Source organism: Sciurus carolinensis, chromosome 1 (assembly GCF_902686445.1).
Source record: "Sciurus carolinensis chromosome 1, mSciCar1.2, whole genome shotgun sequence".
Classification (NCBI taxonomy): Eukaryota; Metazoa; Chordata; class Mammalia; order Rodentia; family Sciuridae; genus Sciurus; species Sciurus carolinensis.
Window position 1 is genome coordinate 17697523 of NC_062213.1, and position 72089 is coordinate 17769611.

At 43.2% G+C, this 72089-nt stretch overlaps 1 protein-coding gene across 2 annotated transcripts; it reads left to right on the plus strand.

The window, feature by feature from the left end:
* Positions 1-22070: 22070 nt before the first annotated feature.
* Fbxo32 (F-box protein 32) lies at positions 22071-57995 on the plus strand. 2 transcript variants are annotated; one of them, XR_007108876.1, is made up of 10 exons: positions 22071-22615; positions 28498-28610; positions 29394-29443; positions 30554-30646; positions 43281-43374; positions 44183-44367; positions 50959-51141; positions 52123-52266; positions 52665-53384; positions 57269-57995. XR_007108876.1 is itself a non-coding variant. In XM_047554423.1 (9 exons), the coding sequence occupies exons 1-9, from the start codon at positions 22500-22502 to the stop codon at positions 52752-52754; spliced, it is 1068 nt and encodes a 355-aa protein (XP_047410379.1). In that variant the 5' UTR covers positions 22071-22499; the 3' UTR covers positions 52755-55534. The 2 variants fall into 2 exon arrangements, 1 of the variants encoding a protein (XP_047410379.1); XM_047554423.1 differs by lacking the exon at positions 57269-57995 and having other exon boundaries at positions 52665-55534.
* Positions 57996-72089: the final 14094 nt, after the last annotated feature.

Consider the following 72089-nt stretch of genomic DNA (forward strand, 5'->3'; position numbering starts at 1 on the left):
AAAAAAGGAACAGCTTGCTATCTCTGAGCCCAGCTGGGAGAGAGTGAAGGTATTTCCTCCCACCCACCCTCTTCTGGCTCCTTCCCTTACAGCTCTTCCTGGTCCAGGTCCCTCTGTGGTGTGTGGCTCTTGGCTCTGTTCCAAGCAGATATACAGCCTGAGGCAGGAATACCACCTTCAGAGAATTCAGCAACTTAGAAAGAAATTTAAGGCCAAGGGGGCGAGAATGGGACAGGAGGACCACAAGTTCAAAGCCATCCTCAGCAACTTAGCAAGACCTTCTCCCAAAATAAAAAATAAAAAGGGCTGGAGATGTGGCTCAGTGGTTAAGCACTTCTGAATTCAATTCCAGTATCAAAAAAGAAAAAAAAGAAAGAAATTTAAGAAATAACAATTTTTCTAGCAAACTGTCCAGGGTAATATCAGAATAATTTTACCAAGCACCAGGAAGTCACTTGGCTAATGGAGGTGTCCATTTCAGAACTCCTGCTGCCAGAGTGCCTGGCTCTGCAGAGCAGATACACACATCTTTCCCTAGTTTGACACGTATCTAGCACCCTTTATGGTTTCCTGGATGAATGGTGTTCTCTGCTGTGCAGGGCTGCAGAGCCCATAAGACCCATCTGGATTCTGACCCACTTAGGTCATGAGAAGCTAATCCTCCTGGTCTTGGCATAGCCACTAAAATCGAGTGTGAAATCACAGTCAGACCTGCCATTTGCACAGTGCCTCCAGGTACTCTCCATGTCCTCCTGTATACCTACCAAGGAGGCTTCATTATCCCCATTTTGCCAAACCAGAGAGGGTAAGTTAGTTGCAACAGGGTTTTCTTACAACAAGAAGAAATGGCTCAAAAACAACTCCATCCCACTGAATTAATGAATAAATAAAAGTCACCTAGCAGTTAACTGAAAATGGATGACTCACTGTAAGCATGTGATCGGAGTGCCCATCCCACAACTCCACCTTTATTTACCTTCTATATGACTATTCTGAGAAAAGTCCACTGGTCACCCAGATTTGAAGACCACTGGAATTTTAGAAAGATTCCCACTCTTAGAGAGGGAGAGGGTCTGGGATTAAATTCTGGCTCTACTGCTAATTAGTCATGCAACTCTGAACAAATCCAGTGCTATGGTGTGGATTTTTGTATCTCCTCCAAAATTCATGTTGAAACTTAATCCCCAATGGGATAGATCAAAAGGTGGGGCCTTCTGAAGGTGATTAGGCCAAGAGAGCTCCACCCTCATGAATGGGATTAGTGTGGCGTGAGGGAATAAGTTGATTCCTTCACCCCTTCCATGATGTGAGTACTGGGCAACAAGGCGCCATGTTGGAAGCCCTCACAAGACACCAAGGCTTTCGGCATCTGGATCTTAGACTTCCCTGACCCCAGAACAGTGAGAAATAAATTTCCATGCTTTATAAATCGGCCAGTCTATGGCATTTTGTTATAGTAGCACAAATGAACTAAAATATCAAATAACAAAACTGAGCTTTAATCTTCCCCTATGAAAAAAAATGAGCTACAAATACCCATCTCTCTGGGCTTTTGTAAGGATTTTAGATAATTTTTATAAGTACCTAGCAATGAGCACATAGAAGTGCTCAGTGCATGGCATTATTAGTAACTGTAATTGGCTGACAGAGGAGTGACAGGCTCAAGAAAGCAAGGATGGTGAGGGCAGAGAACCCACTGAAAGAAGGCCACTGGGGAATTGGATGGTCAGCAAGGGCAGAAGTCACCAAACAGCAGGGTCTGAGGTGAGGAGGGCCTGAGGTTGCGGAAGGACAACTGAGAGTCATGGAAAATAAATGGTTCCATTACCAACATGCCAAGGACTCCATGGTCTGGAACCCAAGAGTTGGCCTGAGGTAAACCCCTCTAAGACCTCTGTTCCAGAAGGAGCACTGGTCCAGATAATCACAACAGGACACCTGGATCACTGAGTGAACTTCCTATGCAAAGGGGCTGAGATTCTCCAGCAAGTTCACCTGCTTACTTCCTCTTCTACCACCAAACAGCCCCTCAGCATCCTCCCAGCCCCTCTCCCCATCAATCTCCAGAAGGCCAAGTAGAAACAATCTCTAGAGCTGCCTTCTCTTTGCAAAGCCATGGGAAGCAGGCTCTTAAAAAGCACATGTTGAGCCTCATAAACATATCATAAATCCATAACCAAGTTCTCCACGTTCTTTGTGTTTTTATGTGATGCATTTCATATCACTGTAGCCGTGACTTTGAACCCACATTTTCTATATCCAGATTATTAAGAAGTGGCTGTTCACAGGAGATTTTATTGCTATTTATTACTTTTGTGCAGATGGGGAGGATGCCTCTTTGTTATGTATCTCCAAGAAAAATATATTCCCTGATGCATTCAGACAAAACATGGTATCAGCTCTATTTTTCTTTTTCTACTCCTGGTCGGGTTTTGTCTGACCTGGATCAGAGCTGCTTGCCTTAATAGTTTGAGAGTGGGGACCACTGCCGGGGAAACCGCATCTGTTTCCTTCCCTCAGAATGAACGTGGCTTGAGACAAGTGCCATCTGACGTCCAGCAGGCTCCTTGCAAACTCTGTCCATAAACAGACACGAACAGCAAAGGGAGAGGGGAGCCGGCTCTTGATTAACCAGCACTCAGCCCACCCGAAATGGCAGTGATCCAAAACTTTGTACTTGACTTCAAAGGAAAAGACAAAGAATGTGGAAGAGAGAGGCTGATATTGGGGGATTTGCTTTAGAAGCAAAATCCTTCCTGTGGCTGTTATCATGACAGCCAGTCACAATGAGGAGATTATGGGGTTCCAGACACAGTACTAAGTAGCCTATGTCCATTATCTAATTGAATCCTCACATCAACCCACCTTACAGATGACAAAACCGAGGCCCAGGATGATTAAATATCTTGCCCAAGATCTCATAAATCTGTCCTTGAACCCAGGATTCTGACTTTGGAGTCCACAGGCTTGACTTGTTCTCTTCAACTCAAGAGGGGTTACATCATGATAAACATGTCATAAGTTGAAATATTCTAAGCTGATAATGCCTTTAAGATACCTAACCGACTGAACATCCTACCTGGAATGAGCTCAGAACACTCACATTAGCCTCTAGTTGGGCAAAATCATCTAACACGAAGCCTGTTTTACAGGAGGGCTGATGCCTTGTGTAACGTATTGAATACTGTGCTGAAGCTGGAAGTCAGGGCGGTCGCACAGGTAGGATTTCACACCATCTTAAAGTGGAACCACTAGAAGTTGAGGGCCAGTGTGCACGCTGTTTTAGGAAATCCATGAAAGGAGGTCTACTGCCTCCGACTTCCCCAGAGACATCTTGAACTGGCTGGAAGGAGCCTATTCACCCCCTTTTCACAGCTGAGTGAGTCCCCAAAGAAAGGAAGGGGTCGGCCTATGGACACCCGGCCCCAGCCCCAGAGCTAGGATTTCCAGCAAGTTCACACCAGAGGGGCAGTGTCCCAGGGCTGCGTGTTCAGAACAGTGACAACATGGCCAAACCGCCCACGTGGCCTTCCCTCCTGTTCCCGGCCCATTAAAAATAGCACAGTGAGCTCTTATTTGGGGACAGATTTCCAATAAGAAAATTTGGAAGGGAGGCGATTAATCACTTAATTAAACTTTTCAATCTACCACTTCAGCAGCAGGGCCTAATTGAAGGCTCCTCTGGGTGTGAGATTCAATAAACCAACAGAGCAGTGAACGTTCCTGGTGCACACAGTGTTCCGAGACCCGTCCTGAGCAATTGGTGTGTTTTAACTTAGCTAATCCTCACTTAACCTGATGACAGGGTCTGCTAGCCGCATCTCCACTGCACAGCTCTTCAAACTCAGACACAGAAGATTTAAGCACTGGCTCAAATTCTGCTAAATTTACCTAGTGTTTACACAATAGGATTTCCACATTTATTTTCTTATTTGATGTCATCACAAGCATGTGACTCACAGGGAATATTTCCTACTTTTAACACCTCCATTTCAGAAATGAAGAAGTGAAGCTTTGCCAAGGTCCTGAGCTACAGTACCCCAAGCACCTTACCTCTCCACGCCCGATTTCTTCCTCTGCAAAGTGGGAGGGTTAGAATTGGATTCTCTCTAAGGTTTCTCCAGCTCCAATACCCACAATAATAAAGAGAGATGGCCTTGTTCTCTGGAATGTCCTTCCCTTATGGTCTGGCAAACCTGAAGTCTCTTGGCTTAAATACAGGTAGATTGGTATCTCCTTAGTGGTTATGGATAATTATGTGGTTTAATTATCTATGTGCCCAACAGCCAAGGAGAGGGTGCATTTTTACACAGATTTAATCAAAGTCTGCTTAGTTCAGGAGGGAAAGCTCACGTGGTGCCACATCTCTGTTTCCATGAGCATCAGATGGATGGCTGGAGGAGGCTTCCCTGGAGGCCACACGGGAGTCCATGCCTGAGAAGGCTCTCCCTGTTCCCTTTGCAGCAGAGGGCCGGAGCCGGAAAGGGCCCTCGGGCCACAGCTCTCCAGGTCTGAAGCAGCCAAGAAACTTCATTCCACACGCCTGTCAACTTCTGAGGCTGGAGTCCCAGGATTTTTGCTTTGATTTCTTTGTTGTGTTTTAAGGCAATCCATCCTGCTTACCTTTGAAAGGGCACTGTATTCTGGCAGGCTTTGCTTTAAAAACAAAAAGTGGGGGCTAGATAAGGAATGAATAGGCCTCTTGTGTAGATGATGACCTGTCATAGCTTTGACACCTGACTTTTAGGGAGTAGGAAGTAGATGGAAAGTAACATAACACTTTCTTTTTTTTTTTTTTTTTTTTTTCCGGTACTGGGGATTCAACCCTGGGGAACTTTACCACTGAGCCACATCCCCAACCCTTTATTATATTTTATTTAGAAACAGGGTTTCACTAAGTTGCTTAGGACCTCACTAAATTGCTAAAGCTGGCTTTGAACTTGCAATCCTCCTGCCTCAGCCTCCGGAGCCACTGGGATTACCACACCCAGCCAAATATAAGGCTTTCACTTCATCAAAAGGTTCAGAGAACTGGGTATTTTATCAGTAGCTATCAAACAACTATAATGTATTCAATTTGAAGGACCTATTTCCCACCTATTACTAGAGTAAGAAAAAATTTTTTTCTAACCAACACTAAGTCTTTGTGCTCTAGAGAATTGCCCACGGTGAGTCCTAGGGTGAGGTGAGCCCAAAATTGCCAGATACTTTACCAGCTTCCCTTGCAGCTAAGTCACAGCCAAATAGATGGACAGGCAGACTGAACCAGATGCTGAGGATGCCAACAGGCAGGGCCAGTGGAAAAAGCAGGCCCAGCAGCAATAACTGGTGCCTAGGGACAGTGACAGCCAGTGCAGAACACTTTGTAACGTCCTCTCATCAGGGAGTGTCAGCACTGTCCTCCCTAGGCTGCTTCTTGGGCACAATTTTGGCTGGATCAAGCTGCCATCTCTCCTCCCTTGTTCAGCTCATTTTCTAAGCCAGGTCTTCCTGGTGATTCTGTGAGCTCCCAAGTAACCATTCAACAAATTCTTTCTTCCTGTTATTCAGAGATGATTCTTGTTTACAATTGGGAATCTGAGGGATGGACTAGTTATATGACTTAAGCAAGTTACTTAATTGCTCCATCTCTCAGCTTCCATGTCTACAGAACCAGATCATACTCCCATGTCTTTTATTTATTTACTCATCAAATAGCTAATCATTAAACAACTCTCAGGTGCTAGACACTACCTAGGCTCTCCTGCACTCATAGACTTACAGATAGGAAAGACGGACACTAGCAAATCTCCACAGAAATTATTACAATTATCTAAGAGTCTATGAAAAATTCATAGCCACATCATGCATCATAGCTTAAAACTAGATAAATATCCACCAACTGGATGGTGAGACAAAATGTGATATATTCTCAAGATGAAATGTTATTTGGCCATAAAAAAGGAAGTAAGTACTGGTACAGGATGCAATATGGCCAAACCTTGAAAACATGGTGCCAAGGGAAAGAAGACGGGTATGTGAGGCCACATAGTGTATAATTTCATTTCTCTGAAATGTTCAGAATAATCAAATTCACAGAAATAGACAGATTAGCGAGGTCCAAGGGCTGTGAGAGTCAAGAATGGGGAGTGTCTGCTAACGGTTATGGTTTCCTTTTTTAAATTTTTTTATTTTATTTGTTTAATGAGTTGTACATGACAATAGAATGCATTCATACATTTTGAGAGATCATACATAAACAGAGTGTAATCTCTCATTTTTCTGATTTGCAGGATCACATCGGTCATGCAGTTATACATGTACATGAGGTAATACCACTATTTGACAGTTATCCCACTTCTCAGTTTATACCCACAGGATTTAAAATCAACATACTACAGTGACACAGCCACATCAATGTTTACAGCAGCTCATCATAATAGCTAAGCTATGGAACCAACCTAGATGCCCTTTAACAGATGAATGGATAAAGAAAATGTGGTATATATATATGAAGGAATATTAACTTTAAAGAAGAATGAAATTCTGGCATTTGCTGGTAAATGAATGGAGTTAGAGAATATCACGCTAAGTGAAATAAACCAAACCCAAAAAACCAAAGGCTGAATGTTTTCTCTGATATGCAGAAGCTAATTCACAATAAGGTGGGGGGATAGGGAAGAATAGTTACTTTATGGTTCCTTTTGGTATGATGAAAATGTTCTGGAATTAAGAGAGTAATGATGGTTGTACAAACCTGGGATTATACTAAAACCCACTGAATTTTACACTTGAAAGGGATGGGTTTTACGGTATATGGATTAAATTTCAAAAGAAGGTTCTCACTCTCATTCCATTCCTCATCACCTTTCTGCCCATCCTGCTTTTCCTCCTAATGCTGAACAGTTTTCCTCCACAGTTCTAAGGAAGACCCACTCAAGTCAACTCAACCACAGGTTCTTGGGTCTAACAGCCCCATGAGAAAGAGACTTCCCTCTCTTGTCTCTTTCAATCCATTCCTAAGAAGACTCTGATTGGCCCTGCTTAGGTCACATGCCCACCTATGGACCAATCACTGCACTCTGGGAATTAGCTGCCCTGGTTACCTGGCAACTCCTACCCTGTGGGCTGGGCAAGAGTACCTGATGAACAACCCAGAACCACATGGAAGAGGACTTTTAGCCCTCATGAAAAGGAGGGTTGTTACCAAAAAGCTGAATGAGATATGTGCTTGACAATTAATATACAATTCTTGATCACCAAGTCTGTTTTAAAAGAACCAGCAAAACCTCTCTAAAAATATTTATGATTAAACAGAATAAGAAATAGTGAAATACCTGAGGAAGATTGCTGCCACTAAAGGGAATACCCCCACAGGAGAAAATGGATGTTACAGAGCATCAACTCAATATCACTAAGTAAACAGTATTATTCTAGGACCCAGGAATCCTGACTCCCAGACCGGGTCCCTTTCTGCTCTGAAGCACTGGGACTTAGAAAACACCCTGCCTCCAGTTTTGCCCTGTGGCAGCTCAATCCTGGAAGCCTTTGCTGTCCTGGAGCAACCATCTACACCTCGAAGACTCTCCAGCTGCTGAATATCACAAGCACAATAAATACCACTTAATGCCCAGTGTTCCAGCCCTCTTCTCACATAAAAATTACAAGCAGATATTTTAATAGTCCTCGCTTTCATCTAGGTAAAAGTGGGCTCAGGGATGATAAGATCAGCTGGAGCTCATGGCTTGCATCTTAGAACACTGTGCACAGCAGGCTTGTTTTTTTATTTTTTCTTTTGGGTCTCCCCCACACTTTCTTTTTTTAATGGCAAAAGGAGAGAAGGGGAGTTTGCAAGACTGGGCCAATACAGATGCATAGACTTTATGGGGCTGGAAGAGAACATTTTAAAATTATTCAGCTGCTCATCTTAAAGATCAGAAAATCAAGAACTGGTTGGAAGATTTGTTGACTTGATCAAAGCCACTGAGATGCTCCTGTTCCCTGAACTGCCCATTTCTGGGTTACTTGGGACCCATTTAGTTGCAAAGAACATAAACCAGTGAAAATTTCACAGGCAGGGCTGGATCTGGGGGTGCAAATGATGTCATCAGGACACACTCTCCCTTTCTAGTTGGGGTTATTAGGTGTCCATCAGCCCAGGACTGAGGAGTTCCTAGGATGTGTGGACTTCACCTTCTAAAAGCAGGATGGCCCCAGACAAACTGGGATGATTCATTCACCCTGAGCTATATCTTCAGTTGTGCTGTCCCCTGGGTTAGCTCCACATTCTATCAGGTCCTCCCCTCCAGGAGGCAAGATGGCTGACAAAAGTTGCAGGGCTATGTCCAGTAACTCGGGCTGAATGGGAATTCCTAGTCTCACCAGCAGGGGCCTGCAGTTGGCTATGATTGACCTGATTTGGGTCACATGTCCTGAAAACCTCCCTATATCTGAGGTCAGGCTTATGCTCAGCCCCCTCCTAAGCTTTCTAGAAAAATGACTAGAAAAACCCACACACTGGTCACCATCACCATTCATTCCGTAACTGAAATTTGATGACGGTACGTGAAGTCTGAAACCATCTCACTATAACTATATATATATATATATATATATGATATATGTAACCACACAGCAAGATGGCACTACCAGCCCAGTAAGAAATTGTTCCCATACCTAGGTCCAGATGATGTAGCTTGACAGAGGCACTTTTTTGCAACCATATAAAGTGACTCCACCGAAGTTTCAACAGGACTGCTTCATCCCGACAGGCAGAATCCCATCCCCCAAAATCCAAATGTGTCTTCTGTGAAGAAATGCAGAGGTCTGAAGAAGCAGTCTAGCAATCAACCTCCAGCCTCAAGAACTTCAGTGCCCTTTGTACTTGCCACAGGAAATTGTGACTTCTTTAAGAGTCTGGGTCAGTTTTGCCAAACCTTCCAGCCAGCTCTCTGGAGAACTGTGAGACTGTGACCCAAACCCACCCTGTCTCCTGCAGGTGGGACATATGTGCAAAGTACCAGGAAGCGGGTGGTACATCAAGGGAAATGGAGGTGCTGTTACCAAAACCAAGGGACAGATGGATGTTAGGGTAACCCAAAACAGCACAGGTCGACTCCACCACACCTGCTGTTTAACCCGGCAGACTTTCATGTTTTCCTCCCGGGACTGGTGAAGGTGACACATGTTAGTGTTGAAGAGCTGCTCCTTCAAAATTCACAGTAGCCAAATCATGGAACCAACCCAGATGCCTAATAGATGAATGGATTAAGGAACAGTGGTACATATACACAGTGGAGTTCTACTCAACCATAAAAAAGCGAAATTATGGCATTTGCTGGTAAATGGATGGAAATGGGGAACATCATGTCAAGTGAAATAAGTCAGACTCAGAAAATCAAGGATCGAATGTCTTCTCTCTCATGTGCAAGCTGGAGTAAAATAAAGAAGGAGGGGAGGATCAGATATCTTGACGACAGAGGGAAGATCTGTAGAGTAGAAGGAGATGGAGAGAGAGAGATGAGGAATGGGAAAGGGGAGAAAATGCTGGATGGATTTTTAAGAATCATGCTCTGTGCATATATAAACATACCACAAGGAATTTCACCTTTATGTATAAGTAGAAAGAACGAATCAAAAATAAATAGATGAGTGAAAGGAAGGCAAGCAGAGCAGAGGAAGGAGAATGGGGGAGGGAAGTGGGAAAGGAAAGGTGAGGAATGTGAACTGAAACGGAATTCCATGCGTGTGTGATTTTTTTGGGATGAACCCAACTACTATGTCTAACTACGATGCTCTAATTTTAAAAAATGGAAAAAATAAAGAGCTGCTGCTTTAAGGCAGCCGAGTAGAGAAGGCAAGGAGCGTGAATCAGGAGAAGCCCAGGTTTTCCACCTTTTTCCTTTCTGGCTGGGCTGGCTGCTCTGCATCTGCCTGTCCAGACCCAACACTTCGCCTTCCCTGCCTCCATCTGTGCCCCAGGACCTGACCCACATGGGCTGCCAATGGGCTCACTCGACTTCTGGCTTCTGGTTGGGTTTTATGACTGGAAGCACCAGCAAGAGATTGAAGGGCACAAGGAGAGGGAGGGCAGGATATCTGCTCCCCTCAGCTCCTTTCTCCTGAGTCACTGGGACTTGGTGCCTCCTACAAAGGCCACATCCTATCTGAGGCCTGCCCTGCTTCATAGACCCTCCCTCTGGGTCCCTGCAACTGCTCCCTCCTCTTGCCCCTTTAGCCCTAAGGGTGGTAATGCCCCTGCCCACTGCTATCCCTGGGTGCTCCACAGCCTATGTGTGTCCCTTACCTGCCCAATACTTTGTGAGCCATCCTGTGAGGAACTGTTCTCAAGTACCCTCTCTGAGTGTGCCATCTGTTTCCTGTAGAGATCCTGATTGATCTCCAGCTATGACAGCTTGGACAAATACCCAACTTTTGGGAACCTTGGTCCTCACAACTAGGAATGAGCATCACTATATTACTTCTCGAGGTCCTTAGCAGACGTCTGTGGAGCCCAACACCTTGCCTGACACACAGCCAACACTCTGCCATGGACACAGCGGTGTCCTTGATGAGGCTGTGAGCTCATTTTGTTCATCCGTGAATCTGTAGAACCTGCAGCTGGCAATGAGAGTCATACATTCTATGTACTCAGTAAATGTGATTCTGTGTTTCCTCAGTCTCTCCTTGGCTTATATCCCTTCCCTTCGGTTCTGGAAGAAAGATAAGAAAAATAAAGTAACTCTTGACATTGGTCCCCTGATGTCCATCAACCCCAGAAGCTAACAGTCAGTGGTTCATGGTGTCCTACATTATATTTTTGACACCATGCAAGGAAGAAGGACAGATTTTTTTTGTTGTTGTTTTTGTTGTTTTGTTTGTTTGGTTGGTTGGTTTTGAGATGGGGTTTCCCTAAGTTGCCCAGGCTGGCCTTCAACTTTGGCCTCCACCTCAACCTCCTGAGCCACTGGGATTACAGGTGTGCAAGGATACCATTTCAACAAGGTAGTGCTCCATTAGTACCTGCAGACTTTGTGCTTTGAACAGCACTCTCGATCCACTGGTTTCCCCTTGCTTAGGAGCTCCTAATGCAACATCAGCCTTCAGACTGTTGAAGCACCTGCAGGGATGGGCACACACAGGCTCCAACATGCCTCTGGTGTTCTAGGGCAGAATGCTATGGCAGAGGCGAGCCTCGGCCCAGGGCTCTCTGCCCCTGCCCTCAGCAAAGTCTTCCCGTGGCCAAGGAGAGTCTTCACAATAGGCCCCAACTTGTCTGCCAGCTCATCCCGTGTCTGCTTCCACACGGGGTTCAACTCCTTCTCCCAGACACAAAGCTCTTCCTCCACACCGCTCCTCTATTTGCACACCAGGCACTACATTTTATTGCAATGGGTCTGTCTCCCAAGGAGGTGATCCTAATCTCTAGCCTTTATGAAGCATCTACTACATGCCTACTGCTTCATTCAACATCTCAGTTAATTCTCACAGCAACTCTGGGAAATAGATTTCTAGACCCACAATTGCATGGCTGCAGAGGTCATCTGATCATGGGGGGCCTTGTGTGTTTGGCACACAGCAAGTCTTCAGAAGGAGTCAATGACAGCTAATATCATTTTTACATATGAGAACACTCAAAAGCAGAGACTTCTTGAACTTGTACATGGTCACACAGCTCAGCACTGACAGCTGGGAGTCACATGTAGGCCCTCACACAGCGCCCAGTTTGTGCCTGGTGGACAAGGGCCACATCACACTCATCTGCCACTCAATGACAGGGACTTTGTCTGGCATCAATAAAAGCTTGGAGTAGGAATAAATGAATGCTTGGTTACTGCATATCCAAAAGGATTATAATTGGATGATAACCATTCGAAAAAAGTGGAGTAAGCTGAATTCTCCAGCATCTGTAGAGTCAGTCTTCTCATTTATGGCAAAGATCTTTCTGCCACAAGTGTGCCAGGAGGAAAGCACATTTGCCTACGTTTCTTAGGTAAAATAGACTTTTAAAATAATCTCCTTATTTTATATTGCTCCTGGCATGACTTCCTCTTGGAAGTCTGTATGTAAATCAGACATTTGTAGAGCAGATTGATTTAAATATCCATCGGGACTTGCACTTAAAAAGAAAAAACACACTACAAACTATCCCCTGGGGGAAGGAAAACTGCTTCAATAAAATGAAATCAGCTTCCATCTACTCAGGAGGCTGAGGCAGGAGGATTGTAAGTTTCAGTCCAGCCAGAGAAACTTAGTGAGACCCTGTCTCAAAATAAAATTGACTTGGGGGTGTAGCTCAGTGGTAGAGGTGAGGCCCTGAGTTCAATTCCTGGTACTGCAAAAAAGAAACACTGGAAGAGGGAGATCTTTATTTCCACAGGATCTGAGGCCTAGTGATCCCCCCCCTTACTGGAATGTTACAATTTTTCATTAACCAATATGATTGAATATGGGAGATTGAGAAGTGACCCAGGGAGTCCCCAGACTCTGGATGGTTTTTGTTTATCACTGGGTAGCAGTAACCTAACTTTCCTATGTGATTATGATCCGTCACCCCTGTCAACACAGTAACACTTCTGCTGGTACAGTAGCAGGAGGAGCTTAATATAACTAAAGACAGTGTGAGCTTCCACTCTAAAGGAACCATCTCTGCATTCCCTGGTAGAAACCAGGACCCCAAAGTGCACTCACCCAAGATTGGGAGGATGGGAACCCCAAGATATAAGTAGGTCTTTGGGTATAAGGGTCTAGAAATGAGATGGAGCTGCTCCTATCTCCCCCTGGTTCTGAGACCAGGTATTCTGGATACATGGGAACCCACACTATATCTAGCACATCTTCTAGTACAGGACCCCCAACTTTTGGAATATTTTCCAGTTCTTTTAGGAGCTTTAGAAGGTCATTGCACGGTTCTAGAAAGCTTCTGAGTGATGAGTTACATAGTAAACCCATTTAACTTTGACAGCAAGAACCAAGGGCTGTACTTCTCTGGGGGAGTTTCTTGGTGATTCAGAGGCAATGTCATGTGGAAAAGCAAGACAACAGAGGACCCTCCAGACCACACAATGGCAGCTATTCAAACATAGTTGCATCTCCAGGCCCAATTCTCATTTACACAGGAGAGCTTCTTCCCAAGGTCCTAAAGTCTCTCTCTCTGTCCTTCATCCTTCTCATCTCTTGCCCTTCTGCAAGCTTCAGGGGACAGAACGATGTCATCAGAAGAACATGAGCTTTGGAGTGAAAAGTTCCGAATTCAAATCCCAACTCTGCCACTTGCAAACTGTTTCTGAGCGGGTCATCTACTTTGCAGTTTCCTAGGGACTAAAAGAAGGCTATTGTGCCTACCGTGTAGGGGTTTGGGGCAAGTTAAAGAAACCCACGTAGAAAAAACTCAGCCACACAAAAGGCGCTCGATAAATGTCGTTCCCTTCCTTCCAACTGAATGGTGTATTTCACACCTGAAGCACCAATTTTAGAAATTGTTTATGACAAAACACATGCCTTAGGTAAATTTATAAAATATCGCCAGATGAATTTTCTCTGGGCTCAGTTTTGCTGCCCGTGGGTTTATTAGCAAATTCTACAGCTCTGGGCTTTTCAACTCCTTGTCTTTGACTTTGACACAGGGACAGTTCAACATTCTTCTCTGTCTTAATATGTCTAAATCTGCCATTTTTGTGCAAGGCAAAATCCCTCCTCTGGGCTTGAGCCCAGTTTTCTCAGCAGATGACTTCTTTTGGTAAGTCCTACTGCTTACAAATCATCTTCTGGTTGACTTCAACCCTTGGCCCCAGTACACACACGAGTGCATGAGACTGGGGGGCTTAGGGAGGGGAGGGACGGGTGAAGGAGAGAGGGCTTACATGAAACCCGCTTTGGAAATTCTGCAGTGTCAGGATTATGGCTTACAAGCAACAGAAGTCAACCCTGACATTCTCAAGCCCCAATATTTTATTATAAGACTCTTATGTTCCATAGCATCAGGAAGAGGCTAAAGAAACAGGCTTAAAAAAAAAGGTAGGAACTGAGAGAGACCCAGAGAACAATGCAACAGGGACAACAGCAAAGCTACCATAGCAGGAATCACCAACCTCCCTCCATCCCCACCCCAGGAAAGTGGGTCATGGGTCAAACCTAGGTCACCTGCCTGCCCTAGCTGGACCACAGTAGGGAGCAGGAACATCTGGTCCCTTTAGGTTCTGTATTGCAAATGAGAACTGCCTCTCACCAAGGCTACAGTGAAGTGAGTCATCTCCCTAAATCAGGGGGTTACATAAAATGAGTCCTAACCAGAGAAAAAAAAATAATGGAAGACACATTTACATTGTATGTTCATTTACTTGTTGATTTTGGGCAATTTTATTCTTTGGTGTTTTTTGTTTGTTTTGTTTTGTTTTGTTGTTTGTACCAGGGATTGAACCCAGGGGCAATTAACCACTGAATCACATCCCCAACACTTTTTATTTTTTATTTTGAGACAGGGTCTCACTAAGTTGCTCAAGGGCTCACTAAGTTGCTGAGGCTGGCTTTGAACTTGAGATCCTCCTGCCTCAGCCTCCCGAGCTGCTGGGATTATAGGTGTGTGCCACCGCACCCAGCTCTGCTTACTTTTTTAAAAGAAAGCTTGTTATAAATTACAGTGAGAAGTTGTGCAAAATTATATATTGATGACACTTTCAAGGCATTTGAAAATGGAACACGTACAGGGCAGAGTCTCAGAGGGCTGTGGATCAGATAACTGAGGGCAAGAAGAAAAGATCTGAGTGTCGTTCCTACGAGTTCCTGCCCTCTCCTTGGGGCAGGCCTGGGCAGTTAGGAAGAAGTCCTTCCAGCAACACAAGCAATGTTCATGAGGCACAGGAAGCACTGAATTTGTTCTGTTCCTGGCCCCGAACTCCATGAGAATGAGGTCTCACTCAGAACAACAAGACTTGAGTCCTCAGCCCTAGATTCAACCATTCACTTCTTTTTCACCTACACCAGAATCTTGCCAAGTCCTCCTTGGCACTTCCTCTCCTCACTCCTTGCATCCAGTCATCCCTGATCCTTGCAAGGTTTGTCTCCCATGCAAGTCTCACGGCCAGTCCAGCTATCCATGGCTGTCCTGCCTCTGGTGCTCATCAGCTGCTGCCTGGAAACAGCAGAATCTCCTAACTTGTCTCCTGCCTTCTATCAAGAACATTCTATGCACCCATCCAGCCTCTGAGAGTTATCTACCTACCGTGCTATCTACCACCACCCACTCACAGCTCTCTTGAGATAAAGCTCAAGCTTTTTCTGGAAGTCCACAGAAACCTCTGCAATCTCCGCCTTGCCTGTCTCCCAGTCACCAGCTGTCCTCGTCCCCTTCACCAAGGCCCATGCTGTTCCTGTTCTACACACCACGTCCCTGTGGTTCCTCCACCTGGAATGCCCACCCACCCACTCCTCTGTACCTCCGGCCGCCTGATGGTTCCTACTGAGCTGAAGGACCTAGTTCAAGAGCAACTGCAGGAAGCCTCCCCTGACTATTCCTAGCTGGGTTAGGTGCTTTGTCCCAATGGGTGTCTCATAATGCCTGTCCCTGTGCCTCACACTGTCACATGGTTTTAGGAGTACGTATTTATACATGGCCAAACCACTCCCTGCAGGTCTGTTCTGTGTTAAAGGCTACTGTAGAAGATCACCAGGAACACAGCAAGGGCGTACCCCATCTCTATTGAGACAATGTGTGAAAAATATTCTAGAATAAATTTTACTACCTGTAAAACTGCCAAAAAGAGAACAAAAGATTAGCACTCCTCTTGCTTAGTTGACAGAGGAGGGGGGAAAACGTAGGCTACGTACCATCTCTTCAATAAATACACGACTTGGAGACATTTAGCAAAGAATTTTAGGAAGACCATTTTTAGCAAAGCAGATGTTTAAAAGACTAAATTATTTCTTCAATTACTATCAATAGTAAAGCCTGGTTGAAAATATTATGTCCCTTAAGGGACTGAATTTGTCAGGCTGTAATCAGGATGGAAAAGAAGTTGAACATTCTGTGCTTCTTTTCAAATGATTTTCTTCTTCCTGAAATGAATGTACTGTTGTTTAAAAGAAATTATGGGCTCATTTTATTTTGATTTTTATTGAATCATCTGAGAGAAGCAATAAAGTGGTATGCAGTTCAGAGCCCACAACTGCGGTAGATTCAGTCCCACACACCAAGCCTCATATGTGCCAGGTGCTGGGTTTAGAGCAAGGAGCCGAACACATCGGCAGGCTTTGGCGTTTGACAGGTAAAATGACAGGTACAACAGGCAGAAAAACACAAAACACCCAGGGAAAAGGACAGGAGAGAACCATGTTCTATTTCCCAGTGAAAAATTGTGATTGTTGTTAATGATCATCCTTCCATCAATGATGTGAAAGATACAATCAGCTCTATAACATATGTGTTTACAAATATGAAGATAAACACCCAACAGGCTAAGTGACCTCTCCAGGATCCAACAAATCGGGAGCTGACTCACGCAGAAAACACGCCTCACCTGACTCACAAAGGGCGTCTAGTGATCACCGGGGCAACCAGTCAAAACATGCAGTGGTAACAACAATTTGTCAAAAAATAACACACAGCAGATCTGCACTTAATCTGATGGTCAGGCAGGGACTTGGGGGCACCTGAGTCTTCAAATCTATGATTTCTCTAAGACTTTGGCGCCTTCGTAAAGTAACTTCTTTTGGGTGGAGGGTGGGGGTACCAGGGATTGAACTCAGGGACACTCAACCACTGAGACTCATCTCCAGCCCTATTTTGTATTTTATCTAGAGACAAGATCTCAATGAGTTGCTTATCACCTTGCTTTTGCTGAGGCTGACTTTGAACTTGAGATCCTCCTGCTTCAGCCTCCTGAGCCACTGGGATCACAGGTGTGCGCCACCACGCCCAGCTATTGAAAAGTAACTTCTTAAGGGACTCAAATACACAGTATCATTTCTCCTGTCCTCTTGGATCAAACTTATTTGATGGAAGTCCAGATAAAATCCTATCACTAGAAATGTGTCAATCAGAGAATTTGAATTTTACTTCAAAATTTGCATTTCCCCGGGGACACTGGTTATACCTTAAGAAGTTATGTGAACATTACTGATATTAAGTAAGCCAACGAACACAATACCTAGATGAATTTCAGCCCAGTCTATATTTGCATTTGTAAAATCTCAGAACTAAAACTCACTACTCAACCATTCAAGATATCACTTGAAGGATTATATATATTCTGGTTTGAACCAATTTCAGGCACTAGTTTTATATTGAAAGCTATGCATCCATAACACATTTAACATCTTATTTTAAAACCTATGTTCTCTTTTTAAAGCTACTAGAGGTTTGGCCTTCCATTGGTGTGAATGTCACAGTATTATTCATTTCCTTATGCTACACAAAAAGTCAGCAGTCTTGTCTCCAAACCCTTTTTGCTATTTACTAAAGAAAAAAGAATTTCCACTCAAACTGAGACAGTGAAAGAAGGAGGATTATAGCAAATGCCCTTGACCCTCTCTCCAAAGCAGAACCAGGCCCACACTTGAGGAATGCCAAATGATTCTCATTAAAGTAATGAGCATATTTGCAGTGACATGTGTCTGACCGACTTCAGTTTAGTTGGCAGGACTTGTGGTAGCCAGAGACCCAAAAATAACTCACAGCTGGCAGTTCCTGCTCCAACACACCTCACAGACGTATTTCACACTGTTTCAAGGATGCCCCGCCCTGAGCAGATGGGGTGTAAGGTCATATGCAAATTGTTGTGACATTAAACATACATTCCTGTGACAACACAGACAGTTTGGATTTAATATCCTGAGTTCCTCTAGCTCCTCTTCTATAAAATTCTAACTTGAGCAGATTTGGTTTATTCTTGCCTCTGCCCCACCCAATAAGCAAAAGTTATTTTTAACTTATAACTACTGCTGATAAGTATTTTTCATACAAAAAAATTTCCTTTCAGAAAAAGAAAATATGGAAAAAAGAATACCCTTGCATTTCAGTGAGAAGTAGTTAGTTCCTCAACCAAAACCATAAGCAAATGTCATTTTGGTTTAAAAGCAACAAAGCACTTTATATTTATCAAGTGTTTAACAGTATTTTCTGGAGACAGTGTCTCTGAACAGTACCAGGAGGAAATGGACAGGCTACATGCAGTCTTCTATTTTTCTTCAGAGTAAGGTCATTTCCAAGTGTGATTAAAAAGTAACTAATAATGGACTAGCTATCTTTTCACTATACTTTTACTCCAATAGATGCTTTCTGCCTCTGGAAGTTAGCCAAGTGAGCCATGCTCCATGCCCTCAAAACCTACTATTTGATGGGAAGATGGTTGTGAACTTAACCAAATAAAAGATGGAGGTAAAGAGCTTGCACAAAGCTAATAGCAATAACTACTATCAATGCTGACCCTGTTACAAACACTTCATACACATTGCCACAATACAACCTGACAACATCCTCTGAGGTTGTTAATTATTCTTATTTTACAAATCGAAGAAAGTATAGCCCAGAGAGCTTAAATAACTTGCCAAAGATTGTACAGGTTTGTAAGTGGGGAACCGTGACTTGAACCCAGGCAATCTGGCTCCAGTCAAAGTTAAAAACAGATCTGAGTGCTTGTTTGAGTTCCACTGCATATTTGCTCAGTGATCTCAGTCAGGCTGTGACTCAACTTTTCTGGGGCTGCTTCCTCATCTATAAAATGGAAACGACAACTACTAACTCACAGATTGGTGATGAGTGTTAAAGATTTGTGTTCACAAAGTACTCAGCACAGGGTCATCAACATGGCCAGCATCTGCCACCAGGGCAAAAGCACATTAAAATTTCTACAATGCCACCTCTTGACCACCTTCTCTATATGCCTCACCAACTGTTAAGTCACCAGCGTTAGAGAATGTATAGGATTGGGAGTTGGGGGTGCAGTTCTTTTTCTTCACCACCCTGCTATGCCCCAGAAATAATAAGACGTCAATAGGTGAAGTCTTGGGAATAACAGCCCTCCAGATCTGGCAAAAATATTTGGTGAATAATTGATTGCCTGCCATGTACCATATGCCCCGTTAGGAATGGAGGTAACTAAACTGCTAGGATTTGACCCCACCATCAGTCCCACAGAGGAGAAGCACAAGTGAAAAATCAAATACCCATCATGCAATCTGGGCAACTTTTTCAGGGAACTGGGCAGGACTAGCTAAGTGTCCATGCAAGGGCATACACAGTCATGGAGTTCACATTGTGTGCTTTGTTCACATCATCAGACCATGCCACTCTGTTCCTTGTGAAATCCTCTGAGTATCCATCCACCTCTCTCTTCAGCCTGAAGCTATACCACTGATACTTTGACTTTAGTGATTCTCAAATGCTCAACTGCAATACAGCTTTTAATCAGAGTCTTGGCAAAGTCGAGCCAACGTCTGATGTGAAAGTAACTGAGTTTGACCCTGACACAGCCCAGCACATTCTTTATGTTGAGTGGCTCAGCATTAGAAGACTTTCTAGTTGACACCCTGTGTTTTAAAAGTACCAAGTTAGATTTCTGATAGTAGAGGAAATCTAAGGCAGTGAATCATATTTCAGAAGAAGCCTGAGTTAAGATATGATAGCCACTATTTTTTAAGTAGGAGAAAGCTGAAGAACTCTCAACAAACACTGAGTCTTCCTGAGATTAGCTCTTAGTCAAAAAGAAAAGGGAAAAATTTGTGACTTCCTACTCATGCTTGAATTTTACATGTTTAACAAAAACTTTCAACTTTCAGCCATTCAACCCTTTGTAGCAGTCAGCTACTGACACAATAATGCTGTATAACAAAAGATCACAAAAATATCTATGGCACCCAACAAGAAACATTTCTTTTTTGTTAATACATCTGTGGGGTAACTGGAGTATCTGCTCCATATGTTAGATCCCAGGACACATGATGTCACTCAAGCAACTCAAAGAATGGTGGCTAGCAAGGGTATGCTCTTTTCACTGAACTGGTACAAACACAAGAGGTCAAGCCCAGTTGGGCAAGTACACACACCATATCCTCTGCTCACATCACATCCACTAGCATCCGACTGGCCAAAGCAAGTCCCATGGCCAAGCTCAATGTCAAGAAGCGGAAATATACACATCACCCACTACGAGGCCACGGCAAGGGTGTGGAGCGTAACAGTACTACAAAGGAGGGAAGAATGGGTACTACTAATCCAATCTACCACACTTCCTAAACAATCCTGAAGGATAGGCATTATTGGCACCATTTGTTCTTGACAGTTGAGTAAACGAAGTCCTAGGAGTTTATTATTCATCCAAGGTAGAACTAGCAGTATGCTGTTGCTTTAGCAAAATTCAAATTTGAATCTTTAACATTCTGGTCCTCTGTGATTGGTTTCTACAAGAATATAACTTAGCCACTAGTAACTAGCATGCATCTTTAATAATCACATCCTTCAATTATTCTTTCTTGCAAATAATCTCTTCTCCCTGATAAAGACCAAACCCAGCACTGTCTCATCTCTTAGCATGTTTACCAGTTGTTTGGGACCTTCTGCAGTGTTTTTACAAGCTATTTTTACTATTACTACCCTAATAAATTATTTATGGTGGGAAACCTAAATCAGAAAACCCTGACTACTTGGAAACAGACTTTATTAAAAACATCTCCTTCCCCCTCCAGCACCAGCCCCACAGGGCTCCGTCAGTTCCTCTGCTTACTCTGTCTTCAAGACTGCACTGGACAGTGGAAGAGAAGCTCCTTATGGCTGCAGAAACAGGACTAAGAATTAAGTCTGAAGCTATTCTGAAGCATGCTACTGCCCTGTGCATTCAATCACCAAATGAATCCAGCTGTACAGCCAACTAGAGGTGATAAAGGGCCAGAAGCCACCACCCATTTATTCACACAGAAGAAATGGTTATTGAAGATCAACTTTGCACCTGGCAGGGTGCTGGGCTGGACTGTTGCCAGAATAGGAGGACCAGCTCTCATGGAGTTTACATTCTGCAAAGAGGGGCAGCTTGTTACCGAAAACAACAAGTAAAAGCAAACAGCCATAGTTTCAGAATGTATTAAGTGTTGAGAGGAAACTAGTTTTGTGGCTTGGGCGGGTTACCTGTTTAACCATCTCCCAGGGCCCTCAGTCCCTTCATCTGAAGATGGGGATAAAAGACCCCTCGCCGGGTTAGGAGGGTTAGATGAATAAACTACACTAAGGGAGAGCTTCCGCACCCGTGCTGGGCACCGCCATGCACCGCAGTCCGCGGGTGGGCATTCCCGGGCCCCTCTCTCTTTGCTCTCTCCAAAATGAAAACAAAACGAGACCTGGTATTCCCCCGAGAGGATTCAATGGCTGAGAGGCGGAGAGAATGACGAACCGCGGAAAGGGGAGGAGAGGGCAGTGGTTCCTCGGAACAGAAGCCCAGTCCTTGCGACCTAGCCCCGGGCTGGGACAGTGAGCCAGGCTAGGAGGCCCCGACCCTGCTCTCCAGCTGCTCGGGGCCGAGCCAGGAGTCCAGGAGGCCGGCGCTGCTCGGTTAGGGTCCTCGGGGTGAGATAGGGTTCCATTCCCGCGCTCCACTCCCATCCCCGGGACACCAGGTGCCTCCTGGGCCTCCTGCTTCCCCCTTCCTTTGCCATCCGGGGAATCAGGCCTGACAGCCGACTTGTTAATGACAGCTTGGGGGTGGGGAGGGGTGGAGTTTGTACCCTCCTCCCGACTCTCCGACCCCCGGAGCCTTAGAGGGGGATTCTAGCAATGAGAGAGGACAAGAGGCTTCTGCCCCTGCTCTGCCCCCGGCGCGCTGAGCCAGGCCCCCGAGAACTGATCTGCCTGAAGAGCTCGATCTTGATGCTCTGAGCGGGAGGGGACCGCTCGTCCTCCCCACCTACTCTGCAGTGACCTAGGCGCCGCGCCCGCCTCCTCCCGCCCTTCGCCAGCCGGGGAGCAGCAGGAGGACTGGAGCGGCTTCCAGAGCGCCAGGCCTCGCTTGGGCTGCGGCAGCTGCGCCCTGGGGGCGGGGAGGGGGCGCGGAGGTGCCAGGGGACTGAGAGGTGGTGGAAGATCTGGCCTGGCAAGGCGGCCTCAAGTTTCCACGGGCGCGCGGTTGTGCAACGGCAAGTGGAGCGAGAGCCGCGGGCGCCTCAGAAAACAAGCCGAGCCCATAAACAAAGCCACGTGGCCTCGGGGCCGGGGGGGGCCGGGCTAAGAGCAGGCGCTCTTCCGGCAACAAAGAGCCGGGGCCAGCGGCCCAGGATAAATACTGTGGCCCGGACAGCCGCGCAGCACTCCCGGAGCCTGACGCGCAGCGCGACCCTCCCCAGAACAGAGCCCTCTGAGAGCGCAGGGTACCGGCTCCGCACCCCCAAAACCCTCAACCCTCCTCGCCGGTGCCCTGCACTTCCCCGCATCGCGGGCCCCGCACCCGGAGCATCGGCCAGGGCGGCTGGTCTCCAACGCCGCCAGGCCGATCCAGTCTATCAGTTCGTCCAGTCCGTGAGTGGCGTCGGCTCTCGGTGCCATGCCATTCCTTGGGCAAGACTGGCGATCCCCGGGGCAGAGCTGGGTGAAGACAGCCGACGGCTGGAAGCGTTTCCTGGATGAGAAGAGTGGCAGTTTCGTGAGCGACCTCAGCAGGTGAGGGGCCCCCCCCCCGCACCTTCCAGCCAGGCAAACCTGACCTGGGCTGACCTAGGGGCTCAGGGCAGATGAATGAGGATAGACAGGGCTGGGACAAGATGAAGAGGTGGGCCCTGTCCGAGGGTGTGGGGGTGAGTTGCCCGGACTTCTGCAGAAGTCGCCAAAGCACTGGAGACCCGGAATTTGGGTTCCCTTACTGCTGAATTCAGCGTCTCCAAGTGGACATGTCTCCTTACAGAACCCCGGATCCCTCTAGAACCTGACAATCGCGGATCGTGGCCCCAAATTTTCAAACTTAAGCACACAACACAGGCACCTTCTGCCTTTGGACACCGTGGTCCAAAGTCATTTGCGCTCAGGCAGGTGCGGGCGAGTGGGCTGTGCGCCCTTCACCGCCGGGGTGGCGGGACTCAAAGTGCCCAGTTGCGTTAGTCATAAGTCTGGTGACGAATGGACGTGGGTCCAGCCGTGAGCGCCTGCACGCTCTTCTCACGCACAGGCGACGGCGGAGGGAGCAAAGAGAATGAGTAATCTAGAGGGGCGGTCAGATGGTCCCCGGGGCAGCAGCCTTGCGAGCTGGGCAGACTTGCCGGGTGATGGTAACGTCTAGAGGCTGCTCGGAGGCGGACGATGGAACCCACAAACCCCCTGCTTCAGGGGCGGATGAAGCACTTGCACCTGTTTTCTTAGTGGCCCCTTTCATCAGTCCTGGTACAGTGAGCGCCCTCCCATTTCTAAGGATGCCTGCCAGCTGCAGAAAGACCATCGGGACTTGAGGTCACCCCGGAGCTCCGCCAGGCTGGTAGAAAAAATGAGGTCCTCTGAGCTCCATGCTCAGCTTCCTTAACACAAATACAGCTAATAAATTATGTGGTCCTGAATCAGTCAGTTCCAACTGGGACAGTTTGAGCATCTGAGAATAAGATTCTGGCTTCTCAGATTCTCAGAAGGATTCTGGGTTCCGAAAGGAGTCATGTCCACTTGGAGAGGCTGACCTTGACCAATAAGAGAAACCAACTGACTAGTGAAGAAGGCAGTAAAAGCCGGTGGGGGTGGGGAGGGGCTGCTGCAGCTGAGTCACCCTTGGGTGCCTTTTCCACTGGCTTTGGTTAAGGCTCTGGCCCCTGCACCCTTAAAATGACTTCAGTGGAGAGTTCTATAACTGGTCAGGCTCCCGGTGACTGAGATTTACCAGTGGTTGTTTGGATAAAGGCTTGGCAATAAATTGTAAAAACTATCAAGAAAATGTGGTTGTTTTGGCAGCTTGACCTCCAGAGCCTACCATTTGTTTGTGATTTGTAATGCATGAAATTCCCTTTGTCCATGAATGAAGAGAAGCAAATTATTTAATGCCGAGGTCTGTCAGTAGAGACAAGAGTATATTAACCTTCGTATTAGAGATACTTTGAGGCAGTCCCAGGGGAGTTGGAGAGCATGATAAAGAAATCTTATTCACAGAAAATCAGATAACTTGCTTACAGAAAAATTAAAAGCAACTGCTGTCACGGACTATGCCTAAATTATTCTCCCTCAACTAAGTGGATAGGGGATAGAATAGAAACTTCCTTCTCCCTTCTTGTCCCTAATGAATAATGATCTAATATTCTGGGACTCTCTGCATAAAAGTTGAGATTCTTTCTAGGAAGGTGCAGCAGGGGTCCAACCAGCTGTGTGTTGCTGTGGCTCACCCAAATACAATTATAGGATGGTGGCTGACTTTGTTCAGCAGGAAGTGTTTAAAAATGGGGAGTCTGCAATTCAGTCACTGCTCCATGAGATAAACTGGTGTACTGTCCTCTAGAAATAGTGACACCTCCCCTCTCCACAGTATGGAAGACCAGGAGCTGTTTTAAACTCACAGATGTTTAGACTAGGCTGGGATCAGGTAGCTTCCAGGCCCCTTTGTCCCTCTTAGGGAACTCTTCCCACTTTACACTTTCTGAGCAGGAGCTGTCACATTCAGCAGTCATGATTACTGATAGAAGTGATCAATATAGTGGCCACCTGTGGTCCTCTGATGAGTCAGAGGTTAGGAATCTTTGGGTTGTCTCCTAGCAAAGCAGCTGGCTGTTTGTTTGCAGGATTTTTTTTTTTTCCAGCAATTGTAAACAATCCCTTCCTTACTTAGCAGAAGGAGTCTGCCAACTTCTTAAAAGCAGTTGGCCTTCTGAGGTCTCAGTTGGTAATCTCAAATATCCCCACTGTTTTCCGTCTTGGTTTCTCTGTGATGTCAGCTTTGGGCCCAGTGCCTGCCTACACAGGTGAGGTTGAATGCTCTCCCCTGTTCTGAGAAAACAAAAGAAAGCCCTCAAAGAAGAGATAGGGGGACTGTAAACAGGACTACAGAGATATGGGATACCTCTCTAATTCCCTTACCCGTCTGTGAGCTGCCCCACAAGAGCAAGAAATGATGGGTTCATTGGATGGTTCCCAGCCTGGGGTTAGTATTCCGTGTTGACCACTGTTGTCTGCACAGCACTCCTGTTCTGGACTCTTGGCTGCTCTGTGGTGCAGGCCCCTGTCTTCCTCCAATAGCTGAATGTTACAAATCCCACTGCAGCCAGTTGCCTCCCAAGATCATGAGAGGATACAAAAAACTTAAAGCAGAGCCCCTTCTCAAATGGTGAAAACTGTGGAAGGTAGAAGAGGAATGGCAAGTGTTAAATTTGGTGCAGCAGGTTCAAATTTCAAGGCAAGAGCTGAGCATGAATTGAACTGAGCCAAGAATGCTTCAAGGAAGTGGGGTTGAAGGGACCACACTGCCCTCCTAACCACCACCACCACCAGGATGAGTAACCTCAGCTATATTTTCCAAGCCTGCACTACTGCAGCTGAAAATTCACTTGAATATTGCTTTACTGTGTAGCTAGGCTGGACCAGGAAGCAGGAAGTTTGTTTTGGTGCTCTGGATAAAAATAATAGTTAAGATTTTATGAGCGCTTACTATGTGCAAGGCACTATTCTAAGAGCTTCATACATGGGCTGTCTGTGGCACAGAGCAATCTGGTACTAGCTTTTGTGAGTTTGGCCATCTGGATATGTCTTACAGCAAATTAGCATCAAAATCTCACTGGCCTTAATCAAGGCTATGTAACTACTTTGGGGCAGGACATGGCTTTGCTATTTGGTTTTTATTGCAAATTAAATAAGAAATAGGGCTCTATTTTTTTTTTCCAATCCTTCCTTTATCTGCTGCCAAAATGGTCTTATTCATGGTCTTATTTCAAAATCTTTCCACCTTTTCTAAAGTTGTCTTAAAGTATCTTGGTATGTGTTTGATGATGGTGTGGGACTGTATGGGGAGGGACTTTTCTAGGCCTGGGTCTATAAAAATCAAGATTAGTAAGAACTGACTACAAAATAGCAACTTCCTGGCTATTATTAAATTCAGTAAAGAAAGCAATCTCCTTAGGATGGTTTTGTTTACTTAAAAAAAAAAAAAGACTGTGATTCCTAAATGGTGGTTTTGTGTGTGTTAAAAATTTCAGTTGTAATTTTCCATTGGCTTTGCATTTCCTTGAAATGGACATAATTGAATTCTCCAAATAGCCTTGAACTGAATATATTATTACTTAAAAGAAAACATATAAGCAGGCAATGTAAACAAATGCCATAGCCCTTCCTTCCAAGCCTACCTCTGGAATTCAAAACCTAATACCAAAGGAGAAGTCTAGGGTTTCCCTTTGGTTAAAACTTTTCTACATCCTACGGGGAGACAGCATCATCAATTATTCAAAATTCCTCTTAACTGGCTTTTGAAATGAGTCACTCGGGCTTAAAGCAGGCTCTTAGTGCTTCTGTGAGGATAGCAAAGGCTTGAATTCCCTTGAAGAATGTTTTCAATTAGAGAAGAATGAGAGGAAATATAAGTATTTACAATTTCTGAGGAATGGTCACAACCTGTGGCCCAAGTTCTGAGAGGTGTCTGCTGAACCTTAATTGTATGATGGAGACTACCATAGCTCAATTTTATGGTTCCCTATGTGTGGAATTTCTAATGCAGGTTTTTGTTGTTTGGAGGGGATATGTATGTGCATACACACACAAGGAGACTTTCTTTAAAAATGAGCCTTCCTGTGGTATTTTTGTACACAGAATGTTCTAGCTTGACTTTGGTACATCACAGACCACTCCATCCACCTTCTATCTTTTTCTCTTTTCCCAGCTTGGAGTAAAATTTCTTAAGTTATCCTCAGGGACTCAGAGTTCTGTTCTGTCTTTGTTCTGCCCCTTTCTTCCTGCTGACCTTGGAGCAGATAATCCACTGGCCAGTGATTTGTGCCCCGTCTAGTCAGGCAAGTGGACAAACACACACTCATGTGTTCCACAAAGCCTGGCGCAAAACATTCACCCTTGGCTTGCTTAAGAAAGTGCCTCTGACAGAGGACATTACCCTATCTGAAACCTAAAAATATCCTGTTTCCCTGAATGAAAAGGAGAAGGATAAGACATTAGGAAACTCAGTAAATGGTATTAAGTATGCTTTCGAGAAGGAAGATTAACAAGTGATTGATGATCTACCACATCTTGGGTCCAAAAAACCTATGCGTCCTATATTACTGGCGACGTTGCTGTGTAAGCATTTTAGTAAGATACTTATTATACTAATTGAAGTGGGACTTAAGAGACTGTCACAGCAAAAGGACACTGGAAACTATTTCAAACCCTCTCTTCTACCACTTACGCAAGGCATGGCATGGAGGAGGGCAGTGTGCCTTGTTTGACCCAACGGATGCAAGTCTAACAATGATATAAATCAAAGCATATTTTAAATTCAGCAGAGAAATTTGAAAAGCTAAAGGACTCTAACATATTGATGATGTCACAAAAAATACCCTAATTGATATTTTACAAGCGGTGATTATAAATCCTACCTAGCATGCCTCATGTGGGTTGAGGGAGTTGGGGAACCTGTCTTTTCAGTGTAGCTCAGTATCTCATCCTTTCTATGCAAACTATTCAGAGATTCACTTTGTTGTCACATAAGCACAGTGGCATAGAACTCATCACCCCTACCTCACCCCCAGCCTGCTGCAGGAAATGTGCACCTGGCCCCAAGTTGAACCTGCCCATCCTTTGGTGACCTGTGAATTGGACAGGTCTTTTCAGACCTTCTGAATTTATAAATGAAGACTTTACTTTGTTTTAATTGGAACCCAAGGTCTTTACCTTATAGTAGGATGCCTAGTGTTAGTCAAGGAAACTTATCAGCTAGCACACTAAACATCTGCTGGAAGTAGAATTCATAAGTCAGATTTTTGTAAATACAATCACGTCTTAAGATGTGATGGGGGTGTGTCTCAGTGGAAGAGCGCATGCCTCGCATGGACGGAACCTTCGGCTTGATCCTCAGCACTGTAAGAATAAAGACGGGGCCCTGCTTGTAAAAAGCAGCTTGGGTACGCTTTACGTGGTGGATTTCATGGTATATGAATTATATTTCAATGAAGCTGTTTTAAAAGAAGAAAAAGCAACTTGGAGGAGACACCTTTACAAAATGCAGGCACTGCCTAGTACAGTGATACCAGCGATGGCCCCTCCCCCACTGGTCGCTTTTGTTTAAAGTGACATTGTAGTACCCTGCACTGCCCTTAGAGAGGGAAGTGCTGTGGCTCAAATGACAATGGCAGGCCTTGTTAGGGAATTCAAAAGAATTAGAAGCCCCTGTCCCTGCCTTCCACACAGAGGTGACCGTATTAAATCCTAAAAAAAGAGAAGTCTGTGCCTGTATGGACTCCTTTTGAGTAACATTTTACTGTTTTCTCTTGTTGGAGAAGCATGTGTGATGGTGTGTTTTATGACCCTGTCAGTTATTTATGGAAACAACGCCTGTTAAAGTATAGCTGTTGCAGCTCATCCTCTTGGCTTGTCACCCATAGTTACTGCAACAAGGAGTCATACAACAAGGAGAATCTTTTCAACAGCCTCAACTATGATGTTGCCGCAAAGAAGAGAAAGAAGGACATACTGAATAGCAAAACCAAAACTCAATGTAAGCCATTTGTTTTGAACTTAAGAAGAAAGTTGTTTGAACAGTTATCATTGGTACTTGGGGGATAAAATTCCCATGTCAAACATCAGATGTGACAGAGGTTACTAAGGACTTTGAGCCCAGAAACCTGACTGTGCATTTTGCAAGCAAGATCAACATGTTCTTTATAGCCTTCTTTGTAAATTGTTTGCCATTTGGGGTGTTTTTTTCCCTGCGTGTCACTTATATTTGACATTGGTGATATAGTTATTACACAGTGATGGCGGTCAGCCTAATCAATTCCAGCATGTATTTTTATTTGGAACTGTGTTTTGAAGCTTTGAAAATAGATTTTTTTCTATTTCATTATATAATTAATATTTCTAGATGTTTTACTTATTAGCAGAGGATATAAAACTCTATTAATAAACATAAATTATAGATTATTTAGTTTATTCCATTTGAACTACATGGTTTCCCCCATGTTATCTGTTGTACTCTCATGACCATATATAAATTCTAGGTTTGACATTTAAAACAAACATTTTTTTAATTTAGGGCTTTGTATACTAAATCTGACTATTAAGATTTTAGATGCTTTAGAAAAAAGCAAATTATAACTCCAATATTTGGACACTGCAAAAACTCAGCATTTATATCCTCTTAGATTGTCACTAGAGTTGTCTTCTATTTTTTTTTGAAACTTTTTAAACTTTGGAATATGTAAAAAAAAAGAGTCAGTTTATAATCTTGGGCACATTACAAATTTTAAACAAGTTTTGTTTTTGTTTTTTGTTTCTTTAGATTTCCACCAAGAAAAATGGATCTATGTTCACAAAGGAAGTACAAAAGAGGTGAGCACCCACTGTTTATTAAACCCTCATGCCTAGCCTTACACCTCCCTGAAGGGGCAGAGAGAATCAGGCATTCTTCCAATCCTGCTATCCTCATTGTGTGCGGTGAGGGCCAGTAGCCTACAGCCTAGCCAACCATCAGAGTGTAGGACTATAGAGGGATAGAGAAGTAAAAGCCACTAAGTGGGCTCCCCAGTCGTCCAGTGAGATAATGCTCGTAAAAGTGTGTTGTTAGGATCAATGTATCCATCTCTCAACTGTAATATGATGAAACTCTGGATTTTGCCTGAGGATGGCACCTCCCTGTACTCTAAGATCTCTTCAGATATGGCTAAGGGTTAGTCCTTCAAGAGCTAATCCCTAAATCTAGTAGAAGTTTCCAGAGCCTGCTCAGCATGATATCAGACATTGCACTCTGTTTGTATGGCACTTGACAAACCATTTTGTACCAGTTCTCTCTTCACAGACATTTGCTCAATTAACAAGGCAGGACACAAGGCAGAATAGCAGGAGACAGGATTTCTATCACTGTCGTGGATCTTGGAGGACATCTAGTTCCCTTAGTGATTTGAGGTCCAGAGAGGGTCAGTCATAGAATGGAGACCACCCAGATACTTGGAGCAGAGCTAGGACTGTGAGCCAGAGGTCTCTACTCCCAATGCCTGTGCATTCATGAGCACAAGATCAAAACTTCTTTGGCTTCCTCTCGAAGCCTTTTTTTAAAGGCGCTGTTAGTTTGAGCAGTGTGGTGCCACAGTTGACACAGGTGCATCTAGTCCTCCGGGGAATGATGCGTCATGGTCACCAGCCATTGTCATCTCCCCATCATATATCCAGCTTCCAGAAATATTTTCCCAGACTCATGTGCAGAAAGAAGAACCCAAATGGTGTAAGTCATGAAAAGGGATGTTTCTCATGTTAGTCCCCAACAAGAGCAGTTACCAGACACATCACCCTTCTTGGTGGCTCTGGGGGAATCATAGTGCAGGAAATACTAATGCCCAGATTTCCTAAGACAGACGTCAAGCTTGTTCAATAGGGTCAGCTGGATTGTTCCAGAGAACAACCTCTGTGTGGCAGGAATAATTTCTGTGTTTGTTTCACATTCAGCGCCACGGGTACTGCACTTTGGGGGAAGCTTTCAACAGACTGGACTTCTCAACTGCCATTCTGGATTCCAGAAGATTCAACTACGTAGTGCGGGTAAGTTTCAAGAGCTTATCCATACTCTCGTGTTGAATTGTCAGTTTGGGTTTCAAGGTCTTCAAGGTCTTCAAGGTCTTGGATGAGAATGTCCCTGAGATTAGCCGTGACATGCAGGGACTGCCATAGTCCCTTAGTAAGTCAGTCTGTTCATGAACCAGTCACCTCAACTGAAAATTCACTCCACCCACTTCTGAGCCCACCCAGTAGACAAATGGGGACGTGTTGAAGGCAGCAACATGAGCAAGAGACAACATAGTAGGAACCAAGCCCTGACTGACTTTGACTTGTTTTAGAATGTTCTGCATCTGATTGCCCCCTTCTTATCCTTCTTCAGCTGACTCTGAGTGACCCCAAGGAATTCTTAGTTCAGGCCACTAAACTGGATAGGTTCAGGGTGACCTTCCATGACTGCCTTCCACCTCCACGCCCATGTGACAACAACCCTCAGTCCCCTGTCTACCTAAAGCCTGAAACTGCCTGTTGGCATCTATTGCTTTCCATTTTAAACCTTATTTTGGAAAAAAAATTAGTGAACTTTCACAATTAATTAGTGAATATTAATGGAAATAAAGCAAAATAAGCTTAACCAGGACTTCCAAGCCATCGATTCTTTCCTTTTGGGTGACTTGTTGTTCTTCCCCCCTGAAGGTCCCTTGCCCGCTTTAGTTGGTAGGTCACCAGGGGAGGTAGCAGCTGTTTGGGTTTTGGGCTCTGAAGTAGGAGGGAAATTTCCCCCTGTGGGTGTTGCTTGGTTTGGGTTTTATTTTCTTTTTCTGGGTTGTTGGACTTCTCAGTGCTGTGTCACAGAGTCAGATGATTACCAAAGCTCAGCCAGGGTGATGACATTTGAGCCTCTTGAGGCATGATCATTCACCTGTCATCTGGGCAGATACAAGTTTGGCCATGCAAACTGACCTGCAGGATAGAAGCGCTGAGCCGAGCCCCTGAGGCCTGTGCAGATCAGTACACTCCCAGCTAAGCCCTGTTTCCAATCCATGAAAATAAGAACCTTTCTTGGGTGAGATGTTTGTGTCATTCAGCATGACTCTGCCAGTTTAAGGAGGTCACCTAGTCCTCCTAGGGCCTGCAAACTAGTCCAGGCTGGTTGGAAACAGGCCCAGGGAGATCTTGAAACTTCTGTGGCTAAGAATACGAATAGTTTCCATCTTCTGTGTTAGAGGAAGACACCTAGATCTGATGTCTTGCTACAAACTGATCATTAAAACAGTCCCTTTTTAGCTGGTTTTCCTTCCTACCTATATTTTGTTTCATAATAATAAAATAAAGCAAAGGAACAAGGACCATAATGGTGGACATGTAATTTCAGACAACTGTGTGTGTAGCACTCTTACTTTTTATCCTTACAGAAACCCTGTGAAGCACGGGTGCTTCTGCAATCTCCATTTCAACAAATGGCAGGCTGGCAAAGTAAATGACTTGTCCAAGGTCACAAAGCTACAGAAGGGACAAAATCAGGATTTGAAACCTGGGTAGTTTTAGGGTTCATACCTCTTAAGTGCTCTGATAAGTTCCACGTAAGCCAGAGATGTAAAGTAAAATGTCCGGAAGTCAGGTCCCAGCTCCTCTGATTTCCAGTTGTTTCAGTCTCACGAAGACTCGTTCTTCTCCACTGTAAGAGGGACTGGCACCAACCTTATAGAGTTGCTGTGGGAACACGTGAACATACCCTGCAGACTAGAATCCACCAAAGTCAGCTCCTAATATATAATATTGATTATGATTGATTCCCCATAAAATGCCTTTTCAATTTAGTTGATAAAAAATGTATTTCTCATTTAAAAAATTAGTAATCGGGTAACCTAGCACTTGATTAAAATAGCACTCAGAACTTGTGTCTGATAGTCTAGTTGTAAGATACATCATGAGCACGTGCCTTTAAATCTTAAAGACAGAAATTACTGAATGCTTTCGAAGTTAATAGGTTCAGAAATAGTGGAAAAATATTTCTGTTTTGGAAAGAACAATCTTTTTTCCCCTTCACTTTTAGAGACCTCTGTAATTTGAGAAATAATATGTTATTTTTATAGAGAACTTGAAACATTTTAATGATAGGCACTATGTTTTGAGGTTTTTCTTCTTAGGAACTCAATATACTTCTCATATATTCTTCTTATCCTTAAACCAACTCTGCAGAGTTGCTTGCCAGCATATTATCCCTGTCTTACTACTTGGACCTAGTGGTGGTTTCATGCCACAGTGATTATTTGGTTCCATTAAAGAGCTAAACCAATTTTCAGGGCCACTTGGGGGAGAAAAAGTTTAAAGTTCTTAAAGCCAAAGCACATCTTTAAACTTTCCTGTATTCAGCCAGGGTTGGTGACACATGCTTATAATCCTAGCTTCTTGAGAAACTGAACCAGGAGGATCTCAAGTTCAAGGCCAGCCCAGCAACTTAGTGAGACCCTGCCTCAAAAATTTTTTAAAAAGGCTGGGACTGTAGCTCAGTGTGGAGTGCTTGCCTGCCATGTTCAAGGTCCCAGGTTCAATCCCCAGAACCACACATAGAGTTTTGTTTTGTTTTATGTTCATGCTGGCTGTCCTCTTTCCAAAAAAGAGACACACAGAGGTAATAAAAGAGATGGCCAACACTGCTACCTCCAAATGTTAACATTTTTATCAGTATGAAAATTTCATGGAATTTTGGGGATCTAAAAAAATTTTATTATAAATTTTAAATATTTTTATATGACATCTGCTTGTCATTTTAATTAGCTTCAAACTATGCACCTTGTCCCTGCTCCCTCTCCTACAATTTCAAATACAATTTGAGCTATGTCTTTTAAAGATGATTGAAAATATTTAGAGGCAGCAACTTACCTATTGTGGAAGACCATTTACAAAAGTAGCTTACCTCCTACCTCAAGATCAGAGGCTTCTGGTGGCTGAGATAGTCATGGGGTTGAAAGTTGGTAACCAAGAGAAAGTAGGTGCTAACTAAACAGGGTACAGAGAGGTCAGAGAATGAATTTCAGCCCTGACTGAACATTAGAGTCGCCTACGAGGCTTGATGCACTTCAGAGACCCACCTCTAGAGCTTCAGACTTAATTAGTTGAATACAGTACTCAGATGTTGACACCTTTACAATATTTGTCATGTGATCCCAGTAAGTTTTCAATTTTGCAAACCAGCTCAGAAATGACTTTGGAGGCCAAATGTTACATTTTGCTTAATGAATTTTTAAACAACATACCCTGAAGAATTAAATTCTGGATGTGACTTTGAGGTGTATACTGTGGTCCATTAGGAATGAATGCACTAATGGGCGGGAATAGCCCCTCCAACATCCCACCTTGAAGTTCAAAGCTTATTAGTTGGTATATCTTCTGCAAATCACTTTACCTCTCTAATCTAGAGTAATCATATCTATATTGAAGCATTTTTGTGAGAATGAAAAATGCAGTAGGAAAATAAAGGGAATGGATATGAAAATGTTATGTTAAGTTTCTAAATGCATCATAATTTATTTTTCAGGAAAGAGATAGGATTTAAGCATGTGCAATCTTTCCTGGGCAATCAATCCAATAAGTCCCGAGTTTTCAGTTCTGTGAACATAATTATTTCAAAGATAACTTAAGTTGTATTATTACTCAATTTAAGTTTTTATAGGTGTTCCACAGCTGGGCTGATGGGACAAGGAAGTTTCAAATTGCAGACCAGATACATTTTGGGTGTGGAGGGCATTTGCCTATTTGCAGTAAGAAATCTAAGGTGCTTAGAATGGGTGTACATTTTTTTAAAATCCCTATGTTCTCTCTAGTGAGGATCAATGACAGAAAACGCCAACCCTACCCGTGTTCCCCAGTGAGTCACTTGAGAAAACTACATTATTGGGATAAGATAGACTTAAGATAAAAACCGAATGGTACCAATAAAAAGTATGGCTATCAAAGGGCAGGGTGCTAACAGCTGAGTAACTGTGATTGCTGAGTACAGCTGGAACTTGAACTCAGACTTACATTACTCCAAAATCTGTGCTTTTGTCACTTGGCCCTGCCACTAGCTAGTGGAGGGAAATAGAAAGATAAAATAGATACAACCCTGCATTAAGGTCTACTGCAAGAATCAGCAAATTGTTGACCCTTAGGCTGATACCACCTACTAGCTATGTTTGCGTGGACCACAAGCTAAGAATGATTTGTATATTTTTTGAATATCTTAAAGATTAAAATTATAACATTTCATAACAAAAATTATATACGATTCAGATTTCAGTGTTCATATTTTATTGGAACACAGCTATGCTCATTCATTTCATATTGTCAATACTCTTTCTGTGCTAAATGCAGAGTTGGGTTCAGAGTTGAGCAACAGAGTTATTATGGCCTGCAAGTCGAAAATATTCATGATCTGGCCTTTACCGAAAAAGTTGTTGATCACTGCTATACCATCTAATTGGTTATTTGAGGAATATGCACTGAAGGAAGCTACCTGAGCCATCAACATAAGAGAGTTTGAAAGTACCAAGATGTAGCACAGCCAGATGGCCCATGAACTTCCAGAAAGTGGGATCGTATGGGCAGGATATCTGAGAAAGTCTTCAGGGAGAAGGTGGGATTCGAACTGGTCTTGAGTAGGGATAGACTGAGAAGGCAGGTAGGACTCAGATCTGTTCAGAGACCAGTGAGCAGAACATTCAATCTGAACAAAAGTAGCAGTGTACTTTACAATTCAGGATCAGTTAAGGGTGTGGCCACATGCTGGTTGAGCATGATCCTGGACGTGATGGGAAGGATGATCACAGCACTTCTCTCAGAGCTGTGACTGACACTAAATGAGATAAAGAGGTCACAGTGCATGTGTGATAAGAAGGCCACAAGCTCTAATGATGACTAGTCATTTAAATCTGACTAGGCAGGAGATTGCACAGATTTGCGAAGAGGTTTTGAAGGTGAAGCTATTTGGTGCAACATTATCTGGTAAGCAGGAGGGAGCCACAGGGTGGGAAATAAACAAGGAACAGAGCACCTTGAAAAAGCAGTGTTTCAGAAAGTCATGATTTTGAATGGCTTCTCATATTTCCAGATGCTATCAATTATCAAATTATAAGTCTTTGCGGTTTGCTAATCACATCCCTGTACTTCAACTTTGTTGATGGAAATGGTCAGGCTGCACAGTAGGCAACTGTTGTTGCCCACTTTAGAGATGAGGTAGCAGAGGCGTGGAACTGAGGGATTCCCACAAGGTCACCTAACCAGAAAAGGATGCACAGGCAAAACAGGGCCTGAATTTTGTCCTGACTCCTGGTCTCTGTCCCCTCCACCACATTGCTTAGATGGAGAAATGCAGAATGGAGCCTGCCCTCTTACTATAATAGCTAAAATATTTGCACACACTGTTTCACAGGAGAGGTCATGCCATGATAACCTTGATCACCACTCCCAGCTCTCTCTATGGGATGAGAATGAGGCCAACTATATGGTAACTGTAGCTGTCATTATCAGCCCCAGAAGGGCTAAACTTGAGTACCAATTTCCCCAACTGGAGTAAACTAACCCATATGTGTTACTGGATCAGAAAGGACAAATAAAATTTGCAACCCACCCCCATCTTTCTCTCTGTCCCTCTGCAGCAAAGAACATCACAATCTAAACCAATGCACATTCTTATTTTTTTTCCACGTTACCACCCTAAGTCTATTTGAATATTTCCAGAAAATTTCTACATTCCTACCACCCCTGAAATGCATTTTCCAAAAACATGTTTTAGTTTAAGTTGACTGGCGGTTTGGCAAACAAAAGGTTGAATATGGCCTGATGACTCAAATTTAAACCCAATGCCTTAAATTAAGGGCATGCTGTTGCCAAGCCCCAGCGGGTCATGAAGAGCATGAGCAGCCTGGCCCTGCACACGGGTTCCTCTGCTCCAATGACCTTGGGGATTAATTTGGTGCTGCACACACTTGGTGGCCTTCCTGTGATGGAGGGTGGCCCTTGCCACCAGGGCCCCAAAACTGGTGGTATCTGGAATAAAAAGAAGGTGACCAGCTGCCGCACAGCAACAAAGTCAGTAGAGAAGGGCTGTGACTTCATGTGAAAGGGATTCTCAGAAATGATAATGAGTTATGATGTCTTTATATTTTTCTATCTGATTTTCTTTTGGAGATCACTGGATCAAAAGCATGCCATTTTGTATAATGCTTTTCTTGAGGACTCAAAATCTAAACATACAGCACCACAGGCTCAGAAACATATTTTATGTTGAAATTGACTTAGGTCTCTAAGCTGAGTTGGTGCTTATTATACAAAGGAATAAGCCAAATTGGACAGGTAAGCTGAGTTTTTAAGTGTCAGTTGAGCAGACTTTTGCCATCCAAGGAGGTATGTTCCTGAGGGTATTTGACACTGTGATCGGAACACCTAGGATCTGAAGGTCTCTTGATTCCACTAAAGGAGATCTCCAGTGTCCAGGAGCAAAGAATTCACATTATCCTCCTGCCAGGTGCCCACATGTGGCAAAGTGCTTCAAGAGAATGCCTTTGAATCCGGGAACAGGTACTTCTGTTTTGAGGCCACACACTCCCAGTACCTTAGCCACTTGAGAATCACGTGGGATCTGACCCCTGCTTGTCAGGTGCTTCCAGCCTACTTTGGGTAACAAGGCACAACATTTAATCAACGAGTTGAGTTTGGTACTGTCGAGGAGCATTGGAGGTGGCTTCTTGGGGGAGGTAGAATCTGAGCGTCTGTTTCTTTGAAGGATGGCCAGGATCTGGCAGATGGAGAGGCAGTTGGAAGACTTTGTAGGGACCAATGAGCAGAAACCTGGAGATGGGAAAGAATGGAAGTGAAGGAGAGTGATTAAGCATGAGGGCCGAGGACAATGTGACCTTTCGCCTCAAAAAATCATGGGGAAGAGGTAGGGAGATCAGTTGCAAGATCACTAAAATAATCCTTGCTGCTCAGAACAGGGCACCAATGTAACATCAAAATTAACTGGGATAGATGAAAGATGGAGAGGCAAGTTCCTCTCAGCTGAGGATACAATTAATTCATGTAAACTCGGCCCTCACTATTTTAACTCCCTCAGTTAGAGAGCTGTTTCACTTGCAAATAATATTTACCCAATCTTGACATGCCTGAAGATTATTAATGCTGCTGAAATTTTTCCTCTTCCAACCTGTCAGTGTTCAAGCTCAAAGTCAGGACAAAACTTTCCAGGCTCGTACTCTGTGTTATCCATTGAGTAAATAAGGGCCTTGGAAGTACACAGCACTGAGTGCAGGCAGAGGCACTGCCTAATATAACCAAGAGTTTATTGCAAACGACATCACCTTCTGGTGGGCCCCCAGCTTGGGTACTGAGCACAAGACATGGCTAGGGCTTCTTGAGTGAGGCTGGGACTCTTTCCTGACTTTGATAACAATGGCAGACTTTCCAGTGGAGCTTCAGAGCATGAAGACGGAGGAGTTGGTGCATAACTTACGTTCTTAACAATGTCCCATGAGACAGAATATGCTTGGGCAACAGCCTCATGGTTAACTTCCATGTGGTTTTGACCTTTTAAACTAACAGGCAAGGGAAGCTGCTATTTTTGTTACTTCTGAAGGCCCAGTTGTTTAGTGTCCCTCTAAATCTCGGGCTTCTAGCCCATCTGGTAAGTAATTTACTCTTAGACCCCAGTATGGCTCCTGAAATGTCAGTCTGACCCCAGACCCTGCATGAACACCAACCAACAGTGAGACAATCTACGCCAGACCCTGCTTGTGTCGTTTAGCTACGGTGAACCACCTCATCCAAAACAGGAAGCAATTTGGGTAAATTGTTTCCCAGGTCTCTTCCAGCTATAACACTTTCTGAATTAAGGACAATGTGTAAAAAACAATATTTGTTGAGCCCCTGGCAGGTGAAGGCAGATCAGGTGGAGTGTAAACAGGACACCCCTGCAGTCTTGGGACAGATCTGATTAGATGATTAGCAGGTGAGTACAGATCATTGGCACTCAGCACATGGGGGACAGTGATGCCCAGGAAGGTAAAAATGGAGAGGCTTTTATATAGGATTGCAGGGGCGTCTCTCTGACCTCCAGACAGGGGACACTTGAACTGAGACCTGAGGGATGGGATGGAGCCCAGCATGTGAAGGTGCAGCAGAGGCAGAGGCTGGGAGAGGGAGAATTTTGCCAGTATGGTAAGGCACTTGGATGTTTCTAAGTGTGAAGGGAAGCCATTTGAGGAGTTTTGTTTTTTTCAGTTATAGATGGACACAATACCTTTATTTTATTTATTTTTCTGTGATGCTAAGAATCAAACCCAGTTCCTCACACATGCAAGGTAAGCACTCTACCACTGACCTACAACCCCAGCCCTATTTGAGGACTTTAAGCAGGGACTTTAAATATATGCACTGATATATTTTTTAAAATATGAATACTATGTTAGGATGCACTGAAGGGAAGAAAAGGAGCTTGCTTTTATGTGAGCAAAGTAGGAGGGAACTCTCTCCTGCCCGTGCATCTTCCACATGTCACTTCAATTGTGGTTGGTGTGCACTCTGAGATTTGCTCTTCAGCACTGCTTGCAACTAGATTTTTTTCCAACTCATCGTCTTCAAACTAGCAAGAGCTGAAGCTGAAGAGCAGGATGTGGTTTGGGCAAGCGGTGACCACCAACCCTTCCTCTAGTAGCACAGCCCCATTCCTGTTACTGCTCAACCAGTCCCTACAGAGCAAGCCAGGTCCCCACAGTGGCCACACCACAATGACACCCTGGAATTCAGGAGGAGCCCAGAGCCCTCCTCCCTCTTCCCTCTCCCCCTCCCACCTCTCCTTAAATACAGCCACAAATTACTGGCACCTGGGCTAAAATTTGCCCAGCAGAAAACAAACAGCTACTTCCAAACAAGCCATTTTCCTCTGCTCTCTTTTTCTCTTGCAACCAAGGACAAAGAATTCAGTTGGCTCAGTCATCTTGGTAAACAAATTGCTAGATACGAGCCTACTGCCCTGGGCACACAGCTCTCCTAACACAGAAATCAAATTAACAAATTCTGTCCGCTTTGCTACTACTCCCAAACAACACTGCTGCTGGTTCTGGGCCTGTGTAGAAAGTAAATTAATGTTTGACCCAAAGCAATTGCCTCGTCCTAAATGTGCTGTTAACAAACACTCTGCAGATTATTTCTCTCTTAACATGAAAAGCTGATCATCAGTCACAGAATAATACTGATATAAATGTTCAAGTTCTATGTCCCCAGGACATAACAATACATAATGTTGCTATTATTTTTAGAGTAAAATTTGGCCCCGCATTTGCTTTTGCTGGTATGTCTTTAGTGAGTTAAAAATGACAGAAAGGAACATTTAAATTTGAAAGCATTTAGTTGACAACACAACTAACATACAGGGTCTTTAAGGGGGCTATTCTTTGTCCTATTAATTCACTATTTTCTGCATGGCAATAATTTTATCTAGCAATATTTTCGGTATTGTGATAAAAGCCAATGATAATAATCTATGCGGTATATGAAGCACAGTTGGGAGTGCTTTATAAACGTGTTTAATCTTCACAGTAATCTGAAGTAGATGCTAATATTATGCATATTTTACAGATGGGAAAACTGAGGCAAGCAGTTTGACCCTAGAACCCTGACTCTTAAATGCTATGCTCTATACCAGAAGTTGGCAAACTATGACCCAGGCATCTGGCCCTCTGGTTTTGTATACAACAATTTATTAGAACACTCCCATGCACATTCATTTACATACTGTCCAACACTTCTTTTGCACTATAACCATAGATCTGAGTGTTACGGAGGAGACCACATGACCCACAAACCCTAAATGTTTACTAAACTGGTCCTTTACAAAAGTTTGCCAACCCCAGATAACAACTTTGAACTTCACTAGCAGACTGGGATTTTGAAGAAGAAAATTACCTTATAATAACAATAATAATAATAATAATAATAATGCCTTATTTTTTACATTTACAATGGATTTTTACATATTTATCTCACCCAGTTCTCATAATAGTCCTGTGAAGGAGGTAGTCTTTTTATTGCCATTTTAGAAATAAAGAACCTGGGGCAATGAGAGATTAAGTGACTGGACAGTGAGCTCCCTGAGTCCAGGGATCATGTGTCTTCACCGTCATACCCTGATCGGCATGACCTACCACAACACTAGGGCAGAGTGGACGCTCAGAAACACTTGCTAAATGAATGACAGTTGTAAAGGTCACCAAGCTGAAGAATCCTGGTCTCCTATTCTAGGGTTCCACAGCTGCCTGGCAGTGAAAAAAGAGACTTTCCCTGGAGATGGGATGAAACGCAGAGTAGTTGACATGTCATTCTGCTGTCAGTTGACAGTCTTGCTGCTATATTCCTCCCTGCTAGTCAAAGAAGATAATCTCAGCCAGTCCAAAGGGCTTTTTGTTTCCCGTTAAATGCACAGTCAGAGCCTGCAGAGTCTGCTTGTCCTTGTGATGGGTGCACTTTTAGACGAGATTAAAGCTGACACCCTCATGAGATGGTAATCACATGGAATCTGGGTTTTGGCCGGATTTCAGGCAGAGCGCTGCCTTCCCTCCTGCCCCCTCGGCCCACCTCCCACCCAGTGATGAGTCACAGTGTAGCTGGCTGCCTCCAGAGCAGACTCCGGGCTTTTGTTTTCTTTCATCTCGCTTTGTGCTGATCATGTGAGGCCCAGGGTATTAATAAAGCATCGCCTTGGCCTTCTGGATCTTGCTGTGGGTCAGGGAGATAAAGGAAAGGTTTGGCCAGCCCCTTGGTGCCACTCTCCCTCAACTCTTGACTGTCACATGCTGGTTGGTGGCAGAACTAAATCAGATAGGCAGAGAGCATTCGGTGTGGTCACTGCCCGTGGCCATGGCCTCTCCCTGTGATTTGATTTCTTGCCTTTCTTACCAACACTGGCAGCTCCCAACTTGCAGCCTGAGGTCACCAGTATCCATCCCGCAAACCAGTTCCTGTGTGTGTGAAGGATACACAGCCAGGCAGGAAAAGTGTTTCGGGTTTTTTTCTTTCTTTCTTTCTTTCTTTCTTTCTTTTTTTTTTTTTTTTTTTTAATTTTTCAACTTAAAGTAAAATTTTGTTCAGGAAATTAAGTCTTTCCGTGGTTTGACAGGTGCCTACAGAGCTTGGTGGAGACAAATGTTTAAACAAGTGGGTTGGAAGCAGAGGCGCTCTAAACTGCCTGGGGCTTGATCCAAGGCTCCAGTTCTCCTCTGCAACTCAGGTTTTTAAAATTTCCCTTTGCTTCTAGCCTCAGCCTTGATGCCAGCACCCAACACAACACCATAGTCAGTGCTGAGGGACTTGAAATGGAGTTGGGTGGGGGCCTGGCCAGGGGCAACTCTTACAGAAAGTTCCTAGCAGCAGGGATTCCAAGAAAGAAAGAGTCTTGGTTTTCTAAATCTAGTTTACTAAGTCTCGATCTAGTTTGTTTTTCCTGGGAGCCTGGTGCGTTCTGAAGTTAATTGTTTTCACTTTGTGCCAGCTCTTTCACCCTTTGGTCTGATGCCTCTTGGAAAGCATGAGGAATATCCTCTTGCTGGCCGTGGAGTCGTTTGCTTAAGACTCACTTTGTTCTTCTGTCCAGTGGGTGGAACTAGACCATCTGTAAGACCCCTGTAGTCTAAGCGTCCATTTTTCGACAGTAGAATCTTTGGGTTTTTAAAATCATGACACATGAGTACAGAATTTTGCCATACAAGGAAAGAAAAACTGGACTAAGGACATAGCAACTTCAGTTCTTATCTGTTTTGTTTGGGGATCGTGGGGTAGGAATGGGACGTAGTCCTTCAACAAACCAACCAAATTTTATTTAGCACCCGAAATGTGCCAGACACTACACTAAGGGCTTTATGTGCATTCTCTCATTTAAAGGTCACAACAACCTCAGAATACTATTAGTAGAGATCTTGGGGCACCAAGAAAGCTAGTGACTTGCCCATAATCACAGAGCAAATGATCAGTCAAATCAAGACTTGATCAAGGCCAAGAGTTACGAGGATCCTAGTTTTCAGCCACAGTGACATCACTGCTTCCAGGTCAAAACAGGTACTCAGACTACACATCCTTGAATTGCTCTCACTCTTCCTCTGATTGGCCTCTTTCTATAGAGTTGAGTGCAGCCAGATTCTAATGAACAGGTGCATTTTTTGAATACCGCATAAGTGGGAGATATCTGGAAACTAATCGCCGTGTCCTCGGAACATGCATATGGTGCTGAACATGAGCTTCCAGGTGCCTCAAAGACAGTAGGGGGAGAAGTTCAAGTGGGAGCAGAGCACTTCCCGTGGGGGGAGGGGTGATTCACAGGTCATGGGAGGTTGGGTTCCCTTCAGAGAGTACTGTCAGTTCTACCCACTATAGTAGGGAAAGTAGAACGGATTAGCCCTGGTTGAAGCCAAAAGTCTTTATATTTAAAAGAAAAAAAAGCAATTAAGTATTCAGCCTGATTCATGGGTCTTGAATTACACCATTTGAATGTCTCTCACTTCAAACATCTGCTCCATCCCCTGGTGGCCCTGCCTGCCATTTATCTCTCTCTGTCAGTCTGTGTCTACGTGTCATGTGACTCAAAAGTGAAGATTAGAGGAGAAAAATATCTCTGTATTCTAAGCCTGGAAACTCCTATTTTTATCCACAGCTGTTGGAACTGATAGCAAAGTCACAGCTCACATCCCTGAGTGGTATCGCCCAAAAGAACTTCATGAACATTTTGGAAAAGGTGGTACTGAAAGGTGAGCCCTCTCTCGTCCTTTTTATAGGCAAGGGGATGGACAGGTTGATTTCTGATAGAGTAGACATGTCATTAGATTTAAATATGAGTGGATGGAAATGAATAACTCCAGCTGCATTTCAGGGGTGCCAGGTTCCAATTCAGAAAAGGGCACAATTCACATCCATGGCAAAGAATGAGGCCATAAGTGTCCTGTGTCTCTGTGATGATCCATTCACTCTGCTTGCGTCACAGTCTTCTCTATGGGAACGCACATCCCACCCTTGGCTACTGAGCCTCCAAATGACAAGGAAATTGAGCTCTGTACAAGGTTGGATAGATTCTTAGGTTATTTGAGCTAGAGGGAACCTTAGACCTCTGGCTTAACTAAGTCATTGTATACACAGGGAAACTGAGGCATATGAGAAGGGGTTTGTCCACAGTCATGCAGAGATCTGCCCCAGACAGGATCAGAACCCTACCCCCTCACCCCAGAACTGCGTTCTTCCACTGACGTTCTAAAAGCTGCCCCTACTGAGCAAAAGAAGTAGCTTTCTGATCAGGTGAGTAATTGGTGCTATGGAACAATGGAGAGAGAAAGGGGCTTTAGAGAAAATCAGGGAGAAGAGAACAAAGAGGCACCTAGATCATGGAAACTCTGCCCCTTAGCCTCGAGTGCAAAAGCTTGGCCAAGTGTAGAATCAACACCGGTGAGAAAGAAAACTGTCCCCAGAGGCAGTGCCGGGTAACAGGAGCAGATTGAGAAGAAAATGCCACTTTAAACAACAGTGTTCCACTATCATAACTTTGATTATTTTTTTCTACTCAAGTCCTTGAAGACCAGCAAAACATTCGACTCATAAGGGAACTGCTGCAGACCCTCTACACGTCCTTGTGTACACTGGTCCAGAGAGTCGGCAAGTCTGTGCTGGTTGGCAACATTAACATGTGGGTGTATCGCATGGAGACGATTCTGCACTGGCAGCAGCAGCTGAACAACATCCAGATTACCAGGGTAAGCAGGAAGGTTCCTCCACCAGGATGCCAGGCAGTCTCACCAGGACTTTAAATCTACCCTGGTGATGGAAGAGTCTGATCTCTTCTGATTTCATGCTTTAGCCTGATGCTGAGGGCAGACTGGGGGCAGAAGGCTTCCTGCTAAAGGGAGGGTAGGAAGAAGAACTTGGCAGTACAGGATCAAAGTATTTGATGAACCACCTCAAGGTCTTGAAACATCATGGGATCTTGGCTTTCAGGCAGATGCTAGCTGTCCCGCTGAAGTCTTCAGTAGGGTACGGAAAGCTCTCTGCCTGTTTCTCACCAAGAATGAAATATTTGCAACTTTGGGATGCTGCCTTGAATATAGTAGTGCTGTGAAGGCCAAGGCTTGGAGAACTGGTACCAGCCTTTTAAAATCCTATTTCCAATTATGGGTCGTTATGACAAAGGAAGACTTTGATTAAAGACTGTGAACATACATGTACAAAAATGGGCAGTTCTCACTCAAAGGGGGAAAAAGCCATGTGTCACCAACAAAACATGGCTACCCAACATCCTTTTAACTTTCAAAACATAACTCACCCTCAGCTCTTGCCCTCTTAATAGTAAGCAGAAAGACTGAGGCACACCAACAATGTACAAAAGATGCTGGAGCAATCTCTCAGGGCTCACTAATGGACAGACACTTAAAAAACAGTGTTCCACTATCATAACTTTTCTGATAGAAAAAGAAAATGGTACTCACATGGCACTTTGCCTACTTATCTGACACTGACTTATCTGACCACTGACTTATCTCACTGCTGTTTAAGTGGTTTCCGGGACCCACACTGATAAAGTTGGGGCTGTACCATATCAGGAGAAGTAGCATGACCTCATTTTTTTTAGGGGGCACTGGACCACTGATCCACATCCCCAGCCCTGTTTTGTATTTTATTTAGAGGCAGGGACTCGCCAAGTTGCTTAGCACCTTGCTAAGTTGCTGAGGCTGGCTGTGAACTCACATTCCTCCAGCTTCAGCCTCCTGAGCCACTGGGATTACAGGTGTGTTCCACCACACCAGCTCCTTGACCTCATTTTATTTTATTGTCCTGGGGATCAAACCCAGGATCTTGCTCACACTAGGCAAGTACTCTTCCATGGAGCCACACCCCTAGCCCTGACCCCCTTTAAAGAAATATTTTACCAGGTGAGGTTTTCAACTTTCATGTCCTTCACTGTTAATAACTTCCCAATGCCTTGGTTTCTTAAACTCAAGAGGATAATTAGAAGCCTCAGAGTTGTGTGACTCCCTTTGATTCCCTTAAAGTCATGTGGGCTGCAACACCCACACTCACACGCACCCACACATGCTCACGCAGCACATGCATGCTTGCAAAGAGCAGAGCACAAAGGTGGGTTGTCTCGCAGAAACCATTTCAGTTATTGGATTGTTTTAAGAGAGTGTGAGATCAGTAACCTGATGCATTCCAATAATTTACCCCAGGCCCATCTCTCAAATGTAGGCATAGTTTGACAGGGTGAAGTTGAAACGAAATTTCATCTTCTTTTTCAGAGAAAATCCATTTACCCCTTCTACTTGATTTCTAGCATTCTCTGTGGCCTGGATTGAACCCAGAAATGCTTAACCACTGAGCCACATCCCCAGTCCTTTTTTTTTTTTTTTCAAATTTTGAGACAGAGTCCAGCTAAGTTGCTCAGGCCTCACTGAGTTGCTAAGGTTGGCTTTAAACTTGAGATCCTCCTACCTCGACCTCCCAAACCACTGGGATTACAGGCATGTGCCACCACACCCAGCTTGGACTTAATATTTCCTCTCTTCAGTCAGGAAAGGATTACCCAGCCAATGACATAAATGAGCAAGTCCTATTTGTCCCAAAGACATCCTCCCTCCAGCAATGTTGGAACAGCCATTAGATGGTCACACTTGCCCAGAGTTCACCCTGGTCCCTCTGCCCACACTTTAAGAGCCCCTGTTGGTCACATCTATTCCCATACCTGTACTTCCATGGGCTTATGCCCTCAGAGCCCTCCTTAGTTAGTTCCCAAACACTCTTAATATGTAACCATTATAGTTACTATTACCCTTCATGGACTAGAGCTGGGATGGGGACCAGAGAAGCCTAGTGACTTTCTCAGCATCACACAGCAACTAGAGCTAGAGCTGAGGTCAGAACCCTGGGCTGTTTATTCTTAAAATGGCAAAGTGAGCTTAACATCCATGGTTTCCAAACTTTTTTCCCATCCAACTTTCTTCCAACTATTTATCCAGTGATCCAACTTTTTTGACTAAGAAAAAAAAAGTTTTAATCCAATGAAATCCTGTGCAGAAACTCACCTCACTCCATTCTGCTTGAGCTGTCCAAACAAGCCCGGCTATTCTCTGCACACTGACCTTGGTCCTGGCTTACAACCCTCTCTGACCTCCCAAACTACTGAAACCACAGCCTCCTTCAGAGCAGTTTCCATGATCTGCAATCCTCTCATGCATAGGCACTTTTCTGTCTCTGTCCACTAGTATACAAATTCTGCAGAGGCAGGGCCTTGCCCATCTTCCTCCACACCTGGCACAGAGGAGGCTGCAAGCAGTTTGAGTTGAATTAAGGAATGAACGAATGTTTGAAGGGGAGTCTCCTCCATGGCCAGCGGAAGTGCTTATTCAGGGTTCAAAGGAGCATATTAGAACATAATGCCCTGAATCATGGAGGATGAAAATGACTTGCTATCTGCAGGTTTGGGGGAAAGTTATTCAATCTCTCCATGCTTGCCTCACTTTCCTCCTCTAGAAAACAGGAATAGGTCCCAGTGTGAGAGTTCATAAGTTAATCCATACAAAGCAGTTTCGACAGTGCCTGATGGGTAGGAAGTGTTCTAAATGTCTTGAGTGTTGTTAGTATCATCAAGGGCTTGCTCTGTGCACACTCTCTTAAGTCCTTCACATGTACTAACTAGCTCATCTAGTGAATTGCAAATAGAACTAATGGCCAAAATTTACTGGTCACTGTGCTAAGTACTTCTTTGCATTATCCCATTTGCTCCCAGCAGCACTGTAAGATATGTATTGCCTCATTTTATCAATGAGAAAAATTAGTTTCGAATACAGTCATCCTCAGTCAATCCCCAGGAATTGATTTCAGAACTCCCTGAGCATACCAAAATCCATGGATGCTCAAGTCCCTGAGATTAAATGGCATAGTGTTTGCATATAACCTATGCACAGCCTCCTGTCTACTTTAAATCATCTCTAGATCACTTATAATGCCTTATACAATTTAACTGCTTTGTAAATAGTTGTTATACTATATTATTTAGGGACTAGTAACCAAGAAAAAAATGGCTATACATGTTTAGCACAAATGCACTATTTTTAAAATATTTTCTATCAGTGGTCGGTTGGGATTCAGGTCCCAGAAGATGGATAGCTGGGTGTAATTTGGCCACAGCCTCAGCAGTGGTAGGACCTGTCCCAGGAATTGAATCCAGGCCTGTCTTTGAGGACTGTGCTCCTTCTTCTATCATGTCCTGTGTCTCAACCCTCCTGGGCTCCAAGCTTTATTATTTTGAGAGCCCTGCTGGAACCCACAGAGCTTTGAAAAGCTTTACACATAAATGCCCGACTCTGCGGAAGAGGGGGCGGAGAGAGGACTTAATTACTTCAGTCTGGACTGTATTTAAAAACATACTTTTTAACAGTTTGGCCCAAAAAAAGGCATGTTATTGCATGAAAATACGAAGGTGACTTTGGTAAATGCTTTCTATTTGCCAAAGTTCTATCAGTATCTTCCCAACACATAATCTTGTTTTCCTTCAAAATCCTCATATCTAATTATTTTGAACTAATTTTTTATTGGCAAGTATAATTCATATAATAAAAGAAGGAAAAATTAAGAGAACTGATTTATAGGGGGAGAAATCAAATATAATGACCTTGCTATGGGCCAGGCAGTGTTTTGAAACATGGGGGCAGGGTAGACAGAAATGGATTTTAGCCAATGTTTATTAGGAGGAGTGAGTGTGAAGTTATTTTTCTATGTTTCCATTCGAGAAGAAGGCGGCATACAAGCAGTTAACCATTTATCAGGAGCAAGGACTTGGCATGGGGTCTGCGCAGGAATTTGAAAAAGTTCAGGTTTGAAAATTTGACAGAGTGAACTCTGCCCAAGTAGACTTGCCTTTAATAGGAGTTAATGTAATAATTGGCTTGGGAGTTTTAACCAAAAAAGTAGAGGCTTTGAAGTGCTGGAAACAAAAAGAAAATCTCATGGCAGTTTTATTAGCTCATATGATCAGCAGCAGATGATAAATGATAAATAGGTCCAGGGCCTTCTGCAGTCCCGTGAAGTCCTGAATGTTGCAAATAATTGAAAGTTCAGCCCAGCAGCCTCGGGTGGAACTGAGCAATAAAAGTTGCCAAGTCATAGACACTTCTGATGAAACCGGAGGCTGAAGTCGCTCCAAGTCTGAGATTATTAGAGCTGGAGGGATCTTCAGAGTCTTCAAAACCTGACCACTTTGGACCCCAAGAAGCGGCCAGACATTCCAAGGGTACCTGGATCCAGATCTGCGACTTGTCCATCCAGTGTTCCCCCCATGTTACATCTGTTCTTCTTGATAGTCCCCTTCTCAAGGTTCCTTGCCACTGTCCACCTTCCCACTACATGCCTGTCCTGCCTCGCAGGGGACATGGGAGGCAATCACTGAGACTGCATGACCCTCAGGATCCTCTATATATTTGGGCTTTGATGTGCTTCCTACAGAAGTTCACTCCCTAAAAACATGAGGAAGAAAAATAATACCCATTCCCAAGGGTATTTTCCCTGTGCTAGGGAAAAAGTTTCCACCCTTTCTTTTGTTTGTTTTGTCTGCTGTGACTTCTCAGAGGTGACAGTACATTGAACTAAAAACAAGTAGTCCAAAATTGAGAGCTCACCCAGAAGTAGTAGGCAAAGATGAGTAACCAGTCCCCGGGGTTGTCACCTTCTTTTCTGAATGGCAGCGTCTGAAATATCAGGGCACTACTAAGGACCTGCCATGCCAGATTATTCCTTGGAACTCTGTGCTTCCTCTGCCATGGCAGCTAACGTATTGCTCCAGAATAGTTTGCTTATGAGTCTCACCAGCCAGTAGAGCTCGTTGCAGCAGCTCCAGGACCAGTTCACAGTAGGCACCGAGAAGGCTTGTTTGTGCAGGGTCAGTCTGCAAGGAGTACAGAATTAGTCCCTGCCTTCAAGCTATGGGTCTGTGTGCGGTATCCTGAGCTCCTCAAAATTTCAAACAGTAAAGGGCTCCTGATTCATTGCCAGTGTATTATCCACAGAACAGCAGTTTTCAACATGTTCAATGGAACCCCAGGTTTGAATAGAATTGCCTCAAAAGATGGTGGAGCCTAGGCCAATGGGTTCTACACCAGCCATTTCCAAAGTGTGTGTGCACACACACATATACAAACACATGCATATGCACATATGAACACACATACACAAATGGACACACATGCATACACATATGCACATGCATGTGAGCACATACACATATAAATAAGCACACACAGATGCATTCATACGCATACGTACACACACGCACACGTGCACATATATACACAGATCAGCGCAGGCTCCTTGTAGTGTTGTTCTTTTTTGCCTGTTTAGCTCTTTGGGTTTCATTCATCCCACTGACATTGAGTGCCTACTAAGCACCAAGCACTCTTCTGGACCCTAGAGATACAATAATGAAACGAGATAAAAATTCCTGCCTTTTGTGGAGCTTAAGTTCTAGCAGAATGTACCACTTAGCATTTCTTTTAGAAGAATTATGTCAGTGAGCCTCAGCAACTAAGGAGGCCCTAAGCAACTGGGTGAGACCCTGTCTCAAAATAAAAAATAAAACGGGCTGGGGATGTGGCTCGGTGGTTGAGTGCTGCTGGGTTCAATCCCTGGTACCAAAAAAGAAGAAGAGGAGTTGTGTCACATAACAAATAGGAGGTGTTGCAAGAAAGGTCTGAAAGAGCTCCTAGACGCTCTGGGGAGTCACAGTAAATAAGGCCAGAGGGAATCACAAATGCAGGAAAGGCATTCAGAGGAAATGGGTTTGAACTGCACTGAAGGACAGGAGAGGGCCGAGGCGGGGGAGGGCACTGTGCGCAGGTGGGCAAGGTGTGTTGGGTGCCAGTGAGTAAGCCTGTGTGGAGGTGCCAAGGTCATGGGGCAGGGGGTCACGGAGCCAGGAGGCCAGCTGGCAGGTTGGGGCTCCCCCTCCATGCCCATGAGGCGCACAGGAAGGTAGCACACCTTATGACTGAACCTGAATTGAATGAAGCCCTAGAATTCAACCTGTGCTATTTAGAGATTCTCTTAGGGTAAAACTAGAGAGCTCTGTGAAACTCAGGAGAATTCCTCTGGCTCCATCGGCCCCGGCCACTCCAGGCTTCTCTTTGTGAGTCTTGGCCGTGGGTCCTGTTCTGCATGTAGGATGGGGAGAATTACTTTTTGACCTCTGACCAATAAACCAGCTTCAGGGTGGCAGATGAAGGGATTCTCGCATCCTCGCAGGGTGTCACCTGGAGAATGGCTGCTCTCTGACCCCGAGCTTGTTGTCATCCTCTCTGCAGCCTGCCTTCAAAGGCCTCACCTTCACCGACCTGCCTTTATGCTTACAACTGAACATCATGCAGAGGCTGAGCGATGGGCGTGACCTGGTCAGCCTGGGCCAGGCAGCCCCCGACCTGCACGTGCTCAGCGAGGACCGGCTGCTGTGGAAGAAGCTCTGCCAGTACCACTTCTCCGAGAGGCAGGTCAGTGGCACCCACCGGGCTGCCTCACAGATGGCCTTCCTTTGCCTGACCTTCATCTTCCTTGGCATCCTTCTCTTGCAAAAAGCATGGATGCCCCATTTCTCAGGCTGTCTGGTTTGACTGTAAAACTCCAATCTAAGGAGTCTCTAAATGAGTGGGTGAAGTTCTTTTTTTTTTTTTTTTTCAGGTAGTTTTAATGGGAAACACACACACGCACACATTCTTAATGAAATTACATTTTATAACTTGTTTAAAAACTCCATAAATGGGTTTACATCCTTTTCTTCTAAAAACAATACACTTATACCTTACAGATCAAGTGCTTTTACAGATATTTCCATTTATCCTCACAATCCAGTAAAGAATAGATAGCACCATGCCCCCTTTAAACAGATGAAGAGACTGAGGCCATAAATGGCCACATGGCATAGCCACATTAGCAAACTCTCTGGTTGAGGCAACTCAACTTGAACTTGGGCCTTCAGATGCCAACTGTGTGCCTCTTCCCTCTTATCATGCTGTGTCGAGTTGGTTTTTCTAATTTCTTTATATAGATGTGTGAGTTCAACAGGTTCTGTTCATGAAGCCACTAATATTTAAATCTAAAAGAGCCACGCAGCCAAGAGTTACTGTACCTCCCCAGAAATAATCACTCAAGCCTAGAGCAGAGAACAGGTTGCAGTGGCTTATGAAAGTGACCTAACCTTAAGAATGAATGGACCAAATGCAATTTAGTAGAGGTCGCTAGTAAGTTGTTACCAACCACCGATATCTTTCAAAGAGGGCTTAAAAGCTACTGTGAAACTGAGGGAAGCTTTGAAGGCACGTCTTTCTATCTTGGCAATTCTTCCCTTCTGGCTATTATAGGAGAAAGATGAAAAAGAAAAAGAGGGTGGGAGCAGAACTTTTCAGAACGAGAAAACCACAAACCATCCTCTTGACCAATTCTCCTGCAATTACTTTTATTCGTTTGCTTTTTAGATCCGCAAGCGATTAATTTTGTCAGACAAAGGGCAGCTGGATTGGAAGAAGATGTATTTTAAGCTTGTTCGATGTTACCCCAGGAAAGAGCAGTATGGGGACACCCTGCAGCTTTGCAAACACTGTCACATTCTATCCTGGAAGGTATGTGTTTCAGAGACCCTGCTACTACCCTAGCCTAGTCCCTGAGAGCCAATAGCACCAGCAGTTCGAGGCCATTTCCTGCTGTTTCCTATCTCAAGCCCCAGATCAAAGGGAGGGTAAAACTGATCCAGCACCTGGGGAGGGAGAAGAAACTTTCCTAGACCCTCATTTCCTTCACCTCCTTATGTTTATTTTTCTCTGTAACCACACACCTCCAAATTCTTCCATCTCTGTGTGCACAGGGGCATACACGGGTCAGCACACAGCTCTGTTTCTCTGCAGTGCTGTGGCATTCTTGAGAGAGAATTGTTGTTTGGAGGTTGGGCAATGCCTCATGGTGCCAAAACTCAACGAGATGCCTCTGGGAACTCAAAACTAACCACCATGTTTCCTCGCAGGGCACTGACCATCCCTGCACGGCTAACAACCCAGAGAGCTGCTCCATTCCACTTTCACCCCAGGACTTTATCAACTTGTTCAAGTTCTGAATCCCAGCACATGACAGCACTTCAGAGGGCCCCTGCTGACTGGATAACTGGGGACACAGTTTGGACACTCCATTTGTAAATAGTGTACATTTTAAACGTTGGCCTGAGACTTCTCAGATAAGTCCTTGAGAGGACCTTGGAGGGGAGAGCTGCAGTTGCTGATGGGAATTTAAGAATGTGAACTTCACATGGAACTGGTCTGGAAAAGCAGTACTGTAAATAAACTTTTTTCTAACAATTTGCCAGCAAGACTCTAAAGGCAAGCATTCTATGTCGGCCATGAAAATGGAATTCTCTTGATATTCATGGAAACTCCTTGATAGTTCCCTAAGAAGAAAAAGGCAAGATTCAAATGCAAGATAGAATGCTCTTTTACAATGTGAAAATCTGTTTTACAAAAAAAGAAAAAAAGAAATGAAAAGAGGAAGAAAGAAGAAAAACTACATATAAGAAATCCTTGGGCTTTGGTTTTAATTGAGTTTGTTTTGAAAAGGCAAAGAAGCGCCACCCCTGAAACCTGGTGGGCATAGGCCTTACCCTACGAGACACCACACAATGGTCTACCTCTAAAAGCATAAAGCGTGATCTCTGACAACGTGCATTATCCAGTAGGCAGTGTCTGTGTTTCTTGTAAGTTTTTTCATCACTATAAAAAGTGATTTAAAATGGAAAGGATGTTGGAAGCAAGCCTCTTCTTGTTTCACACTTCCTTTTTAGGCAAACTGGGCCCTCTTTGGAGTCCCCTCCTTCCTAGAACAATCTCAAAGTACATGTGCCTTTTTTCCTTCCATACTGTAGTTCCCTGGGGAAAGAGAAGGCCAATCAAGAACAGTCCCAGTAGAAACCATACCCCAGAAAAAAGGGAATCAGGCACTGTAGCTATGAAGACTTCCTTCTTCTGGTTTAACTTCTGGGCTTGTCTGGGCTTCCTTGGGTACCTTCCTGGATAAGTGTATGTCTGTGAACTGACATACGAGTACTGGGGCTTGAGAGACAGGTTTTACCTATCAGTCAATGGAGTATTTTGCCAGTTGTTCTTCCCATCGTCAAGGTGATAAATTGAGCTTTCTTAAGTCCAACGTCAACCTTGAGACAACCTAAACTAGGGCTTTTTGCAAGTGTCATTAAAAATAAAGCCTGGAGTTCCAGCCAAATAGGGAGATGAGTTCATCTTAAACTGATTTCAGGGCTGAAGAGTTAAAATGAAGAGAGTTAAAACCAAGATCCCATGGGATTTTGCAAGGCAGGTATCAGCAGGTCACTATGGAAGAAAGGAAATCTCAGGACCTCATGAGTTAATTGTCAGATAGATATTCCTGGAAGAGGGTGGGGAATTTTTTTTTTTTTTTTTTTTTTACTTTTTATAGAAAGTTGCTTTTCTACAACAATGTACATATATTTGCAGTTGTATTTGCTTCCTTCCCACCCCCAAAGTTGCCACCCTGCATGCCCTTGGCAAATAACTGAAACAGAAATAGGAATTTGACTCACATTCACATTGGGGAACAGTGTACCCTTGAGGGTTGTCCCTTGGGGTGACCCTTGGAAGAGAAAGAGGTGGCTAAGCAAGTACAGAAACAAGGCAAGGGACAGCAGTGATTCAACACCTCTCTGTGCCTGTCCTTCAAAAACACTCAAACCACATATCAGCATTCTGTAGGCAACTGTCCAATGCTCCCCACTTCATAATGCTTATACTTGCACCAGGCTTTCTCAATATTTCTTTCATTATCATCTCCCCACAAAAGAAAAAAATGAATGAATTGAATTTAAATTTTCCCTAATGAGAAAAACCAAACAGGAATAAAAAAGATTATGTTGTATCAGGTTGACCTTTGGAGGGCCACAAACCATTGTAATAACTAAGAGGGTTTTTTGGTTTGTTTTTCTCTCCCATATCAGTTTTACATGGAGAATGGAGGGCCCAGACTATTAAATTAAATGCTACTTCTTCCATAATATTCAGGTTTGCTGAAATATCTTACCTTCCTTAAAGGTATAGAGTGGATCCGAGTATGCCATTGCTATGGAAAGTTCTGGAAACTTTGTCAGCTTCAGGTTTAGGGGTTCATGGTCTTCCATCTTCCCACCAATCATGACCTCTGCTCCATCATGTTGACCAAAGAAAGGGAAAGTTCTTGCCACTTTCAGGTTTGCAATCCTAGGAACATTGGCTGCTTTGGATTATTAGCACAAAACTAGTAAACCAGGCTCATTGTACATCATACCCCAGGCAACAACCCGCATTTGTGCAAAACGACCACCACCCCAACAGGTAGAGTCATTGTTTTGTATATTATTTACCAAGATGGTGCCTGTGGACTCTGCCCATGCACTTTGGTGTTACTGGATGTGGTGTGTGACAGTTGGATGTCTTTTTTTAAGGATGAAAAAAGAAGAAACCAACATTTATGGGTCTCTTTCATTGGAAGTGGAGAATAAGGAAGGAATTGGCAGGTAGAGAGGGAGGGGGAAGGGATAGAAATGGTGTATCTTTGATGCTGTGGTTTGTGTGGGGACAGTGGAAGGAGGAGAGCAGGCAGACTGTGTTAGACCACATGGTTTCTATTAGGCATGGCCAGAGCACTGCATGTAAGTATAGTGAGTTTAGAAGAAAATTCTTGCTCCCAGGACACTAATAGGCTCCCTGTTGACAAACCCACCCAGGACAAACTGACCCAAAAAATAAACACAAAGAATCCCTGTCTCAGAACTGCTGTTGTAACAGCAAGAAGGGGCACGGAGATGGAAATTTCTAAAAGAGATAAACTGCTATACCCTCTTCTCTGTGCCTACCTGTCCCCGCCCCCCACCACACACACACTATAAAGCAGAACTACAAATTGATGTTTGTTTTGAAGCAATTCAGACTTCCAATAAAGGAAAGGGTTCTGAGCACATCCATAGGGATGCTATGATTTGGTCCAAATCAAAGGTTCACAGGCAGTAAATCTAAAGCCTCCCAAGAGAAAGGGGCCAACGTTTGTGGAAAGGAGAAAAAGTGAAGTTGAGGAGTGCTCATTTTATGGCAAGATCCAGATAAATATGTCTACTGACATTTTAAACTAGATTACATCATTATGCAACACTGTTACTTTGGTCAGATGAATCAGTTGAATGGGAGGGCAGTTAGCAAAAAAGAACAAAAGTTATAAGGTAAAAACATCCCCAAGATGATCCTTGGTTAGTCATGATCAATTTCATATTGGGGTGGCTTGGAGGTGATAATTTCAGGTGGCCGGGTTTGAACTGCAAAAATCTCAATGTAAGAATGGGTTCTACTTGCAACTGTGAAGTAAGATAATGGGTGTATATTATGTTATCACCAGTTCTTATCTTTCTGGACTTACAGAACTTGCTGTTAACACAGCCTCCTTGTTTCTGTTGGTTTTATATGGGAGAAGAGAAAGAGCTTGGAATTTCATTTGTCTAAGCAAGTGGTGTGATTTACAAGGAGATAAATCCTTGCAAGAGATGTTCAACGGTGTATCGTTCTTAGCATTCAACACAATGTTTATTATAAAATATGCACCTGAGTTTATATTTTTTCTGCCAGGCAATAACGTCTTGATTTGCAAACACTCTATATTTTATGTGTGAATTTTTTAACTGTAATTTTATGTGTGCATTTTTTAAACTAAACTCTATCATAATTTTCTATGTTGACATCTGTTGTTGGTGGTTTTTTTTTTTTTTTTTTTAATCTCTTTCCAACTATCTGAGTCTGTGAACCATCTCTTCTGACTGGATGCTGGCCTGAAATCCTATTAGTGCTTAAACAGGCCTCAGAAACACCCTGAACCTCTGCAAAGACATTGCTTTTTGATAAACTGGGGGTCCTTACCAACTTCAACAAACAAGGTCATAATTCCTTTAAAACTCAGTGTTTTCTAACAGAGAGTAAAATCTTTGTGGTTCCCAGATGAAGGAAATTCTGGCCCTAGACTTCAGACCTGAAAGGGTTGTGTGGTGGGGGGGATCTGAAAGCTTTCAAGATGAGAAAGAATGTCCAGGATATTTAGGGGCTGTGCCTCAGCTGAATGGAAACCTGGGGCCTGATCAATATCCCCACCTCCTGTCCCAATCACTTGTGGTATGACGGAGACACATGACACTTAACGTCATTCTTCTCAAGACCCTCACTGTGGAAGGTCCTGGAGACCGCTGCATGATGGGCAACTGGACATTAAGCTTCCAAACTTTTTAAGTTTCTGATTCTTATTGGAAAAGGTAAGGAGCCACTTAATACTTATGCAGACCTCTAACTCCCATATGAGTACTGAATTCTAGTGAGTACACTCTACTTGCTATAAAGTGTGTGGCATGTTTTGACAAATTCATTTTTCCCTTGGGTACTCACATTTTTATTATAAAGATAACCCTTATAAAAACATAAGGCTGAGCCACAGCTTGTTCTCTAGACACTGAGGTTCTGATGGTAACAAGCAGCTCTTTCCTCTCCCCTTAGACTAAGAAGTACATTTAATGCACCCATCCCATCTCCTCTCCTCTAGTACCAGCTGCAAGTTACATGGAGTTTCCAGCCCAGGGGGGAAGTTCACTGTCTGTTAATCCTCCTCTTCACTAAGCAAGTGGTCTAATCCATGAGGCAGCAAGGAAGGAGCAAGGGACCATGATATTTGTGACTTTGTATGCGAGGCCTTTTTCAAAGTGTCCTTGAACTCAGCAAACAAAGCTTCCTGGAAAAACCTTTCAAAACTTGAGTCCTGCTCCATTTGGCCAACAACGGATGACTGCTCCAAAACTAAGAACTCCTTGAAAGTCCATCAGCGACATTACTTCTGGAGTTTGAACATGACTTTTCTATCTTTGAATATAGATACAGTTTGTTTAATTTATGATGCACACATCTGTTAAACAGAAGGCTCCAAACCCTGCTCTACGCTTGGGAAACTTTGGCGCCATCTTTAACCTACTGTGTGCCAATCACCCTGGCTGAAGGGGGTGTATATGATAGTCCATGTCCTAAGCCTAGAAGCTTTAATGTACTTTTTTTTTTAGTGAAAAATAGTAAAGTGGTTTGAATTTAAAGTGTAAGTTAGACCAAGTACATGCAAAGATGTTTATTTAATATTGTGTGAGCTGAATCCTTCTGTATAAATTATTTGCACTTCTCTTGCATGATGAACTGATTTTTTTATAGTTGTTTGTACCAGACAGTGGCATATTTTTGTAAAAATTTTTGACACTATAATGCAATAAATGTTTTCCAACAACACACAATGGTGTGTTTTTGGTGTGTGTTAATTCCAGCTGGCTTTTTATCATAACAGATAGGTTTATCTTTTGCCTATTGAGACTTATATTCCTTCTCCCAGAATCTTGGTACCATTGTTGTAAAGTTTCTGGGAATACATTGAAAAATAATCCTGTTGCTGAATACCAATTAGAGCCCATAATACAGCCTTGTGCTTGAATGATATATTTCCATGCACTGTTTGTATAGTGGGATGACTTGGGAATAGTGAATTTTGAAATCAGTGTCACCAATGGACATTCATGAAACAGTTACTGTATGCTTGACCTGTCTGAAGCACCAGGAGTAGGGTGATGAACAAGACAGAAATGTCCCTGTCTTCATGGAATTTAGACTCTAGTCTGAACAACAACAACAAAAAAGGCAAGTAAGTAAAAATAATTTGTAATAAGTGTTATTAAGAGAGTAAACTAGGGCTGGGGATATAGCTTAGTTGGTAGAGTGCTTGCCTCCCAAGCACAAGTCCCTGGGTTCAATCCCCAGTACCGCAAAAAAAAAAAAAAAAAAAAAAAAGAGAGAGTAAACTAGGGCTCAGGTGCAAAAAAATAAGGGCAACCTGCTTAAGGCAGGCTGAGCAGGGGGATCTATCTGAGAAAATGATGCTGAAGCTGTGACCCAAGAGGTAAGGAGGCAGCCACAGAAGAATGAGAGCAAGAACATTCCAGAAAAAGGGGACAGTTTGCACAAGGTTTAAACTATCGTCCTGCCACTTGTAGTGACCTCTGTCACCTTACTTAACCCCTCTGCCTCAGTCTCCTCAACTCTACAATAGTGACAGTAAGAGTCACTGTCTCGGGCTGGGGTTGTGACTCAGTGGTAGAGCGCTTGCCTAGCACATGCGAAGCTCTGGGTTCGATCCTCAGCACCACATTAAAAAAATAAACAAATAATACAAAAGTATTGTGTCATCTACAAAAAAAATTTTTTTTAAAAAAGAGTCACTATCTCTATGATTGGGAGATTAAGCAAACTAATACATATAAAGAGCCTGGAACCAAGCACGTAATGTGAGTTCAACAAACATGAACCATCCTTTTTATTCCCCAAGCAAGAAGAGTCGAAGCATAGGGTTAGGAATGCGCTCTTTTCAGCTGGCCATGATTTACTCAGGTCCCTTGCCTGTGGATGACTGACTGATTGGAACATGCCCTAATCTTGCCACTAATTCGCCATCAGAAAATGACATAAAATATAAAATATACATGAGAGCAATTAGAGATAATTTTTTAAACTCCACCAGGATCACAAAAAATCTCGCTATTTCATAAATATGCTGTCTTCCTTGCTCAGGCTGTCCATCTAAAATGTTCTTCCTTCAACACTTGTCTGGTTAGCACTTGTTGCTCCTTAGGGCCCCTTTTTCATGGAAGCCTCCCCAGAGTAAATCTCGTCTCCCATGGCACTATCTCTCCTGGGCGTTGTCACTGTAGTCTTATCTGTGGGGATGGCATAGTATCTAGCATAGTGTTAGAGTTGAATGAGTTAATAAACCCAAACATTCATTCATAAAACCTTATGTAAGTCTTAGGACCACATACTTATCCTGAACCAGAATAAGAATCGGCATAAGGATGTACATAGATAGAATTATTTATAGCTTCTTGGTTTAAAATTCTTGTTCATTGATAAAGTAATGAATATAGAGACCTAGTTTCATTAGTTTCCTTTATATTCAACTAATAAATCTTGATATTCAATTTACAAATCTAGAACATTTTAATTCAAAATGAGAGGGACTTTTTATTACTGTTAATAAACTCAAATGGAACAAAGTCCCTCTTAAAAAATGTCTCTTTTACACACTTGATAAAAATTCTTTTAAACATTTTAAAGCTGCAATTATAAATCTACTATATTTGATTTTTAAGTACTTCAATTATAAATCTAGTACATTTGCTTTTAAAATCACTTTAAATACCTGCTCAGAAAAGCTTACAAATTATTGTGTCTTTCAGTTTAAAGTCATATGTTATACTAATTACTTATCTGAAATGGAAATATAAGGCTACTATGGTAGGTATGGTATTCAATGGCTCCTGAAGGATGTCCATATCCCAATCCCTGAAACCTATGTTGTTACATGGCTAAGGAAAATTTTCAGATGTGATTAAGCTAAGCACCTTAAAATGGAAAGACTATCCTGGACTATCAATGTGAGTTCAACGTAATGATAAGGTCCTTAAAAGTGAAGAGGGAGGTCAAGCATGGTGGCACACACCTGTAATCCTGTAATCCTAGCAACTGGGGAGGCTGAGGCAAGAAGATCGCAAGTTCAGAACCAGTCTCAGCAGCTTAGTGAGGCCCTAAGCAACTCAGGGAGACCCTGTCTCAAAATAGAAAATAAAAAGAGCTGGGGATGTGGCTCAGTGGCTAAGGGCCCCTGGTTTCAATCCCTGGTACAAAAAAAAAGAAGAAGAAGAAAAAGAGGGAGACAGAGGAAGTCAGTATGATATAGTGGTAAAGACCCTACACCATTGCTGGCTTTGAAGGAGAGGAAAGAAGACCACCAGCAAGGAATACAAGCAGGGTCTACCTGGGAAAGGCACAGAAAGGGATTCTCCCTAGAGTCTGCAGAAGGGAACATAGCCCTGCTGACATCCTGACATGGACCAGGGAGACCATATCAGACCCAGCCTTCTGAACTCTAAAATAATGATTTTGTGCTATTTTAAAATGTGTAGCAATTTGTTCCAGAAGTGACGGGAAACTAACACAGCTTCTCGCAGATTCCCTAGTACACATCCAGCAGTTCACGTAGAGAGCTTTCACCTATCAGTTCTTCCTAGCGCCCTTCCCTCCCACCCCGACAAAAAAAAATTTTCACTCTTCAGCTGCATGGTCCCCACCCCAAGCTGGGCAAGGCTCTGCCAGAAAATACTGGGCACAACTGTCTTCACAGACTAATTTTCAGCAGCAAGACTTTTTTTTTTTTTTTGGACCCTAGATTGTAGAACTGAAAGGCTAAACAGAAATCAGCCTCTGTCCATGGTAGATGTCCTGTTCCGCTTCCTGTTTTACGTAGGCCTCATTGAGGATAAGACCAATCCTGCTCCTGCCCAAGAAACGTCACAGAGAAGCAACTTTGTAGATTTTCTCCAGTGAGCTACTCATGCTCCGCAGTGTGAGCTCAGCCCTGACCCTCAAGGGACTCGCCTACATGGTGGGAAGTGGGGACAAGAAAATGTAGATCAGCTACAACCAGAAGATCCAAAGTTCCACACAAGATCCAAAGTTTCAAGTGTCCAGAGTCAGGTACAAAGTACTAGAGGAAGCCAGGCATGTTGGCACATGCCTGTAATCCCAGTGACTCAGGAGACTGAGGCAGGAGGATCACAAGTTCAAAACCAGCTTTAGCAACTTAAAGTCCTAAGCAACTCAGTGAAATCCTGTCTCAAAATAAAAAAAAGGGGGTGGGGGGCTGGGGATGTTGCTCAACCGTTAAGTGCCCCCTGAGTTCAGTCTCCAGTACCAATTAAAAAAAAAAAAAAAAGTGCTAGAGGAGCTCCAATAGGATGGACAGGAAGAACCGAGTTCATGCTTCTAGAAAGGAGAGCAATGTGGGATCAGACAAGCCCATAACATATTCTTCCTGAATCCCAGTAAGCAATGTTTCTTCTTTGGAAACTGGAAGTCAGACTTACCACCAAAACCCACCCAGTGGTGTTGACAGGTGTCCTAGGGCAGTGAGCACTCTGAAATTTGGACAGATTTTCCTCCTAGAGGGAACTGAAGCTCTCTATGTCCCCTGGGGTCCCAATGCCAGAGCCTCACCTATATTGTAGGAAATTAACACAAGCCCAAACTCCCTTCCAGTGAATCTGTAACAGTCTGGGGTCAACTTGGGTAAGCCAAGGTACCCAGTTGTTTGATCAAACATCAGTTCAGATGTGGCAGTGAAGGAATTTTTTTAGATGATTACCATTTAAATCAGTAGACCTTGAGTAAAGCAGATAGCCCTCTAAAATGTGATTGGGCCTCATCCAATCAGTCAAAGACCTTAAGAGAAAAAGACTGAGGTCCCCCAAAGACGAAAGAATTCTGTCCTCAGACTGCCTTTAGACTTGAAACTGTAACATTAGCTCTTCCTTGGGTCTCCAGCCTATCAGCCTACATGCATATTTTGGACTTGCCAATCCCACAATTTGCATGAGCCAACTTCTTAACGTTAAGTATAAATATATATGGGGGGATGTATATGTGTATTTATGTTAAGGAATAAAGTTTTACTGTAAGGAATTTTATTCTAAGTCATAAAATACCTTAAGGAATAAAAAATATAAGAGAGAGATACTCTCCCTGTAGAGAAATAGATACACATGTGTGTGTTTGTGTGTATGTGTGTGTGTGGGATCCCTGAAAAAGAACAAGGGCAAAGAAAGCCTAAAGAAGGCTTCAGAAGGCTGAGGGGGGAGGAGAAAACCCAGAGGGAGAGTGGAATCTAGTGGCTATAAGAAGCATGTGGCCAGTGACCACATCCTGAGAAGTCATGTGGGCAGATGCCAAAGAGCACAGCAAAAGAATCCTTCTTGACTCACATAAAAGTGTTTGTGTGGCTCCCCCTTCCTGCATTTTTGTTTGTTTGTTTGTTTGTTTTTGGCAGTGCTGGGGATTGAAGCTAGGGCCTTGTGCTTTGGTGGAAAGCACTGCTACCAACTGAGCTATATCCCCAGCCCTACTTCCTACATTTTTGAAATTTGTATTCAATCATTTTAATTATATTTTACCATTTAGCTTTTTTTAATTTCAAAATTATTCTGAGGAGCCGGGCTTCCTTGGGAGAGGTGGCACAGCACTGTGGTCAAGAGCACAGGCTGTGAAGTCCATGGTCACTTCCCAGCTGTGTTGAAAAGTGTGCTACAAACCTTAATATGCCTTTCCCCTCATCTGCAAAATGGGTATGACCAGAGGGTCTGTAGCCTGGACTTGCTGTGAGGAGTAATTGAGCTGATGGGTTTTACATGACTAGATACATTCCATGTGGTCAGAGGTGCACTTGACACAGAGTAAGCTTTATGAAAGCATTTGTTGTTATTGTTTACTAGATACACTTTTCATTTCCTGTTTTGCCTTACCTGCTCTAGGGATGGAAAAAACCACAACCACGCAGCTTTGCTGTGTGTAAAGTATGATAATTAAATCAATGGCCCCCACAATTCAAGTCTATGCTTATTATTTAAAGCAGTGGTCTCCAACCAGCTCATCAGAAGACATTTTTTATTTTTTTTTTGATACCAGGAATCGAATCCAGAGGCCTTAACCACTGAGCTATATCCCCAGTCCTTTTTTAAAAAAAATATTTTTAAGTTGTAGATGGATACAATATCTTTTTAAAAAATTTTTTATTGACATTCACTTCAGTAACTTGAATCCACGATATAAACAGTAAATAACCAGAGAGTTACAAGTAAACAGATTATACATGCAAATTTCTGTTCACAAAGGTCACATGTGCAGGTACATGAATTAGAAGCATGCGTCTAGGATTATGACCAAACTTTTTAAAATGCAGAAATGTAAAAATTACCTCTTGAAAATATGAAGAGATGGTCTACACATTTCAAAAATCAAATATTGCTTATACCAGAGATGTATGACAGCTATAGGACTCAAGTGACAAGCAGTAAATCTCAAGAAATTAATATTGGCCAAACAGAAAGGGAATATTTTTACATTTCACTGAAAATACATCAACTACTAGAATATAAAACCTAGCAGGAACTCATGGGAAAAAAAATGACAAAAATCTAAAGCCAATTATTTAATATCTTATTATCTAAATAATAGCATGACATTAAAAGAAAACTACACCTGCATTTGAATTACCAATCTTACATGAAGTTCTCCAAAAATGAAATGCAACCAAAATAGCTTCAAACTCCACATGAAAAGTCTGCAAGGCTCAGATTAAAATGTGCAAAGTTTCAAGATGAAAGTAATAAAAATACAATTAGTTTTGTTCCTCATTGAATGGAATCAAAAATTGACATTTCTTTGAGGATTGGAACAAGTAAATTTCATTTCTCTGAATGGTTCTGTTATCTTTTACTTAGTGGTGCAAGTTGTCTTAAAGTAGCTTATGGAGTCAGTCTACAAAGTACCTCTGTTGTCATTCTGATGAAACAAACTATTCTGCATTAACTTAATCGTATGTGTATTCTTTTTTTGCTGTAACACTTAACACATGAACATTTATTATTTTTCCACTAAAACAGAAGAGTATAATAGTTTTCTTCTAACTATCAGTATTGTATTTTAAAACAGTTAACATTAAAAAACAAAGAACCATTGTTTTCTTTGAAATTAAGCTTCTTGCACATATTAACCTCCTTCTGCCTGCGTTCTTCTACCAATTTATTCAGAAATTTCTTTAATTTCTGATCATGAGGAAGGTTGCTGCAATGAGTATTCTCTGCATCTTCTTCATCTGTATAAAAGAGTGGACACAGCTTATAGTAAAACCCTGTTTTAGGCGTCACATAGTCTATGCCAACAGGAATGCTGGGCTGATGGTCCGATTCCATACTCAGCTGGGATTGTATAGCCTTCCTTGTGCTCATCACTTTGACCACCTGCATTTTCACTGGTATCTTTGTTGGGGTCATCAGCAGTCTCCGCAGATCGCAATATCTTTATTTATTTATTTTTTTTATGTGGTGCTGAGGATCGAACCCAGTGCCTTGCACATGCGAGGCAAGTGCTCTACCACCGAGCTACAGCCCCAGCCCACCCCAGCCCTCCCCAGCCCTTTGTGGAATTTTATCATCTTACTAAGTTGCTAAGGCTGACTTTGAACTTGCAATCCTCCTGCCTCAACTTCCTAAGCCACTGGGATTACAAAAAAACCTTTTTATTAGTGCATATTAATTATACAGAACAATGAGTTTCATGTGGCATATTTGTATATTCATATAACACTTTGATCATTTTCAGCCCCCTTTACCCTTCTTATCCTCCCCCTCCCCTGATCTCTTTACTTTTCTCTAATATACGCTCCTCTAGAGAAAACATTGTTTAAACCTAAGCCCAATATGTCTCAACAACTGAAAAGCTGCAAAATTTGACCTAGATGTCATCAGGGGAACCAACTCTTCATGTCATTATAGAACCTAAAGAGTTCTATAATATGGTTGGGAGCCAATACTGAAAAAAGGAAAAAAACTTTTCATATTTATGCTCCAAATTGAGACTTCCCAGTAAACTACTTCCAATTTATTCACCATTATTTACCTGCTGTGTGCCTTTTCTTTTACTTCTCTGGCACTAGGTTTATCAAGTCAAAAAAGACAGCTCGAGTCATCAGATTTAAGGAACTCACACACTTATGGGGAGAATCAGGTATAAAAATCATTAACTAGAAAATTCTACAATCAAATATGCACAAGGTTCAGCAGAGACCCAGTAATAATTAACTTATACTGATTAGATCAACTTTTCTGTTTCAATTTCCTCATCTCTAACAGAGAAAAATAGTAAGTACGCATAGAATGGTTAGGAAGATTAAATGAAATATTTTAAGTAGAAAAGCGACTAGCACAGAGAAAACTGAACACGTATTAGTGTTCAATATTGCAGTTATTCTCTTCCTTTTATATTGAAAGGCAAGGCACTGCTCTAAGCAATGTTTGATTTTCTCAACAATTCTTCCAAATAGGCTCTATTTATTATTTCCATCTTACAGAAGAGGAAATTGAGGCACAGGAAGGATAAGAGCTTGCCCACGGACACATCGTGGAACTGGGATTCAAACTTGAGAGTCACGAGCCCACAACCCACACTCCATGAGGAGTGGAGGCGTGAAAAGAGACCAGTCTCGCTGGGTGCTTCTGGGAATGCAAAGGCTGCTTCCAAAACAGCAACTGATAAAATATTGTCCTAAAATAACCTGAAACACTGAAATCTGGCTCTGGACTTTTTTAAAACATTCACATGAATTTTTCAATCCAATTTCAAATCAAAAAAGGCAAAACTTCACCCTCGGGTTCCCAGGCATGCAGACAGAGGGCTTGCTGGCTGGGAAGACTGGGGCCCATGCTGGTCCTCCTCCCCTGCACTCAGCTCCTACAGAAAACTGTGCCCTGCCCCTCGGCCAGGTGCTGGTTTGATTTGGATGCCACACCCTCCAAAAGGCAATTTCAGGTTGTTCAAGTGGGGCCTGGGCCACCGATGCTTTCCCACAGTGTTTCTGTAACAACCCGCCTCCCCAAACAAGAGATCCTTTAATTACAGGACTGCAGGCCTGTCACTGGAGAGGAAAAACACGGAAAAGAGCTCCATCTGCCTGTGAAATCCCAGCTCTTTCTGGAAGCCCAGAAAAGCTTCTGGAAAAGGAAGCAACAGGCCATTACTTACCTGCACTGCCACTCAAAATATCCATCTTTATTAATATAATAAATCTGGCTGCCCCTGACCCGAGCACGACTCTGGCCTCATAAATGACGTCACTGCATCTGGGTAGCACTTTGCTAAACTGAGAGATTCCTATGACGCTCCTCGCAAATCCCCCCAAACATGTTATTTAATCAGGAACAACATGAGTTCAACTAGAGAAACAAAACAGAAGTGTTCATTAATCATACTATGCACAGGATGCCTGATACCAGAATCTTGCATCTCTTTCATACACTGATAATCATGAGCTCACGTGTTCTGGAGGGCTGGCAGGCCCAGCTCTTAATTCCATTGCATTTCACCAGTCTAAGATGAACAGTCTTTTCCACTTTTAATATCTTTGAATTTGGGCTGTATCTTACGATCCACAGCATCTCAGATTCAGTGAAACAGACTCACAATTGAGACACTGATAGCCCTGTTCTACCCCTAAATCCCTCCCTGAACATCCCTCCTCCGCGCACTCACACAAACACACACACTGCCTGCACTGGCAACATCGGTTTTCCTGGAAGTTTTCAAGAGGTGCTTAAACCATCTCTTCACCTCAGAGCTGAGTCCTCCAACCCACCCACTTTGCCACCCTAAAAAGAACCTTGTAAAATACTAATATATTTCCCCTGTTCATAATCATTCAATAGATCATTGTTGAATCTAAGTGATGAGTAAATGAAGATTTTTGGTACTGTTCTCTATTTGGTCAGTTTGAAATTGATCTCATAAAACTTGCAATACACCAATGTCAGTGCCCCCAGACCATTAGTAATGTCCATCTTCTCAAACCCACCCACATGAATAATCCAGGATCATCACCCCATTCAAGATCCTTCAAGATCTGTAAGTCCTGTCTGCAAAGTCTTTTTATCATGGAACAGGAAGAGGTGCTTAGGACAATAAGGAGATCTTGAGGAGCCATTATGATGCTTACCACAGCTCCCTGTTATTAATGGCTTTAGCCTTTGTTGCTTCTCCTGACCCTGCCTACACATTTTAAAATACTCTACTTATTAATCTCTCTTCAAATTATCCAACTGGAGTCCTGGTATCCTTCTAGGACTCTGACCCAGAGATCATCCAAGACCAGAATCTATTCTGCATTTCCAACCTCAGCTTCCCTTGGTCCCATACAAACCTTCTGATCTTGCCAGCCTCCCCTGACAACCACAGGCCATTGTCATGGGCTTCACATCCAGATTGTCAGGAAAATGGGGCAAGAGACTCAGAATGAGGAAGGAAGCTCAGAATCACAGAAAACTGAGCCATCTCAAGGCTGTCACACAATGGGGCTTTCAGGTCAGGAGATCTCTGAGGGGAAGGGAAGCCCGGGGCAATATCTGAGTAACATGATTGATATGCAGTTACCATGCAGAGTACAGGAGCTGTGTTGGAGGATACTATGGTTTAGATATGAGGTGTCCCCCGAAAGCTCAAGTGTGACACAGTGTAAGAATTTCACAGAGGTGAAATGATTATGAGAGGTGTTGTCAGGTAGTGGCTAGCAATGAGCGTGAAATGCATGGCAAGGTCACAAGCGTTCTTCAAATTACTTTAGGGTCTTCTTAAAACTACTTTTAAAGTGAATAAGAAAGCAAAGGGTGGTATTTAACCTGTAGAAAATAAACAGAAGCAAAGGAGCTAATGGAAAAATATGTCAAAAGAAGAGGATTAAAGGAACTAACTCTTGACAGGGTCCCTTGAGGTTGGTGTGAAGCTAGGAATTATGGCTGTAGGTAGGTGTCTCCACTTGTCTGGGAAGGAAGATACCTTTAGTAGTGTGGGTGCACTACGGTAACTTCTGACCAGCTACTGACCCCAATGCCCACATTAACATGGGATTGACTTGAAGATGAAGTCCTCACTCCTCAATAACATAGCCACCATGACAATTCTGGACAGGACCAAATAAATTCAAAAACTCTACCACCCCATAAAGGAGGAGCTGAACACCTGGATCAGTGAAGCTTGCTGAAAAAGACCCCAGTTCTACTGGTAAACATCAAACAGTAATAAATTTGGAGACAGCATTGTCTCCCTTGTCATTCTCTGCTTAGAGACAGTCCACTCTTTCTCTCCTGAAAGTACTCTGCTTGAGCCTCACTTTGCTTTTACTTTACTTTCACCTCACTTTTCACTTTACTTTCACTTATAATAGAGTTCTCTTGCATGGCTTTTGATGTCTGACTTTACATTTTCTTTCATCGGAACACAAGAACAGAGGTTTGGAGTTTCAGCTCCCTGCTTTCCTGTGACAGTGTGACCTAATTAGTGGATTAACTCACTGATAGGGATTAACTAAGTGGTAACTGTAAGTAGGTAGGATGTGACTGAAGGAGGTAGGTCATTGGGAGTGTGCCTTTGGGGTATATATTTTGTCCCTGGTGAGCAGAGCTCACTCCCTGCTTCCTAGTGCCATGTCCAAATCTGCTTTCCTCCACCATACCCATCCACCATGGTGTTCTGCTTCACCTCCAGTCCAGAGGAGTGGCTGACCACGGACTGAATCTCTGAAACCATGAATCAAAATAAACTCTTCCTCCTCTACATTGTTTTTGTCAGCTCTTTCAGTCACAGATACAAAGAGTTAACTAAAACAGAGGAAAACACAGGACCAGCAAACAAAGTTTACATGATACATATGTGTTAGACCAGGCCATGGTTGAAACACCTCCTTCTCCACTTAGAGAAAGTTCTCTTGTCTCCACCACTTCTAATAGATGGCCATCCAGGCTCCACTTTGATCCCAGCAACACTGATTTCTAATGACAAGGAGCTTATCACTTAAAATAGTGGAGGAAAGTCTTCCTGGCGGTGCACCATCCCCCTCTCTGGGATATCTGCTCACTGGTGCAGTTCAGACTCCACAACGTAACTTGAATTCATTTCCCCACTTTCACTCCTCAAATATGAAATGACAGCTCTGCCCTAATCTTTTCTTTGTTGGACTAACCACACTCAATTCCTCTGACAGTTCTGTGATTATTTCTGAGTCCTTCACTGTCCCACCCCTTGCCCCTAAAAGCATTCCAGAATATCAAAATGTGGACTCCAGAAGTGGCCCAAACCGTGCAGACACAGGGCAACTCATCCCCGCCTCCTTTCATTAACATACGCAGATATGTTAACTCATAGTATTTTAATGTTTACATTAAAATGGAATTACTTATAGGGTGAAATAATAAACTACTATTGGCCCACTTTATGCTTCCTGTCAACCAAAAGGCCTGGAACTTCTGGCATTCCCTCATGTTGAACTTTTTTTAAGCTAGATGTAGGACTTGACATTTCCATCGCTGTTCTGTTATCCTAGGATCCATCTCTTCTTGGACTCTCACAAGATTTTTTGAGATCTTGTCTGTCATCTCGCTTTCATCTTCAGATTTGAAAAAGCACACTTCTATATTTTTTTCCGAGTTGTCAACAGAATGTATCCAAGAGGATGAGACCAAGGAGCAAACTCCTCTTGCAAATTTCTCCACCAGTGACACTAGAACATGGGTCTCACTAAGTTGCTTAGGGCCTTCCTAATCTGCTGAGGTTGACCTAAAACTTGTGATCCTTCCTGCCTCAGCCTCCCAAGTCACTGAGATGACAGGTGTGTGCCACCACACCTGGTTAAATAAATTGTATTTTAAATAGTTTCTTTTTAATGTATTTTTAATAACAAGATGAAAAAAATGTTAGTACATATTTGGATTACAATTAACTTTACCTTAAAAACAAATTTCAAGAATTATTTTACTGTTGATTGTATTTTTTTTTTCTTTTTATATTGGGATTGAACCCAGAAGTGCTTTACCACTAAACTACATGCTCAGTCCTTTTTATTTATTTTGTAAAACTTTGAGGCAGGGTCTCACTAAGTTGCTGAGACTGGCCTCGAACTCGCAATCCTCCTGCCTCAGCCTCCCTAGTCACTGGAATTATAGGCATGCACCATTGCACCTAGATGTCCATTGTATTTTATCACTTTAGCTATCACTTGTTTCCCTTTTTTTTTTTTTTTTTTTTTTTTTTTTTGGTACTAAGGGATACTTTCCTAAAGCAACATAGGATCTGGACCTCCTGCCCTGTCCCAAATCTATTATTTTGTATCATTATAACACTTTTATTATTACCTTGATGGTACTTAGCACAATTTGTAATGATTTAATTTGTTCTTATTGTTGTTTTATGCTTTCCCTACTGGATTATAAATTCCATGAGCAAAGAAAAGGATTTCATCTTATCTAATATTGTGTCTCTGCCACCTTTGAGAGAATCTATCAAAGCAGGCATTTAGTGTAGTATTTGTTGCCTATGTTATGTAGTCCTTTCTTGACTCTAAGAAGCAATGGTGAATAAGGCCCATACTGCAGATTTCATCTCAGTGTTAGTCAATTCCCTTTACTTGCTTAGGAACTCTATAAACCGACTAACTGTAACCATCACTGTATCTTTAACCCACCACCACACCATAGTCATAAGAACATTGAACACAAATCCTCACCACTATTCAATTTACTTTGATTCAGTAAATACTTAAGAACATTAAGCACTGTGAGTCTTACATCAGGATGAAGATGAGGAGCATCATCTACTTAATATTGAAGAACAGCATTATCTTATTTATACAATGATAATTTTAATATATATATATATATATATATATATCTCATTTAATCTTCACAAGATCCCTATAATGGTAGACCATACGAACCACAAACATAGGTTCTAGAATCCTATTGATCTGGGTTCAAATGCCAGTTTTGTTCCCCTTTCAAATTCCTTTGCCTCTCTGTGCCTTCATTTCTCCAGCTTGAAAATGAGAGTTATTGTGGTACCCACACTTTAGGGTCATTGTGAAGATTAATGTGATGTGTTTAGCTTTCTGTGTGCCTGGCACATGGAGAGTGTCCCATACATGTCAGTTACAGTCAGAGACAGCTAAGTGCACGCTTACAATTCAGAAGAGCACAGCAACATGTTCCTGCAAGTGACTGCATTCAGCTTATGGTCCAAGCACAGTAAACTCATGTTCTCATTTCCTTTTCCACCAAAATAGCTATCTGTGCTCCCTGAAGAGGCCCTGGATGATTATAGTTCCTTAAATGCCCTGAAATTCTCAGGAGAGAAGGAATGTTTTTCTAAAGCAGGCCCAGCTTGGAGCTTGAAGACATAAGGTTAAATTCTCTGAAGCTATGACAATGTAACTCATTTCCTGTTTTTCTCAACTGTCTAGACACAGATCTCATAAGCATTAGCTGTGAGTTCCACCATCAGATTAAAAATAGAAGGTTTAAATATGAAATGCTGTGGTGGAGGAAAGATTGTAGGTTTCTACCTTTGTCCACAAAATGACTACATTGAAACAGGAATTTTTTTTTTTTTTTTTGTCTTCATTGTTACTTTTTCCATTAAGTCCTAGGAAACCATATTTCAATGGCAGGAACATAGCACACTCTTTTTTTCTGAAGAATATGTCTGCCCCTTGATAAAGTTAATGCAATTTTCCCCCTAGGTTTTACTAGTCACCTGAAGATAATTCATCAGCTTTCTTCAGTAAGGAATGTGGTCACAGGTACCAGAAATATTTCAGGTCATTGCGGAGACCAACACTTAGCCCCAAGTATCCTATAAGGAGATATTTGTTTTTGTGTCACAGCAAATGCATGTGAACTGGACATGTTTAT

What these genes read in the sequence shown, in the direction of transcription:
- Fbxo32 (XM_047554423.1), top strand. Translation starts at nt 22,500, where the DNA reads ATGCCATTCCTTGGGCAAGACTGGCGATCCCCGGGGCAGAGCTGGGTG. An exon ending in GATTCAACTACGTAGTGCGG is followed by an intron (nt 30,647 to 43,280) that starts GTAAGTTTCAAG and finishes TTTTATCCACAG; the next exon opens with CTGTTGGAACTGATAGCAAA. An exon ending in GGAAAAGGTGGTACTGAAAG is followed by an intron (nt 43,375 to 44,182) that starts GTGAGCCCTCTC and finishes TTTCTACTCAAG; the next exon opens with TCCTTGAAGACCAGCAAAAC.